Here is a 72089-nt window from a genome sequence, read left to right on the forward strand (position 1 = left end):
TGACAACATTTAATTTTAAGTAGGTGGGGGGATAACCGGGGCTTAGAGGAGAAAGAACCAGGGTGTTTGTGAATAGCCTGAACTACCACAGCTTGGAACCCAAAGCTGTATGTCTAAAGAAATGGTAATGTACTGACTACAAAATGTCAGTAGATCTCTTGATTCAGAATGTGGATAAATCCTTCCATGTCTGATGAAAGGTAATTGGGTATTGACAAGCAAATTGTGTTTGCATAATTATCTCTGGAACTAACAAGAAACACTTTTCTCATCAAAATTTCTTACAGAAATGACAAAACCCCTAATGATGTTGCTCTTCTTTCTTAACTGATATACAGTTGGAGATTATAATTTCCAGAACACTGGTAGTATTCTGGGTAGTTCCAGTTATTTGTGGTGTCAAGCTAATAGATTGGTCGTAAGTGCGTACATGTGTATGTGTGTGTGTATACGTATACGAGGTCTGTCCAGAAAACGTCCAGCCATTGTTAATATAACAAGAATGGTTTGCATGACATTGATGTAACCTGACAAGCCAAGGAAAGTGGACTGGAATGCAAATGCGTGAGCAGTGACGACTTCACTGTCCTAGTCGGTGGGGGTAGTAGACACTTTTGAGTGAACACGTGTACTATGTGGCCATTGCATTCAAAATGACTGAGCAAGTAGAGCAACAAATCTGCATCAAATTTTGCATTAATCTTGAACATTCCTCCATGGAAACTATTTGGATGATTCAGAAGGCCACAGCCATGGGTGACTGGTGATTGACAGCTTCATCACAACAATACACTCACTCATGCATCATGTCTTGTACAGAGTTTTTTGGCAAAACATCAAATCACCCAGGTGACTCAGCCCCCCTACAGCTCAGATGGTCCCCTGAGACTTCTGGCTTTTCCCAAAACTAAAATTACCATTGAAAGGGAAGAAATTTCAGACCATCGGTGAGATTCAGGAAAATACAATGGGACAGTTGATGACAATTGAGAGAAATGTGTGAGGTCCCAACGTGCTTACTCTGAAGGGGACTGAGGTGTCACTGTCCTATGAACAGTGTTTCTTGTATCTTGTATCTTTTCAATAAGTGTCTCTCTTTTTCGTATTACATGGCTGGATACCTCTGGACAGATCTCATATGTTGTGCTTTTTATTAACAAATATGTTTGCTCATATTTGACTTCCCCTCTTTCTGGGCACATGATAAAACTTCATTGCCCACTCCCTCCAAGTCAGGTGTGGCCATATGACTGACTTTGAACAGCACACTGGTTGTGAGTGACATATCTCACTCCTGGACAGAGGCATTTAATTCCCTGTAAGACACTTCATGGATATCTTTCCCTCCACTATGATCACCAACAGGGCATGCTCTGCGGAGAGACAGAAATCCATTATCCTGCATTTCCAACTGAGAAATGCAGACCATGATGGACAAACAGCATGAGTGAAAGTAAACCTGAGATTTGGGGGTTATGACAGATTATGAAAATGGCCATAAATTCCTCCATCACTTTTGGATTGTGATTTCCTGCTCTTCTCTTCAAGGGGTTAGACTTTCTTTCTCTACCCCTGAAACTGGGCTGACCTTATGTCTTGCTTTGATCAAGAGACTGAGGGGGACCTGAGGAGTGATACCAAGGAAGTTTCCAACAAAGGCCTCCAGAGGCCTTGCAGCTCTGCTCTTCCGTCCTGTTGCTTGGAGACCACCTTTTGGAGCCAGCGACCATAAAGAAAGACCATGTGCAGAGAGAGATGTGGCTGACAGCCAGCATTCACCTCCAGACATGTGAATAGGCCACTTTGGATTAGTCAGCCCAGGTTGGGACATTATATGACCATACTGCTAAGTGATCCTAAGCAAAATTCACAGAAAAACTGTCAGCTGAGCCTGGTCCAAGACTGCTGGCCCACAGAACTATAGTGAATGAAGTTTTGTTCTTTTGAGCCACTAAGTTTGTGTGGTTTGTATGTGGCAATAGATAACATATGCAGCATAAATTTGCTTATCCTGATTAATACATATTTGTGTGTGTCATATGTGTGTGTAGTTGTGTTATATGTATTTGATATAAATCTGTGTACATGTTATATATTTTATATACCCATGTGTATCGATATGTTCATGTATAATATCAATCTGTGTATATTTTATTTCTGCTCAACAGTTGGGATATGTTCTAAGAATTGCATATTTTTTTGTCATGTGGACATCAGAGAGTGCACTTACACAAACTTAGATAATATGGCCTATTACACACCTGGGCTGTATAGTATACCGTCATCAGATACACGGTTTATCATTGACCAGAACATCATTATAGGGCACATGACTGTATACACACACACACACACACTCACTGATATGTGTCATATCAAATTAATTTTTATCAGCAGACTAGGTCAAGAATGTGGTTCAGTTTTTATTTTATAAACAAAGAAATTCAGATGTTCACTGAAATTTTCCTTCCATCAAGATAATTTTGGCAAATGGCGAGGTTAAAGTGATCTTAAAAATGGACTTGAGGAAATCATTCTTTAATAGCTGATTCTTCTGTAGACAAATGATATTAAAACCAGATTGTGAGGTTAGAAGATGGGTATCTTTGTTTTTCTCTCTTTGTCCTGATGCATTCCAGAATATACTATGCAGTCCTTGCCAGGCATGATTGAGACCACCATCAGGGTCAGGGAAGACAGCATTCATTTGCCTTTTGGACTCTAAGATTATGTCAGTCCTAACTGACACTGCTATGATTAGTCAAGCTGAATCATTTGAGCTAAACGCAGCATGGAAATCCACTGAGGCTTTTAATATAGAAAGTTTAGTATAAAAAGTTATAAAGACCTTTCTAAATCATTCCATCTGAGGAAGAAGGTTACTTTACAAGAAGGAACCAGAGTTCAGGCTGATTAGAGTCTGTGCTAGAATGAATACGGTTGGTTAAAGTGGAAAGGTTTTAATTAAAAAGAAAACTTGTATGAAAACTGTGTATTAGTTTTCTATTGCTACCATAACAAATGACCACAATTAAGTGGACTAAAATTATACACATTTATTATCATGCAGTTTGGGTGGTTAGAAGTCCAGTGTGAGTCTCACTGGGCTACAATTCAGGTATCAGCAGGCTCCTTTCTGGATGCTTTTGGGGGGAACCAATTTTTTTTGCTCACTTAGGCATTGGCATAATTCAGTTTCTAGAAGGTGTAGGACTGAGGTCCCCATCTACTTGCTGGCTGTCTGTTGGGAGCCACCCTTACTCCTAGAGGCCTCTCTCAGATCCTTGCACACTGTCCCTACCTCCTAATCTTTCTCTTGCTGCCATCTCTCTCATTCTCTTCCTTGCCTTCCTCTCCCAATTTTAAGAATGTGTATAATTAGCCCACTCAAATAATCAGGGTAGTTTTCTCACCTCAAGGTATATGAGGTTTGTCCAGAAGGTATTCAGCCATGTAATATGAAAAATAGAGACATTTATTGAAGAAGGTATAAGATACAAGAAACATTGTACATGGGATGATGATCCCTCAGTCCTCTTCAAAGCAGGCACCTTGGGGACCTCACACAGTTCTCCCAATCATCATCAGCTGCCCCATCATATTTTCCTGAATCTCATCAATGGTCTGAAATCTCTTCAAAGGTGATTTTAGTTTTGGGAAAAGCCAGAAGTTGTAGGGCACCAAATCTGGGCTGTATAGGGAGGCTGAGTCACCTGGGTGATTTGATGTTTCACCAAAAAACGCTGCACAAGACATGATGCCTGAGCGGGCACATTGTTGTGATGAAGCTGCCAATCACCAGTCACCCATAGCTGTGGCCTTCTGAGTCATCTGATTGGTTTCCGTGGAGGAATGTTCAAGCTTAATGCAAAATCTGATGCAGATTCATTGCTCTACTTGCTCAGTCATTTTGAATGTGACAGCCACACAGTATACATGCTCATTCAATGGTGTCTACTGCCCCCACTGACTAGTATGGTGATGTCATCATTATTCACACATGTGCATTCCAGTCCCCTCCCCTTGGCTGCCAGATTACAACAATGTCACGCAAACCATTCTTGTTAGATTAATAGTGGCTGGATTATTTCCGGACAGACCTCATATGAACTTTAATTACATCTGTAAAATCTCTTTTGCCATGTAATGTGACATTTTCACAGGTTCCTGGGATTAGGACATGAACATCACAAGAGCCATGATGCTTCTCCTCTCCCCCCAGCCCATAGTAGGATGATCAGAGGTGTGGGACTTAAGGATCTTGTGACTATTGGGTCTCACTTTCCAGGCTGGGTAGTTTGGAGTGTGAGCTCAGGGAAGACGTGGATTAGGAAATCTGAATGTGGCAGTGATAGCGAGGCCGTGCGCTGTTGAGAAAGAATGATGTTCACATTTATGCCTTATTTTTTGTCCATTTGTTGAAAATCAAACTGTTTAGTGACAGACTTTTCCATAATATTTTGTATTTATTCTTAGAAAGCATTTTAAGCACCTCTTCCTATTTAGGGACTCCTTCAAAACAAATGCTCAGTGTCGTTCATTTCCCAGCCCTGAGAACCTCGCTCAGAAATCCAGGGCCCAGGGTGAATCTGAGTCTTGAAATTAGAGCTTCTTCACTGCAGAGAAAGACAACCTGAAGGACCTCCCATGACCTCCTGTCCTGACTCTTTGTGGGGAACTGTCCTGAATGGTTCTCCTCATTCACAGTAAGCATGGGTGATTAGAGAGTGCTACCAGCAAGGGATTGCACTGGGGCTATGGTTTGGATCTCCATTAGAGGCAGGAGGATATAAAAGGAGTCAAATAAGAAAGTGAAGGTATTCTACTGGGCCTGGCTGCTTATGATCTAACAAAAATGTTTTTATCATCTCTTTTCCCTTCTAATAGTTTTGGACGGTTGCACTATGGGATTGGTCACTAGCAATGTCCTCACTCCTCAGTTTCTCATACGTCAGATAAACCTGATTAGGGGGTCAAGTACTGTCATGTGAGTGAGTATACTCACTGGCCACCAGCCTAGTGGCTCTCAAGTGTGCCTGTAAGGATGGGAGAGCTCAGGGTGAAACTGCTCTGAGCTACTGTGCTGATTGTTCTAAGTGGAGGAAGTTAGGCCTGGGACTTATTACTAAATGTGGTGCTGTCATCCTTCCCAGGGGGCAGCTGATGTAGGTCTTGAGTGTTAGTCGTAATTACCAGGTGGCCCTGAGGAACCCAGCCCCACTCACTGCAGTCCCTGGGCAGGAGTTCAGGGGCCCTGTGCTCCCTTGTCATCACCATGGATCTCGATTCAGTGGTCCATTTTTAGAGCCCAGGGACTGATTTTATCAGTTTTCATAGAGGTTATCAGACTTTGGGGGTTTGAGCCATGCAGAAAAATTAATAACAGGCAGATTTATTAAATCTGAATGCTGATTTGCTAATTTGCCACAGGGGATAGACTTTGTAGGTGGAAGGATACTTGTATCCAAGGCAACCTCTGCTGGAAAAGCACATGTAAACTGAGAGCAAAGGGAGCGTGAGAGTTTTGTGGGATATACTATATTCATATTGTGTCTTTCGTGACTTCTGAAAATGAGGCTCCAGTGATTAGAAGACCATGTTGTGTTGTTACGATGGTTCCGCAGTAATCGATCCTCCTCCGTTTTTCATTGCTCCAGACTCCCAGCAGGCCTGCCGTGAGAATGCACTGCCTCATACCTGCTGCAATGTAGCTGAATAAATAACAGTTTCAAACTGGATTATCATCTAACTGTGTTACCAATTACTTCCATATCAATCAGAAGTCATTTGGGGACAATTAATTTGAAACATTATTATTTACTATATTTAATTTCAGAAAGTAACTGGTGCACTTTATTGTAACACTTACTGTGTCTGCAATGCTACTCACCATGTGGGTCTCAAACCAGCAACATTGGCTTGATGGACACCAGCTTCATGGTCTATTGAATCAGGCTCTCTGAGGACACAGTCCAGGAAATGGTTTTAACAAACCTCTCCTATGCGTGAAAGTGTGAGAACCATGACTAGAATGGTTAAGTGCATGGATCGTAGGGCCAGGCTGCCTGGATTTGTATTTTGACTATTCCATTGAAGGCTGGATACCCTTGAGAAAATTACTTAACCTTTTTGAGACTCAGGTTTCTCAACTGTAAAATGGGCTTAATAGTGATTCTTACCTCACAGGGTTATTATAAGGATTAACTGAGTCAACACATGTAAAATGTATTCTGAACAGTATCTAGCAAACAGGAGGACATTCTAAGTGTTTGCTATTATTACTACTTTTATCCCAGGGGTAATAAAGTGAGAATATAAAAGTGTCTGAATGGTGGTGGGATGTAGGTGGAGGGGCCCAGGATATGGCGTCAGAAAGACTGGTTTACATCTTGCCCACTCATCTGTTTCAAGGCCTTGACCTCATGTTTGAATGGATCTGACCCTGGTTTCTTTACCACCACAGGCCTGCTGTTTTTTGTTTGTTTGTTTTGTTTTAATTTATTTGTAGAGAGAAAGGAAGGGAAGGGAAGGAGAAAGGGAGAGAATCATTAATCAGTTGCCTCTCAGACGCCCTCAGTGGCCTGGTCTGCAACTCAGGCATGTGCCCTGGCCAGGAATAGAACCAGCAACCTTTCAGTTTGCAGGGCAGTGCTCAATCCACTGAGCCAGAGCGGGCCTGCTGTTTTGTTTTGTTTTTTAGTTATTTATTTATTGTTTGTTTGTTTATTTTATTTTTAGAGAGAGGGGAAAGGAGAAAGAGAGGGAGAGAAATATCACTATGTGTTTGCCTCTCACTCGCGCCCCCAACTGGGGACCTGACGTTTAACCTAGTTATGTGCCCTGACTGGTAATCAAACCAGCGACACTTGGCTCGCAGGCTGACGCTCAATCCACTGAGCCACAGCAGCCAGGTGGCCTGCTGGTTTTTAAGATCACTTTTTTCTCTGAAACTCCAATCCCAAACATTGTCCCTGTCTTTTTCCTGCTAGTGCCACATCAGGAGGAAAATTGTAGGCCAGTGTGCAGACCAATCATAGAAGGAATATTTGTAATAAAAGCAAATGGAATCTTTAAGAAAACTGGATCTCAGCTAACTGCTTTTGATTTCAATCCTCAGTAAACTGGAACTTCAAGGGGAAGCCCATCTATGTAACGACAACAGAGCTTCCAAAGCACATGGTTGGTATTTTTGACTCTTTAAAATCACACCAATAAGGCATGTTAATTGAAATAAAAATTAGAAAACACCAGATGAGCAAAAGGAAAAAACAAACAAACTCATATTCTGTAGCTGGAAAAAAAACAGTAATTCATTTTTTTGATGTATGTTTCTAAAAGTTTTTATGCATATATATTATATTAAATGGCTTTAAAAAACATATTGTGAGTGCTTTATCAATAATCACAATCGATATTACTAATTGTAGGTTATTATACATCACCGTTCATTATTGAATATTTCATTGTTAACTCATGATTTACTAGTTGCTCCTTATTTTTAAATACTTTTTCATCTTATAATGAATGAGCAATGAGATTTTATGTACAAATATTCATGGACCCTTGTCTGATGATTTTTAGAACACATTCTTAATGGCTAAATAGCTAGATCAAGAAGGTAAAGCATTTTAATGGCTTCTGTTTAATGTTGCCAAATTAACTTCCAGAAAAGTTATGCCTGTTTATGCTTCCACCAGTAGAGGATAAAAGTGGCACAATTGCAAACCTTGCCAACACTGGATATTTTTCCTCATTTTAATCTTTCCCAATGTAAAAATGCTTTCTCACTCAGTAAAACAGTTAAGAAATGTTTCCCTGCATGTTCTGGGCCCTGTGTTAGGCACTCAGGCTCTAGCATCATCCTTACAGATCTTGTTACCACGGCAATTGCTGGAAGAAGATTTTGTATTGAGTGCAGTGTAGTGAGTGCTGTGCTTGGGAATGTGAGTGGCACAGGATTGCAGAGCAGGGTATCCCAGTCCAAAGTGGGAGTTGGGAGAACCTGCCAAAGAAGGGGCATCTGAACTGAAATCCTAAGGATTAATAGGAGGTTTCCAGACATCAAGTTGGGAAATGTTGGTCCTGGAGAAAGAATGGAAACCCCAGTAGCAGAAGGAAGCCAGGCAAGGATAGGACAAGGCATACAGGTACTTTAACTTGTATTTCCTTGATTTCTAGACAACTTGGACATTTTAAATGCTTATTGACCATGTATATATTTTTCTCATGAACTGTGTATTCATATTCCTTATGCATTTATCCAAGTTTCCAGTGTATTTTGCTTTTCTATTTCTAAGAACCCTTTTACGTTAGCAATATATTCTCCTTTAATCAATCATACATTTGAAATAGTGTTTAGGGCCTATATACCTTTTAAATAAATTGTTTAGTTTAAAATTTTTATTCACTTTTCTTTTGAGATGTACAGTGAGATGTGTTTCTTTTTAGTTTTGGGATTTCTTTCTAAAATAAGGATATTAACTTTCTTTACATAATGATTTCTTTCTGGTTGTTATTCATCTTTTGATATTGTTTATGTTCTTTTAAATCCTATAGAAATTTAAATTATGTTTATCAGGCTTTCCTTTAAATATTAAATCCTTCTCTACTTAATCATTTTGTTAAGATATAGTTGTCAAAAGATAAGATTTGTAGTTGAATGAATTTTTAGGAATTATGCACCATGTAACCACCACTACACTCTAGCTCTACAATATTTCTCTCATTTTGGAATATGCCCTTATGTCCTATTCTAGTCAATTCTTTCCACCTCACTGGTCTGATTTATATCACTATAGATTTATTTTGCATATTCTAGAACTTGATAAAAGTTCTCTTTCCACTTAACATAATATTTTGAGATTCATCCATGTTGTTTTACCTGGCAGCAGTTTGTCCTTCTGATTCTGAATAGTGATCCATTGCATGACTGTATTTCGGTGTAGTTATCCATGTATCCAAATGTCTCTTGCTGGGTCATAGGCTATGCATATGTTTAGCTTTATAGTAAACTGACAAACTATTTCCAGAGTAACCATATCATCTTCACTCCCACCAAGGACAGATGAGTGTTCCAGTTGTTCCACATATTACCAACACTTATTTCAACTTTAGTTAATTTCTATGTAAATTCAGAGACAATAGGAATCTAGCTTTGTCTTTCTCTAGACGATTAGCTACTTATCTCAACAATATTCTGCAAACAGTTCATAATCTCTCTATTGCTTTAAATACCAAAGTGATTTTATATACATTTTTATTTTTCATTTATTCCCCAGTTTTTCTGATGTCAGCATCACTCAGTTTTAGTCATTATTACTTCATAATATATTTGAATATCTGGTAGTGGAAATCATTCATCTTTATCACTTTTTCTTGTCGTTTCAAAAGATTTCTGGCTATTCTTATATATGTAATCTTGCTTGAAGTTCAGGATTATTTTTCTAAAAATTTGATTTTTATAAGTCAAGGTATGATAAAGGATAGAGAATAAAATTAGATTGTGTCAGCCTTCTGTAAAATTTTGCCCAAGAGAATAACAATCCAAAATCTTATTTTTAAAAAATTAGCTATTATACTTACACAGCAAATGCAAGAGGGTGGTTTTTTAAAAAAAATTCTATGTATGCCTAACTGAAGTTCAGGAGTCCTTGATTCTTATTTTTTAAAAATATTTTGTTTGTTTATTTTTAGAGAGAGGGGAAGGGAGGGAGAAGTGAAAAGAAACACTGATGTGGGAGAGAAACATCGATTGGTTGTCTCTCATAAGCTCCCCAACTGGGGACCAAACCTGCAACCCAGGCAGGTGCCCTGGCTGGGAATCGAACATGTGACCCTTCACCTTGCCGGATGACACCTAACCAACTGAGCCACTTTGGTCTGGGCCAAGAGTTCTTTTAACTAGAACTTTAGGCATCATGGAAATTCCTATGTAGAGTAGTTTTAAAAGTTCTCAGCTTCCTGGGATCTGTTTTTGGAGGGAGATTTACATTTCTCATTAATCTGTTTGAGATATAATTACAATGCTCACAAAGCTCACAAAGCTTGCCACCAAAACGACCAGGCTGAGCTGTCAAACTCAGACCTAGGCTCAGCATCACAAAAGCACTCATGGATGAAGGAAGTTTATTACCAGGAGATTGCTTACTAATCACAAAGGCAACTACAACCTTACCTTTATGCTCAGAAATCACCATGTGACCAAAAAAGCTGGCTTTTAGAATACAAGGTAATTGTGGCTCACATCATGGGGAAAAAAAGCAAAACATAACAGTGGACTTTGAATATTTGAGAATTGTTCTTAGTTTGGATTAATTTTCAGAGATACTGGCTAAAATTTAACATGGTAATTTATGCACTATCATGTGCTTTCTTGACTTATTCTGAAGGTTAGGATCTTAAGATACTCAAACAGAAAATAGTGAGGGCTGGTGAGGCCATGGAGAAATTAGGACCTTTGTGCCATGTTAGTGGGGATGTCAAATGGTGCAGCTTCAGTGGAAAAGAGTATGACTGTTCCTCAAAAACTAAAAAAAGAAATACCATATGATCCACAAATTTCATTTCTGGATATATACCCAAAAGAATTGAAATCAGGGACAGAACAGATATCTGCACACCCATCTTTATAGCAACATTATTCACAATAGCCAAAAGGTGAAAGCAACCCATGTGTCCGCTAATAGATGAATAGATAGACAAAATGTGCTCCATACATACAATGAAGTATCATTCGGCCTCAAAAAGGAAGAAGATTATGATACATGCCACAACCTGGCTGAACCTGGAAGACCCTGTGCTATACGAAATAGGCCAGTCACAAAAGGACAAATAGTATATGATTCCACTTCATACATAATTTTTAAAGTAGTCAAATCCATAGAGACAGAAAACAGAATGGTGGTTGCCCTGGGCTTAGGGGAGCAGAGATGGGAGTTACTGTTTCATGAGAACAGAATTTCAGTTTTGCAAGACAAGATGAAAGAAGTTCTGGAGAGGGGTGGTGATGATGGTTGCACAGCAGTGTGAATGCACTTAATGCCTCTAAACGGCACACTTAAAAATGGTTACAATGGTAACTTTCATGTTATGTGTATTTTAGCACAATTAAAATACATTTTTTAAAAGGTAAATAAAAAATTCTTAGGAAATTCAAATTCTGAAAAACCATTAAGGACCATTATATTAGTCAAAGTACATTAATGCAAAACAAATCTCAAAATTTGGATGGCTCAATGCAATAAAAGTTTATTTCTCTCTCATTTCAGTCCGCTGGGGCTTTGGTAAGAGCAGGGGAGGGTGGTATTTGCTCCATACAGTTGTTCAGGTTACCACATCCTTCTATCTTGTGGCCCCTCTAATTCCTTGGAGTGCTCTCTGTTCAGTCAGGGGAAGAGGAAAAAGGTGAGGATGGTGCTTGAAGACTTTTTATGGGCCAGACCTTAGAGTAGAACACATTAGTCCTGGTCCTATTCTATTGGCCATACTCTTTCACTGAAAGACACCTAATGCAAGGGGCACTGGGATATGTAGTCCAGCTGTGTGTACAGGTAGAAGAGGGGGCCTGAGATATTTGTGCAAACTGCAGGTCTCTGCAATAGTTGAGTCCCACTAGGAGGGCATATTTGATAAATACCTTGCTGGGAATAAGATCAGCAGTATTTCTAGCTGTCAGAACACTGTGGGAAAGACATTTCTTACAGGAAACTGAGAGAGATGTCTAAATCATGGGTTCCATCTCTGTACCATGATAATATATAGTCCTATGAATAAACAAATAATTACTTCAATTAACTCACATTTTGATCTGAAGATAGATTGCTTTAGCAACAGACCTCTAAATTCCCTCCTGATGGTCAGATGAGGAGTGAATCTTATGGTGATAGTCATTACGAAGGTCTTATCAAGTTTGTAGACGTGAGAGTATAGAAGTTGATTAGTACCACTGGTACAGATGGGAGTATGGAAACCCAGCAGCTAGGGGTTCATTGCCAGTTTCTAGATGACTTTCTCATCCTAGATGCTCTGGCACTGAAGTGGAGTGGGAGTGGATGGAGGGGCCTGGGAGGGCTGCTGCACCCCAGCCGTAGCTTCAGTGAGTCCTGAGTTGGCTTCTGGCCTCTGGAGTGTTCTTTGTTCTCAAACCCTCACCAGAAACCTGGAGCTGCACTCACTCAGATGGAATAAGCTGTAAGCTCACCTATATTGATATTATACATATATTCATAAAACTTTGGGTGTGTGTTATAATCTTTTAAAAATGAAGCCTTTAAAATATGTAACAGATTTCTCCATTAAATATGCCTACATTAACATGAAAAATCTTCACGAATGTGAATCACTTCCCAATTTTATCTTGTTTGTCAGATCTGAATTTAGCATATTGAGTGATTTTAAGTAACCCTCATCCTATTGAATTATTTCACATTTTTTTCTGCTGGAAATTCTTTCATCTCCACCTAATTCTCGTTTGACTATCCTTCTCCAACTCTAGTTTTTATCTCCCTCTATACCAGTACCTACTTGAATAATTGCTGACCCCATTATTTAAAACAGAACTCTCTGTACAGGTTTATGTTAATTAAATTTCATAGCTACATTGAGGACCAGTTCAGTAATATATATACAAAGCTGGGAATGCTGTCCCTCCCTCAGGCTGTGAAGTTGATCATTTTGAGAGCATCTGTCTGTTAGGGTCTGATGATAGAGTGTGGTCAATTTTTCCATTAGGGAATTAGCACAGCACAGGCTTGATACTTTTTGTACTCTGAGTCTGTCAGAGCACATAAAAGATGTCTTGATATTTCTAATTGCTCAGAACAATAGGCACTATAGGAATTATTTCCCTGTCAATCTGCAGGCTTCACTTTCTAGTTGACCTTTTCACACAGTGTCATTGGTGAAAAGATGTATTTTTATTTAAAATGTTTAATTATGCATTTACTCAATAAAGATTTTTGAGTACCTACTATGCATCAAGCACCAGTTGGTTACTGGGGATACATGAATGAACAAAAATTGTCTCCACTGCAATAGAATTTTAGGTTCTAGGAAGAGGAATAGATAATAAAAATTAATATGTCTGATAGTGATAAATGTTAGCAAAAAAAAATGAATGAAAGGGGAAGGGAAGGGGTGAAAAGTGATGGTGATATGGCCTTTTTGATGAGGTGACATTTACTCTGTATTAGGGGAGGGCATGACTCTTGTGGCTATGGGAGAGTGTGCCAAGCATGAGAAACCTCAGGCCTCACAGATGGTGATCCATGTACACAATAGGGTCCACCCTGATATTTGGTGCACTGAACCCAACAAAACCCAGAGCAAAACCATAGGCATAAAATTGCATTATCACCAATGAAACATCTCTTGAGCTAAGATCTAGGCAATGTTGTAGAAATGTTAGCATAGATCCATCCACCCTTCATGGCCAATAGTGTGTAGAAAATGCACTGCACACGTGCAATTTTTATTTTGTCTTTCCCCTGCCATTTCTTGTTCAGTGTTTTCTGGGGCAAGTATAGATAATGATTTAGTAAAAAACAAAAACAAGACAAAAAACAAACAAACCTGACTTCTTTTAATTTGAAAAAAAGTTTTCTTTGGTGAAGGCAGCCATAAACAAGTCCAGCATATATGTGTGTGTTACATATGTATGTGTGTATATGTATGTAATTGTATGCACACACACACATATATATGAATGATTATAATTTTTAAACTATGTTAGAGCAGATTTTTTTCTTACTTAGAAAATACAAATTTTTCTATAGCTGTACTCGTTATTTGTATGTCTTGGGTAAGAATTAGGTGTCTCTAAAACTCCTTGGCAATCACTCTTTTATTTCTCTTCAGCTAACTAACTTTATTTTTCATATAAAAATTTCAAGGACCAATTGCAAACTGTATAACTACCTCCATTTGGGCTGTAAACTACTTATAATTAAGTTTGCTTTTTAATTGCATATTAACAAGTAGGCCATCATACCTGGTTTAAAACACACAAGCACCATATTAACATTTGTTAAGTATTCTCAGTATTAGATAAGCAATAAATGGCTATTATCTTTAAAATACAGCCTTTTCCCCCAAATGAGTATGTTGGCTGTGCTGTTGGTTCTGAATCTAACTTTAATAAAATTTTCTTTTGCTTGAAGCCATTGACAACAGTGGATGCAGTTTGCATACTTTGACCTCTTACATGACAAATGCAAAACAAATGTGAATGTGGCTCTACTTTCCATACGCTTTGCATACTGCAGAGCGCCTTGCTGGGACTTGCATGTGCATGTTTGTGTTTCATTAAAAATACATTTGAGACAGAGGTTGCCCTAGGATAACTGACTTTTGATTGAAATATAGGAAATTGGGAAAATAGACATGGATAAAGTTGCATTCCAGAGAGGTGATAGAGAAGACACCACCCAGGAGTATTTGGGAAAAATAAGACACATTGCTAGAGCCTCCCTGAGACACCACACCAAGGTCATAAAATTGATGTCAGCAAACTTCTGCACAAATATTTTGCTAATACTTCCACATCTTGATAACTATTATACTTCTCTGCAACACATTATCTGAAAAATAAAACAGTGGCAGATAACTTATTTCAAATGCAATTGTTCTTCAAGCAACTATATTAACATGCTTGATTCTTCTCCTGCTTCCACACATTGCTTGTAATGCACATGAGTAAAGGCATAGCAGAGTAGGTGACTGATAACATTTGTTCAACACACAGATAAACAAGTACAATGCCAAAGATTCAGGTGTGCCCAGATACTTGGTACATCTTGCTCAGTGAGGTAGTGGACTTTTAAGATTGCTTTTAATGGTAAAATATTCCTACACAGCTTCGGTCAAGTCCATTTTGGCTGAGGACTCAGAATTAAGCAAGTGTTTCTGCCTGTCTTTCAACAACAGGGAATTGTGGACCTCACATCAAACTCACTATCAGAACCACCAGATAAAGGAGTTTTACATTGGAGTCAGGAGTGAGCAGATGGAGCAGGGGCTTTCCAGATGAGAGAGGCCAGAGAGGAGAGCTAACAAGGATGCCTGGCGTGGGTGCTGTTCCCTCCCTCTCTGTGAGCATATGGCCTCGCGGGGGCTATATTTAGCTTGAGATCCAAATGTTTCTTGGATGTCACCGGGCATAGGTTGTTAGTATAGACTCTTTCTGAATGATGACGCAAGTCTCTAGCAAAAAAGAAATTGAGGTTTTCATTTTGGCAGTGCTCTGCCCTGCAAAGAATGGTCATTCATTGCTGCTGTGCCCGCAGCATTAGCGAGTGTGGGGCCAATGGAAACCTAGCTAAGATGCGTGGCCTCTGCTTCTGTTTGGGGTAACCATGTCTTGTCTCCTAAGACTGAGTGCATTGGGAACTTCATCTAACCTTACAGAGAACATGGCTGTGACTTCTCCCTGTCGAACTTCAGCCCTCCTGAAATGATGCAGGAACAATGTCCCTCAACTGTATTGTGAATCTGAGAGATTATTTGAAAAAAATAGAAGTTATGAAAGTAGGTTTCATAAATCAGTTGTAATAGTGGCTGGAAACTAAAACGAGGCCTGAATGTCTGTTCTCAGCAATCTGGGTCAGCATGAGAGATCTGAGCTGCATTATCAGTCTACATAATTAAAATCATGTTTTGCTTTTGCACGTTGGACTGTTCTCACCTCATCCGTCACCGCATACCCCTGTGTTTCCACAGTCATATTTACTTTCTCTGTTTCATAGATAAAAGCATGATGTACTTGGAATATATCTGACAATAATGCTTTTGGAATATATTTAATCTCATCCTGTTTTTATAGCCTAAATTGCTTATTTCATGATTGTGTGAATTCTTAGGAGGAAGTACGTTTTGTAAACTACTGTGTTAAGTCATAAGTAGGGAAAAAAGTGTTGACTAAACCTAGGAAAAATCCTATTCCTGATTGCTTAATTGTTAACATTATCCAAATCTCCTCTGCTATAGAATCTCTGATTATCTAAATCATGTTTTGTGCAGGCATAAAGAATAGATGTTTTTAATTGATATTATCTATTTAACTATAATAAGACAACATGCAGACTGGTGGATAATTGAGGAATACTATTTCAGAAAATGAAATCTCTGTATTAATGTTTAATATATATGTAGGGAGTCTTAAGTGTACAATGATTATGAATATGGAAAATAAGAATTATATGTTTCCTCTCTGTTTTCCTTTCTAATGTATTACTGTTGCAATTTAAAATTCGTTGGAACAATTTCACTCTCTACAAATGGCTGGAGGGCTTGGGTATCCTTTCTGGATGTTCTTTCCTTTTCTCACATTTTGAGAAGGGATTGCAGATTCCCATGTCTATACTTGGCAGTGAACAGCGGTGGGATACAAATATGTATATGTGGGGTTCGCACCACTCTCTCCACAAGCATGGTCATTACACATGCCTTGGGAGGACCACAGCCATCACTGTGCCATCCACCAGCTCCCATGGAGGCTGCACTAGGTGAAATAAATTCACAGAAGTCCCTCTTCTACAATATGCAACATGTCAATATTCCCTGGAACAAGGTAAAGGGGCATTATGCACCTTTTCTGAATTTCTGTTATCGCTTTCTTCCAGCAATAAAGAGTTGGCACAATTAACCACTATTGTCTTTTGCAGACCTCATGTGATATAGTTCTGTATTAAGTTTACTCTAATGAATTTAAAAAGTCATGTTTATGGGTTTTTTTACTCCGCACAGATCTTATCTTTCATTCCACTCATTTATCCACCAAATGTCCACAGAAGGTGGATGCTAGATGATGGTGGGTAGATGGAATAACAACATTACAAAGTTTATGCAATATTAAAGTTTGACTAGCCACATCTTTCTAAAGATGAGAAGCTTTATTCATTCTTCTCCTTCATCTTATTGAGCAGACGTTTATAGAGCATCCTGATGTATATCCACACATATATGTCTATTCCTGGATGCAGAGAATGCGGCCAATATTCCCAAAGTACATGAAGTGAGAAATCATGACGACTGGCCCCAGCTGCTAGGAAAGCAAAGCAAGAAAAATAATCTGGGTCTTCTAGGGGTTGACAAAAGCAAGTCTGGGGAAGGCAGTCTCAAGGGGGAGAGGAAGAAACAAGGTTCCAGACAGCTCTATGAATGAAAACCTGAAATGCTCAATCTGCATCTTAATTTCTAAGTAATAATTCTACCTTTGAGGGGCCAACAAAGGTTTGTCTCCTAGGATAAAAGAGAATCATTTGAGATTAGATCAGGGCATAAGTGGCACAATAGGTTTCAAGATTACATATTGCAGCCAACTTATATGTAGATGCATATTTAAATGTATTGGATTGTGCATCCTCTGAATGAAGTATAGCCAGTTGGAGCACAATGCCAAGGATAGTATGTATAGTTTGGAATGAATACAACTACTGATGCCCATATGATAACCTGATGCTTTGGGAACTCTTCTTATATAGCGCAATAAAAATTTGAGCTGTCAGAGTGAATATGTCATGGGAACACAACATTTTAATTTATAAGGGAGACACCAGAAAATAAATTTGTATATTTTTATTTTTAATCCTCACCCATGGATATGTTTATTAATTTAGAGAGAGAGGGAGACAGAAAGAAACATTGATATGAGAGCGAAACATAGATCAGTTGCCTCCCATACATGCCCCGACCAGGGATCAGATCGAACCTGCAAACTTTTGGTGCACAGGAAGACTCTCCAATCAACTGAGCCACCTGGCCAGGGGAGATTTGTATTTTTTTCAAAAAATTTCTTCTACAGATATGTTTGGCAAACTGAGTTTATGCACTGGATCACTCAATCCCAGGTATATTGCTAAATGACTAACATCAAGCAAATCACTTCTGTGGCTCCAGTTCCTAAATGTGAGAATGGAAAGCACATCTCTGCCTTTCTGTGTAGCCTGCAGCTATTATATTGAGTTGGCCAAAAAGTCCTTATGGTTTTTTCCCATAAAATAAAAGACATTTTTAATTTTTACCAATATCTTTATTGATTTGTATATTCTGAGTATGTCAGCTCTCCCCTGCATGGTACAACATTGACCTCAATTAATGTCTCAATTTGATCACTGCCAACTTCAACTGGTCTACTTGACCATGGAGCATCATTCAGTGAGAAATCTCCAGCACAAAACTTTGCAAACCACTTTTGGCATGTCCAATTAGTCATAGCACCTTCTCCATACCCCATACAAATCTTTTTTCACATTTTAGTTGCATTTTTACCTTTCTGGAAGTAATAAAGCATAATATGCTGAAGATGTTGCTTATTTTCTTTCATCTTTAGTATTAAAATGGCTACACAAAAACTCATCAATTTTGATTTTTTTTAAAGGCACACTGATAGGACAGCTGTCACAATACAATCTAACAAAATTATTTCAAATGAAGTTAAAGACAACTAAGCACTATTAGAGCCATCTTAGGGAAAAAACGAAAGAAATGTTTTGGCCAGCCCAATGTGACAAAAACCCACCTCAAGATGCCTTCAGCAAAAATTAGGAATTTATGGGTTCCTTCAAATATCAAGGACAACAGTACGTGAGAGCTGGCTCTGGGGCTGAGGTGTTCTGAGCACTGGTCTGCATCCTCTTCTCTGGGCACTGCTGTCCTCTGCATAAAATCCATTCCTAGGCAGGTCCATGTTCCCCCTCATGGTGACAAGATGTCTGCCAGCAGCTCCAGACAAACATCTTATCTTTGACAAAGAGGGAATTTTGCCCAGTCTGTCCAAACAAAAGTTCTCAGATTATTTCTTTTTTTTTAAAGTATATTTTATTAATTATGTCGTTACAGTAGTCCCAATTTTTTTCCTTTTGCTTTCCTCTACCCAGTACCTCCCTTCCCTCCAGCAATCCCACCCCCCTTAGTTCATGTCCATGGGTTGTGCATATAAGTTCTTTAGCTTCACCCTTTCCTATGTTATCCTTAACTTCCCCTTGTCTATTTTGTACCCACCAATTATGCTTCTTAATCCCTGCACCATTTTTCCATTTCTCCTCCTCCCCCCTCCCAGCTGATAACCCTCCAAATGATCCCCGTACCTATGATTCTGTTCCTATTCTGGTTTGCTTCTTTATGTTGGATTTTATTTTTATTTTTTATATTCAGTTGTTGATAGTTGTGAGTTTGTTGCCATTTTAATGTTCATAGTTTTGATCCTCTTTTTCTTAAGTAAGTCCCTTTGACATTACATATAATAATGGCTTGGTGATGACGAATTCCTTTAGCTTTACCTTCTCTGGGAAGCACTTCATCTGCCCTTCCATTCTAAATGATAGCTTTGCTGGTAGAGTAATCTTGGTTGTAAGTCCTTGCTTTTCATTGAATACTTCTTGCCAGTCCCTTCTTTCCCAGGAAGTTTCTTTTGAGAAATCACTTGATAGTCTTATAGGCATCCCTTTGTAGGTAAGTCTCTTCTTTTCTCTTGCTGTTTTTAAGATTCTCTCTTTATCTTTAACTTTCGGCATTTTAATTATGATGTGTCTTGGTGTGGTCCTCCTTGGGTCTAGCTTATTTGGGACTCTCTGTGGTTCCTGAACTTGTATGTCTATTTTCTTCACCAACTTTGGGAAGTTTTCCTTCATTATTTTTTCACATAAACTTTCAACTTCTTGTTCTTCTTCTTCTCCTCTGGCACTCCCATGATTCGGATGTTGGTATGTTTAAAATTGTCCCAGAGGTTCCTAAGCCTCTCCTCAGTTTTTTCAGTTCTTGTTTCCTTATTCTGTACTGTTTGACTATTTTTTCCTTCCTTATGTTCCAAATCATTGATTTGAACCCCAGTTTCCTTCTCTTCACCATTGGTTTTGTGTGGATTTTTCTTCAGTTAGCATAGCTTTCACTTCTTCCCGTATGCATTTGCCATACTTGAGCATATCTGTGAAGCCTGTGAGCATCTTTGTCCCTGGTGTTTTGAGCTCTTCATCTGTTAGGTTGGCTATCTCCTTGTCGCTTAGTTCTCCCACTGGAACCTTGATTCATTCCCTCTTTTGGGCCATACCTATCTGTCTCTTCTTGACAGGCTCCTATGTTTGTTTGCCTCTGTGTTTTAGGTAAAGCTGTCACACCTGTTACATTGTAAGTGGAGGGGTCTTAGGTATTCATCAGTATGGGTGACCCATTTCACCACGTTGTGGCACTGTATGTGGGAGAGAGGTCTGAGAGGGAACAATGCTGCTTGCTCAGCACTTGCCCCTTTTCCAGGCACTACTCCCACTTCCATATGGGACTGGCACCTCTCTAGCTGTTGCCCTGACCTTTGTTCCCAGAGTGGGTGGGTCTGCCGATGTTCTAGGACCATGGGGGCCCTTCAAACAAGTGGAGTCTGCTGAGAGACCGAGAGTTTCTTCCTCCACTACAACCTCCACAGGTGTGCACAGTCAGAAGCAATGAGGTTTTATTTTCCCTGGTGTTGGGACCGCGAGCCACATGGTCTGGTCTGGTGCTGGGAGCGTTCCCCAGGTGTCCCTCCCAACTTTTTAAAATGTGTGACTGCGATTTCTGCCAGCCTGCCACTGCTGCAGCTGCCGCTGCTGCCACCCCAGCTCGTCCTATCTGCCCCAGCTCCTCCCCTCCTACCTGTCTGGATGAGCATTCCTTCTTTATATTTTTGTTTGTTGGACTTCCATGTACCTCAATTTTCTGAAATTCCTGGTTGTCTCTAGTTTTAAGGTAATTGTATTCTTTCTTAGTTGTGGAGGGAAACGCAGTGTGTCTGTCTAGACCTCCATCTTGGCTGGAAGTCCCTCAGATTAGTTCTGACTGACATACTTGGGCCTCATGCTCATCCCTAAATGAATCTCCTCTGGCCAAGTGTATTATGGGTTTCAAGACCACATTTTGCAACAGACGTATATGCAGATTTATATTGAAATGTACTGTTATGTATCATTCAAATGTATCACTTGAAATGAAATATGAACTGTCACACCTGGGTTCTGTGCCTATTCCTGGTTTTGAGATGGAGATTGTCCCAAATAAGACACATAAACAAGGTGGAGAAAAGATCTTTCATCCAAAGAAAGTCAGAGTAGGGGATGAAAGCTCATCTGGCAAAAAATAGCAGTTGTCCAACCTTCATGCCTAAAGCATTGGAAGGAATCTTCACTATCATCATTAATCTTAACATGGAAGGCTGTGATCCTGAATGAACCACATAGGACTTAAAGTCAGATTGTGCATTGCATCTTGGAAATGCTACTTATTATTTGTGTGATCGAGGGCAATTTCCAACCTTTGTCACCTCAACTTAATAATCTCTTAAATGGGGTTAATATTGATTTTATAGAATTGTCAAGAGGGCAAATTGAGACTATGGCTGACAACTATGTAGCATTTTAAGCACTAAATCAATGGTAAGTATTCTGCCCCTTCCAAAAAACCTATGGTCTCAGATTCTTTCATTGTGAATTCTTTTCACTCTCCAAGAAACACATCATTTCCATGCCATTTGAATTGTTCTGGTGCATAGAAAATAAGAAAAGCTTAACAATTGTTTGATAAATCCAGCATAACATGGGTAATCAAATTTATCAAATATAACACTGAAAAAACTACAAACCAATTTTCCTTATGAATAAAGGAGCAAAATTTTAAAATGAAACCTCAACCAGAATCAGCCGTATATAAAGAGAATAGGCCACCACGACTGGTAGGGCTGACTTCAGGGATGCAAGTTTAACTCACGTACTCTGCTCTCTTCAGGCTTCCTGTCACCAGATATGGCACCAGATGGGACAGATCTAGTGACATGGATGCACAAAATATTCTGTTTCTTATTTATAGGGCTTATACACTCCAGTGGGCAATGTATTCCCTACATAATCTTATCCAGTCTTATGGTTTTATGTAACATCTCTATGTGAGTAAATTTCAAATGCATATTTCCAACTCTTGTGACTCCCCAGGCTCCAAATTTATCATCCACTGCTTAACAACATCTCCACCTGGAGTGGGCATCTCAGACTGAACATTTCCACAGCAGGGCTCTGGATTTGAATCTTCCTCCAGTATTCCCCTTCTCCAAAAATGTAACTGGCTCAAAGTGTATAATTATAATGACCCAAGAGTAATTCTTGGTTATCTCTTCCCCTCACTCCCCCTATCAAAGTCATCTGAAATTTTTGTGGGTTCTATCTTCAAAATATATTCCAACTCCAGGCACTTCTTTCTATGCTCTACCACCAACTTAATTTAAGCTGACAACATCCCCTGCCTAGTCTACTGCACATCCTTCAGATTGGTCCTTCTGCTTCCACTCTTGCCCTTTCTTGACCCCCAAGTCTATTCTTCAGAGTAAATCTCCCAGTTCAATCTGGCCACACCACACCTGTCTCTCTATGCTCCTCTCCTCGGGTTATTTCCTTTGCTCATGCTGCCCCTGGCATTGCAATATTTTCCCCTTTGATTTTCTGGAACACTTCAAGCTTTCAAGCTCTTTTTCCAATTTCTGTTTTTATTCAAGGGGGCATTTCTATCTCCTGCCCTCACCAGTTGGAATGTTCATGCCCTAGACTTCCAGAGATGATTCCTTTTCATCCATTTCTCTTTTCAATAATCACCTCTTCTTCAAGGACTCTGTCTCCTCCACCATGCTCTCTAAAGTAGCACCTTGCTCTACATTACCTGGAGGTATTTGTTTCTTTACTTGTTTAACTCTCATCTTCCCCACTGAAATGTAATTTCCAAGGTGTTGGACTCTGCCTTGTTCATTACTATATGCTTCATGCTTAGAATAGTGCCTAGTCAATAGTCTATAATACACACACTACATATGTGTTAAAGTATGGAGGGAAAGAGGAAGGGAGAAGAAAAAGGGAGAAGGGAAGGAAGAAATGAAAGGAGAGAAGGAAGAATCTGGGAGGAAGGGAGGGGGAGAGAGGGGAGCAAGGAACAATTTGAAATCCCACTGCTCAGTTTAGAGCTGAAGACAGAACTGTGGGGTCTAGAGGTTATCCATGTGAGCCAAGTGCATCATCCCTGGTTCCCCCTTCTCACTGTAACTAACATGGGATTCTTGTTTGCAAAGCACTTCGAGCTCTTTACGGGAAAGACTTAAATTCATACACCGTTATTCTATTTGCTGCCCTGTGAATACATTTCAGAATTTTGTGAGGAGTAAAGAAAAGCACAGAAATATACGACAAAGATAAAAAGAGGAAGAGGAGGAAGAAGTATAGGAGAGTGACTGGAATATTAAGGGCAAAAATTTCAGTCCAAAAGATCAATTGTGTGTTCAGGTGGAGAGAAGCAAATGAATGGATATGAAGAATGATTAGTCTGAAAGAGTCTGGAGCTTTTGAAGCAGATGTGAATCTTAGATGGAATAAATTCCACATAGGCTTTAGCAAGGGCTGGGCCATGCTCCAGGGAAGATGCAGCAAGAATGTCTATCTCGGTTATCCCGGGGTCTATTTCTTTCTCATTTGAACGATCTTATTAAATATACAATAATGTTAATACATGGGCATGTTCTTTAAAGCAGGAATCATTCCCTTGATAATGAAATGGGATGACTCACTTGGGAAAGGTATTAAAACTATTGCTCACTTTCATGATAACTCTAATCCCAAAGTAAATGTCCGTGTGCTACTGGAAAGCAGATGATGATTATAGGATTCTACCTGTGAAAAGCTTGCCAATGTCAGTCTAACTGCCTGTGAAAAAATTGCACTTTCTTTGGAGGGGCCGAATGATCTGAATATAAATAAGCAACTCTTTCTGCCTGTCAGTTACCTTGAGAATATTTAGTATTGTCTCTTTTAATGACTGCTCATTACAGATCAGTGTGAGTGAGTGGATTTAATCGGGGTGCTATGAGGTAATCATCATGTGAATTTCTCCACATTGAGACTTGTTCCATCTGTTCCAAGCCATTTGTCTATGTAAAACTGTCACCATTCTGAGCTGATGACTGACAGGTGAGGCCAAACATATAGGTTTTTCATCTCAGAGCCAGAAATTCTCTGATGTGTCCTTCTCACTAAAACCAACTGTTTCAGAGATGCAAAGGACTTCTACATTTAGGAGCATTTTTCTCTGGTTTGTTGCATTGCTCATTAAAATATTTAGCTCACTCTCACTCAGCACAGCATGACAGGGGTTCAGGGTTATTTTGATTGATGTGGTAGAATTTAAGGGGAAGGCTGTATAACATGACCCCAGATTCTTCACATCAGCACTGAAATGCAGCCGCCCCTGGGGTCTCAATGGGACATTAGCAGTCACACAAGTGCTCCGCTGCTTTGGACAGACATCTCTTATCTGACCCCCTTCAGTGTAAGAAATACAAGTCTCTGGCGAGTTGCTGGCACTTGTCCAGGAATGGTGGGCCTTCAGCAGCCTTTGTTTGTGCTCACTAAAGGGGCTGGTGATGGAAATTATTTCATGAAAAAAAAAATGTAGCTTCAGCCTCATGAATTTTTATTTTTTACTTTGTGGGATTTCCGCATCAGAAGAGCTGTTCTTCATGAAATAAAGTTCTCTATGAAGAGTTGTCTCTACTCCCCAAGCTAGTTATAACAAAAGTTATAATAGAATATTTGAGAACCAAATATCCCCTCATGATGCTTGAATCCAAAAGACAAAAATCACATTAACAAATAGAATTGGACATAGTTATTTCATTTAAGTCCTTGGTGTATTATGCATTAGCTCTGCTAGTTAGCTGTCAGTACAGAAAGACTATATTACTATTCTAGAATCAAAATAGAATTTTTTTTCTACTTTTCTGCCTTAGTTTTACCGTTAATTTTCTTTTCTTTTCTTTTTTTTTTTTTTTTTTTTTGGTGCAATATTGAAGTGCCCAGACTATGCTGAAGGACTCAGAACGTAAACTTCTTGGCAACCTTGGAGCAACAGGAAAGAGCTACATGCTGGTCTTACGATGTGATGTCTCTAGGCACAGAGAGTTAGAAAGCAAATGCTGTCTTTCAAAGTGACTTTGTAATATTTCTCTTTTCCCTTGTTATGAAAACCTTTATATAATTGAGTGTGGTTTGACCTAACAAATGCACCATAAGCCAAACACCAAAAAATGAATGAATGCTGGGGATGAGGAGAAAGCCCCTGTGCCTTCACAGGGCTGAGCCTTGCAGGGCATGGGCTGGTAACCAGCACTTACCAGCAAAAAGACCAGTGCCTTGCTACAGGTTTGATGGAGAAACCAAGGAAATAGTAGTTACTTCTCTTTTGAGAGTTCTTAGCTTCGTTATTTCATAGATGGATGCCCTTCCATTTTTGCTTTTCCAGCCTGCAGAAGATAAAATCAGAAAATTTTTTAGTATATATATATATATATATATATATATATTTCACTTTCAGGAGAAGAACAAGGTTTATCCTGATTGTCATGCTTGACTCCGGATCTGTTTTGGTGGAAGCCACTCAGGAGCTGCCTCCCTCAGAGCCTCCTTGATGATGTTCCTGTTTGTTCCTTCATCACATTGAAGTTGGGACAAGAACAAAAAAGTGGAGTCCTGCATTGCACAGATGTCACATATTCAGAGAAGAATGACAGAGTAACTCACTGCGAATGTTTTCATCTGGTTTTCCTTCCAGCTTTCTAAACGTAAGATTCAGCTGAAGTGCCATTTATGACACCTCTGGACCAAGTAACACGGTCCAGAAGGACATATGCCTTAGTAGGGGATCTGCTGGGAACATTGTGATCAAGTGTTAAGTTAGAAAATCTTCAATTCCCCTAAGATTTAATAAATTCTTCTCCACCTTGTGCTCAGGTGGTGAGTTGTTCAAATAACTAATTTAGTTTGTTGTCATACTAGACACATGGCTTGCTCTGCCTTTAGTCTCTGAGTGCCTGGAGGACAGAAACTCTGTTCTAGCCACTGCTATCCCCCAGTGTTTAGGACAGTGGTACTCAATGGGGTGTGGTTTTGCCACTCAGGGAACACTTGGCAAAGTCTGGAAACATTTTTGGTTTTCACAGCTGGGGAGGGTAGCGTACTGTGTGCATCTAGTGGGTAGATGCCGGGGATGCTGATGAACACACTACACTGCACAGGACAGCTCCCTCCTTGCACCGACAAAGCATCATCCGACCCAAATACATCAGTGCTGACATTGAGAAACCTGGTTTAGCTTAAGACCTGATGCAGTATACATGTTTAAAAATATGCTAACTTAATTTTTCCAAAAGTGTGTTAGACAGTTATAACAACACATTGAGTCATGTACTCTTTTATTGTTACTTTTCCCCTGGAAACACAAGCTCATGTCATGAAATTCTCCTAGTTTTGAAAAAATAACCAGGGAAAGGTCTCAAGCCCTATATTATTCTGCAGAGAATAGCTGGTGTGAATGGTGCTGACTGATTCTCTTTGCTGTGAATTACCTTCCTTTAGGCCTTTGACCTATTTAAGACACATATTTATGATGCTTTCTGTTTGTCATATATATTTTATTACATTACTCTTTTAAGTTTAAGATGGTCCTGAATAGCTCAACCATTGCATATTAGAGAACTACTACTTAGGAGTCTTACGTTGCTGAGTGTACTGCATCATGATAGTAGAGGTGACAATTTCAAAAAACATATTTTAAGAGAATGTCTCACAAACATTAAGTAGAAACCCACCTGTAGACACAAATATTCATGGTACGGATGAAGGATTGAGAAACTTCCACTGATTATGTATTAGAGGAGCCCTTCTCCCAGCCCTGAAGGTGTCTCAATTCCAACATTTGCTTGTGATGGTGATGATGAAACCTAAGTAGGCCTGGAAAATGCGAAAGCCATCACGAAGAAGCAAATTGTTGCTAGAGTATCTCTTTCTTATTTGACTGCCTTGGAACTAAATTGAGAAAACTGCTATATAAACACATGTATGCTGCCTTCCTACCTCACTGCCTTTCTTGTTTGAGCTGTGTCCCCAAAGGGGTTCTAATCTAGTTGAAGAAAAACAGAAAACTTGAATAATTCAAACTGTCCAAAAATATACAACTACATCTGTCTTTAAAGTAACTGATTTTTTTTTTTTTGTCAAAATGCAAGAATCTCTCATCATCCATCTTATTTTTTCAGCGATACAGTGTCTCATGGGGGTTTTAGCAAATGGCATCATTGTGGTTGTGAATGGCACAGACTTGATCAAGCAGAGAAAGATTCTGCCTTTAGACCTCCTTCTCACCTGCCTGGCGACTTCGAGGGTTTGTACCCAGATAGTCATTATCTACTCTGATCTGGCTGTTCTTTCCTTGGTTGAAGCCACTCCTTTTGCTGGGCATTTTATACTTTTCATGTTTGTACACAAATTGGAGCTTTGGCTTGCCATGTGGCTCAGCGTTTTCTACTGTACCAAGATCTCCACCATCACTCACCCACTCTTCTCTTGGTTGAAGTTGAGGATCTCCAAGTTGGTGCCGTGGCTGATTTTTGGGACCTTGCTATGTGTAGCTCTTACTTCTGTGTTCTATGGAAAATATGCGTGCATTCTTTCCGAAAAAGCCTGGTCGAGCCTTTTATTTCAAAATGCAACAACTCAAACTAAGGAAGTATCTGTGTTACAATTTGCATTTTTTCTTATTGACTATTTCTTGCCCTTACTTATCTTTCTTATCTCCGGTCTTCTCTTGCTATTTTCCCTGGGGAGACACACGCAGCAGATGATAAGCATGGCAGCTGGCATCAGGCACCCTAACGCAAGAGTCCACATCAGCGCACTCCTGTCCCTCCTGTCCTTCCTGGTCCTCTACATCACCCAGTACACGGTCTCTACTTTATCGATTCTTCAAACTTTCAAGATAAGAAACCTCTTCTTTATGTTGTGCCTGTCTGTAATTGGTTTATACCCCTCTGTACACTCTGTTATCTTAATTTTAGGAAATTCTAAATTGAAACAAAATGTAAAGAAGTTCCTCCTCCACAGTAAGTACTGTCAGTGAGAGAGAACTTTGATCCATTCAAAGAACTCACTGCTCGATGAGTTAACAGTGCCTGTCATGCTTTCCTCGGTAAAGCAAGCCCGTCTGTTCATAAATACACAAAAAATAATCTAAAGACTGTCAAACCTGAGACATTAAAAAAATTTTTAATATACTTTTTAAAGATTTTATTTATTTTTAGAGAATGGAGAAGGGAGAGAGAAAGAAAGGAGGGAAAACATCAATGTGTAGTTGCCTTTTGCGCACCCCTAGCTGGGGACCTGGCCTGCAACCCAGGTATGTACTCTGACTGGGAATCGAACCAGCATCCCTTTGGTTTGCAGGCCAGCACTCAATCCACTGAGCCACACAAGCCAGGGCCTGAGGCATTTTTATGGATTTGCTGCTTTTTCAGAGGATTAAATTGATTTTCAGAGCATAACATGTTGGCGGATTATATCAATGTCAATATCCTCATTGATTTTTACTATTGTCCTGCAAGATGTTACCTAATTAGGGAAGACTGGGTAAGTGGTACAGAGATCTCTCTGTATTATTTCTTTAAAATGCAAGTGAATCAACAACCATCTTCAAATGAAAAGTTTAAAGAGAAAGAAAAACACATTTGAACTTGTTATGTCAGAAGGACATGCAAATGCTGGAGGGGCCTGTATGTTCTGATGCTTGGTCTTAGATGATTTAACCCAAACAAAAAGGCTTGCTGTGCCTCTCTGTTTACCCATGCATTATTTCTGTTGTTTGTTAGTTACAGAGAGTGGAACCGTTCTTCCACATCAGATCAGAGAAGAAGCCAGGCACAGGCTGGCCTTCTGTATTCTTGTAAACATGCTCACCTACTCCATGCTGCTGAGGGCCTAGGTGCCATGGTGACATGTGCCATCAACCAATAAAGAGGCAGACAGATGGGGTTGGAAGAGGCACGCAGGGCTGAGGCTTTGTTTTCCTTTTCCCCCACGTTGGGAACACTGAACAGGCAATAGCTTGCAAAGATATTCATTTTGCACTTGTGTGCTCAGCTTTGCGACCCTTTCAACTGAGGGTGGCAATTTGGAACTCCTACCAGATTGCATGTTTTCCCAACGAAGCAGTATCAGTAGGTGAGTAGGTGGAGGTGTCTCTATCTGCTTAAAGTCACAAATACACTTTCTATTTGATGATTTTGGATGCTAGGACATGTATATTTCCAAAACAGCTTCAGAGCCCCTTTTTTCCCCAATGAAGTAAAAGATGTCCCACAGCTTGGCTATAGGTCATAGTTTACATGCAATGATGAAAAGTGTGTTTAGGTTTGGATTTGCCCATCACCAGTAATGTGGATTCAAATACTGTTTTACTAGCCCAAGACTTGCAGGCCTGATTGTACTAATCTAACAGAGATCTTTGCCTCTGAATATCCTGGGAAGTATTTGTCTTCTTCGATGTGGGAATTAAGTTCTGAGGCTGATCTTCCTTGTCCCACAGATCTCATACTTTACTCCCCAAGGAGTAAAACAACAGCCTCCATCTTTCTGCTATTTCCTTTCCCCACAGCCCCCTAGGTGGGAAGGTTCACAGCTAATTGTGAACTCAGGCAGTAGCTCTGCGAAGAGCAGTTGGACCCCGGAGGTGATTACTGCGTCCACTTTGAGAAGTGACAACGAGGAATCACATTTATTTTCTGCACATCTCAAGTTCAGATGCCTGCTCCTTCACTCATGCTGTTTCAACCTGCAGGTGGATAGAGGGGAGTGGGGGGCAATTTCAAAAACTCTGGGAAGAAATGTATACAACTCTCCTGTGCGGTTTTCTCAGATACCAAATCCTGATTCAATTTCACACAACTCCTGCTTCAATCATGCTAGTTAATGAAATAAATATTAAGGTATGACTGTTGTATACTTAAAAGTTACCAAGAATTATGAAAAGGAGAATGCGTACTAAAGCAACCTATTCTAGAAACAGTCTGTTTTCCTGGAAATATATTTCTGCCAGCAATGTTGCCAAACTGCGCTGTTGATGGATATGGCCAGGACAATAAGTGCTCCTTTGTAGAAGCAAAACAGACTCAGTCTTCGGACTCTCTCGAGCCACACTTACCTGCATTCCTTAGCCTTAACAAATGATTTTGGTCTTGCTCACACAGCATGGGGTTAGCCTCTGGAGGGGTGCAGCATCTCCCTCTACCCCGCCCCCACATTCTTTAGAAATGGACTGAACAAACACTGTGGCCCTGGGAGTCTTGGCTATGGGATCACATGCCTGTGGGTCAGGCCAGAAGACTGCTGATTACAGGACATGACACTGTCCCCACTTCCTCCACTTCCTATTGCTTCCTGAGGAGATCCAGCACCCCTGGTCGGTCAGTAGCAAAAGAGGATGGGCCACAAGGCAGGTTCTTACTGGAAAGGAAGTGGCAGCGTATCCCACTCTGTCTGACTTCAGGGGTTCTCCGTGATTTCCAGTGACTGGAAATGGTCACTCAGCTGAGAAGACTAATCTGTGTGCTTATAGAAAGAGATTTATAAAAACATGAATACTGCAACAATTTGAGTATTTGAAACAAACAAGTTTTAAAAGTCTTGTGAATTACAAATGCCTTTTAAATTCTTAGTCACTCATTCAAATATAATAAATGCTTGATGATAGAATAATCTGAACCTGAAAGTGGTAGGAAAGTATTAGTGTTTAATGTCTACCGGTCTTCTTCATGCTGACCCTACCCATTCTAGATACTTCAGACAGCTCAATATTATGCTCTTTGTATGCTGAAGTACAGTCATACTTGTCAGACTATGAATATTCTAATTGTAGACTTGGGAAATATTGTTTCCATAACTTTTGTCCATGGAGATCTACATCTTTTTGGGTGAGAAGAGGGACAGGTAGTCAGAAATATCCAAGAGAGAAAGAAACCAGGCAGATCATCCAAATCAACTTTGGCAAACAATGGAATAACAGATGTTGCCGACAGATGGCACCCGTATTGAAGAAAAATCCAAATGATTGGGGCAGGGAAACCCACATGTTATAAAGACGGTCTTGCAAGGGAATGAGTTTGGAATTAGGTTAGAGACTGTATTAACTCAGTATTGGTGATAGTCTTTTTTTTTAAGTTACTCTTTTGCCACATTAGAGTTATAGACTGTCATCTGTGAACTTTATGCCAGGGTAAAGGATAGATAACTGGGAAAATCTGCCTCAATGAGTTGAAAACATTAAGCTTTGGGAGGATCAGCATAAATTCAGCTCGTGGACATTTGTTTCTCTGCCTTTCTATATAAAGCTAGTATCTCTCTCCCTCTCTCTCCTCCATACATTAAACCATCTGATATATCACTCCATATCTTTGCAGGATTAAATAATGTTTGTTTTTAAGATGTGATGTAAACATTTGGCTGTATCTGTGACATCTGGATCTACTTAATCATTTTGGCTGGGGGTCAGGAGTTGGTGATTTTACCCTATAATTTAAAACATATTCGAATCAATGAAGTGTGGGATTCCTTTTCTCTTTTGGGTGCTTTCTTTGTTTCTATTTTAAAGGTTTATCTGCAAGATCATCAACATAGCATTGTATTAAAATATCTACTCAAATCTCTGAAAACATGTTTGTTTTTAAAATTACAATGGAGAATTCACTTTGTTTAAACCTTAACATTGAGAAAAAAATATATTGTGACTCTTCTATTTTTGAAGTTGAAATGCATGTTCTTAAGTGAAATCCTTAAGTAAATTCTCTTCTTCCTATAGATTTCTAGAAGTAATTCAATATAAGCACCTACTGATGCGTAACACGTAACTGGGTAGAGTTCGAATTTGGGAGTACCTATGGTCCCATAGCTGGATAGGGCTCAGCACTTAGTAAACATGTTCTGAATGACCTAACTTCCAGAATGACTAGAGAAACTTCAGTTCCTCTGAAGATAGGCAGGTTGAAAAGGATTTGGAAAATAAGTGGCTAACAGTGGGATAGGATAGGATATTACTAAATATGTGGAATGCCTTCTGGCCATAAACCCACTCATTCATACAGCAGATGCTGTTCTTATGATTATAAATTAATAAGTTTTACTCCATTTGAAACCCTGGCACTTGGCTTCCAGAAAACATTGATCAGATATGATCAGGAAGCTCAGTTTTGTGATAAATCTTCACCATTGCTTGTCTGCTATAGTACTTGAAATTCTTAAAATAAGGACTTGTGCCTTTGATCATGGAGGCATAATGTTCTTTTCTTTCTTTCTCTCTTTCTCCTTCTTCTTTCTTTTTTTCTTTTTTCTTTTTTTCAGTTACAGTTTACATTGACTATTAATTCATATTAGGTTCAGGTGTATAGCAGAGTAGTTAAACAGTCATATATTTTATGAAGTGTTCCCCCAGTGTTTCCAGTACCCACATGGCACTGCACACAGTTATTACAATATTATTGACTACATCCCATATGCTGTACTTTACACCCCAGTGACTGTTATGTTATTACCAGTTTGTACTTCTTAATTCCTTCACTCTTTCACCCTGTCCTCTAACCCCCACTCCTCTGGCAACCATCAGTATGTTCTCCATATGTATGAGTCTGTTTCTATTTTGTTTGTTTATATTGTTCTTTAGATTCCATATATTTAAAAATCATAGGTAATTGCCTTGTTTTTGACTGACTTATTCACTTAGCATAATACCCGCTAGGCCCATCCATGCTGTCACAAAGCGTAAGATTCCATTCTTTTTTGTGGCTGAGTAATATTCCATTGTATATATGTTTCACCATGATTTTATCCACTAGTCTGTTGATGGGCACTTGCGTTGCTTCCATATCTTGGCAATTGCAAATAATGTGCAGTGAACATAGGGGTGTATATATTCTTTTGAATTAATGCTTTGGGTTTTTTCAGATATATACCTAGAGGTAGAATCTCTGTGTCATAAGGCACTTCTATATTTAAGTTTTTTGAGGAAACTCTATACGATCTTCCATAGTGGCTGCACCAATCTGCATTCCCACCAACACTTGTTGTTAGTTGATTTTATTGCTGCTAGCCATTCTGAGGGGTTAGGTGATATCTCATTCTTGTTTTCATTTTCATTTCTTTGATGCTCAGAGATGTTAAGCATATTGTATGTTCTTGCTTCCTTTGTCAAATATTAGTTGACCATATAGGTATGGGTTTATTTCTGGGCTTTCTAGTCTGTTCCATAATTTATATATCTGTTTTCATACCATAGTGCTATGTTGTTTGATTACTATAGCCTTGTAGTACAGTTTGAGATCAGGTAACTTTCTTCTTCTTTCTCAAGATTGCTATGGCTATTTGGGATCTTTTGTGGTTCCATATGAATTTTTGGATTTTTTGTTTTAGATCTTTGAAAAATGCCATTGGTATTTTAATAGGAAGTTGCATTAAATCTATAGATTTCAACCCTGGCTGGTGTGGCTCAGTGGATTGAGCGTCAGCCTGTGAACCAAGTGTCGCTGGTTCAATTCCCAGTCAGGGCACATGACTAGGATGTATGTCAGGTCCCCAGTTGGGGGTGCGAGTGAGAGGCAACCACACAGTGATGTTTCTCTCCCTCTCTTTCTCCTTTCCCCTCTCTCTAAAAATAAATAAATAAAAACAAACAAATAAATAAATTTTTAAAAAGTTATAGATTTCTTTGAGTAGTATGGACATTTTAATTATGTTAATTCTTCCAATCTATGAGCACAGTATGTGCTTTCATTTACTTATGTCTTCTCCAGTTTCTTTCTTTGGTGTTTTATAAATTTTTGAGTACAGGTCTTTTACCTCCTTGGTTAAACTTATTCCTAGAACATTTTTTTCTGATGCAATTTTAAGTGGGATTGCTTTCTTAGTTTCCTTTTCTGATAGTTCATTATCCCCATGTAAAAATGCAACTAGTTTCTGGATACTTGTTTTGTATTCTTCTACTTTACTGAATTTGTTTATTAGTTTTAGTAGCTTTTTGGTGGAACCTTTATGGTTCTCTATATAGGGTATCATATCATCTGCAATTAATGAGAGTTTTGCTGCTTTTCCAATTTGGATGCCTTTTATTTCTTGTCTGATTGCTGTTGCTAGAACTTCCAGTACTATGTTGACTAAGACTTCTGAAAGTGAACATCCCTGTCTTGTTGCTGATCTTAAGGGAAATATTTTTACATGAAACACTTAATTTTTTATTTAAATTTTATGTTTCAATTACAGTTTATATTCAATATTATTTTGTATTACTTTCAGGATTACAGCATAGTGGTTGGGTAATAACATACTTAAAAGTGGTCCCTGATATTTCCATTACCCACCTGGCACCATACATAGTTATTACAATATTATTGACTGTGTTCCTTATGATGACTTTACACCCCAGGACTGTTTTGTAACTACCAATTTGTACTTCTTCTTTTTTTGGTTTGGTCATTCTTTAAAAAAAAAAATTGTCATTCTATTACAGTTGTCCCAATTTTCCCCCATTGCTATCCCCTGCCCCACCCCATGCTCCTACAGTCAATCCCCAATATGGGAAATGTTTTAATTCTTCCCCATTGAGTATGATGTGAGTTTGCCATATATGTCCTTAATTATGTTGCAATATGTTTCCTCTATTCCCACTTTGCTGAGAGTTTTTATCATACATAGGTGCTGGGTTTTGTCAAATGCTTTTTCTGCATCTATTGATATAATCACATGATGTTTTATCCTTTATTTTGTTTACGTGGTGTATCACATTTTTTGACTTGTGGATATTGTATCACCCTTGTATCCCAGGAAAAAATTCCACTTGATATGGTGTATTATCTTTTTAATGTATTACTAAATTTGGTTTGTTAATATTTTGTTGAGGATTTTTGCATCTAAGTTCTTCAGGTATATTGACCTATAATTTTCTTTCTTTATAGTGTCTTCATCTGGTTTTGGAATTTGGACAATGCTAGCCTCATAAAATGAGCTTGGAAGGCTTCCCTCAACTTGACTTCTTTTTAGAATAGTCTGAAAAAGATAGGTGTTAGTTCTTCTTTGAATGTTCAGTAAAATTCACCTGTGAGGTATTCCAGTCCAGAACTTTGTTTGTTGTGAGTTTTTTGATTACTGTTTTGATTTCTTTGGTTGCAATTGGTCTGTTCAGATTTTTTGTTTCTTCGTGATTCAGTTTTGGAAGATTGTACATTTCTAGGAATTTGTCCATTTCTTCCAGCTTGTCCAGTTTGTTCGTGTGTGTGTGTGTGTGTGTGTGTGTGTGTGTGTGTACAGTAATCCCTCTCTAAATCGCGGTTCACTTATCATGGCCTCACTGTATCATGGGTTTTTTAAAAATATTATATTTAATTACTTATCGTGGATTTTTCACTGTATCGTGGGGTTTTGCAGTACTGTATACATATGTTGTTAAAGTTATGTAGGTTTAAGAGTGTAGAATATGTTTAAGAACATAAGTAGTGTTTATAAAAGTGTGGAAAAGGTTAATAAGTGAGTGGGAAAGGTTAATAAGGGACTGGGAATGGTTTATAAGTGTGTGGGAAGGGTTTCTAAAGCCTTAAAATATATATAAATACTAAAATAAATGTAAGGTTCCTACTTCGCTGATTTTCACCTATCACGGGTGGCGGGGGGGGGGGGTGTCTAGAATGTAATACCCGCGATAAGTGAGAGAATACTGTATTATATATTACAAGCAAATGTATTTATATATATGTATATATATTTGCTTATAATATTTTCTCACAGTCCTTTGTATTTCTGTGGTGTCAGTTCTCACTTCTCTTTCATTTCTGATTTTATTTATCTGGGTCCTCTGTCTTCTTTTGTCTTGATGAGTCTGTTTAAAGATTTATCAGTCTTGTTTATCTTTTCAAAGAACCAGCTTTGGTTTCATTGATCTTTGGTATTGTTTTTTTAGACTCTATTTTGTTTATCTACACTCTGATCTTTATTATTCCTTTCTTCTGCTCACTTTGGGCTCTGTTTGTTGTTCTTCTTTTGGTTCCTTTGGGTATTAGGTTAGATTGTTTATTTGAGATTTTTATTGTTTTTTTTTTGAGGTAGGCCTGTAATGCTATCAATTTCCCTCTTAGAACTTCTTTCACTGTGTTCCATAGAGTTTGGATTGTTGTATTTTCATTATTATTTGTTCCAAGGTGCCTTTTGATTTCTTCCTTGATCTCATTGTTTAGTAATGTTTAACCTCCATGTGTTTGTGTGTTTTCAGCTTTTTTTCTTTTAATTGATACTTAGTTTCATTCCATTGTGTTTGGAGATGATACTTAATATGATTTCAGTTTTCTTAAATTTGTTTTGTGTTCTGACATATGCTCTAGCCTTGAAAATGTTTCACGTGAACTTGAAAACATTGTATATTCTGCTGCTTTGGGGTGTAATGCTCTAAAAATGCCAACTAAATCCATTTGACCTAATGTGTCATTTAAGGCTGCTATTTCCTTGTTGATTTTCTGTCTGGAAGATCTATCCATTGATTTCAATGGGTGTGAAAGCCCTACTGTGACTGTATTACTGTTGATCTCTCCCTTTATGTTAACAAGATTTGCCTTATATATTTAGGTGCTTCTCTGTTGGGTGCATAAATGCTTACAAGGGTTATACCCTTCTGTTGGATTGATCCGTTTATCATTAGTAAGGTTCTTTGTTGTGTGTCATAGCCTTTGTTTTAAAGTCTATTTTGTCTGATGTAAGTATTGCTACCCCGGCTTTTTTGTTTGTTTGCTTCCATTTGCATGAAATGTCTTCTTCCATCCTTTACTTTCATGTGTGTGTGTGTGTGTGTGTGTGTCTTTCGATATGAAGTGGGTCTAATGTAGACAGCATATATATGGGTCTCATTTTCTTATCTATGCAACTACCCTGTGTCTTTTGATTAGAATATTTAATCCATTTATATTTAAAGTGATGACTGATAGGTACATATTTATTGCAATTTTTAATAAATATGTTCCTTTTTACTTTTTTTTCTTCTTCCTAAATAAGTCGCTTTAATATTTCTTGTAATACTGGTTTGGTGGTAATGACACTTTAGCTTTTACTTGTCTGAGAAGCTATTAATTTCATTTTCAGTTTTAAACGATAGCTTTGTTAGATAGTAGTCTTATTTGTAAGTCCTTGCTTTTCACCACCTTGAATATATTTTATGTCATTCCCTTCTGGCCTGAAATATTTCTGTTCAGAAATCATCTGACAGTGTTATGAGAGCTTTCTTGTGGGTAACTGTCTTTCTCATGTGCTTTTAAGATTCTCTCTTTGTCTTTAACCTTTGGTGTTTTAATTATGATGCATCTTGCTGCGAGCCTGTTTACCTTGATTGGGACTCTCTGTACTTCCTGGACTTGTTTGTCTTTTTCTATCACCAGGTTAGAGAATTTCCCATCATTATGTCTTCAAACAGGTTCGCAATTTCTTGCTCTCTCTCTTCTCCTTCTGGTATCCCTATGATGAATGCAGATGCTGTCATGCTTCAGGTTGTCCCAGAGGTCCCTTAAACTATCCTCATTTTGTTTAAGCCTTTCTTTTTTTCTGTTCTGAGTAGATGTTTTATACTCCCTTGTCTTCCAAATTGCTGATTTGATCTTCTGCTTCATCTAATCTGTTGCTGATTCCTTCCAGTGTATTCTTCATTTCAGATATTGTATTCTTTATTTCTGAATGGTTCCTTTTTATGGTCTATATTCTTTCTTGTGCTTACTATATCTTTGTTGAATTTCCCACTGAGTTTATTTATTCTTTCCTTAAGGTTCTTGAGTATCCTTATAACCATTGTTTTCAACTCTGTATCCATTTCATGTAGTTCTTTTTCTGGGTATTTCTCTTGTTCTTTCATTTGGGTCATGTTTCTTTGTCTCCCCATTTTGGTTGCCTCTGTGTATTTGTTTCTGTGTATCAAGTGGATCTATTATGTCTCCCAGTCTTGGTCGTCATCGGCAGCTGTCCGTCTCGAGAGACGATGGCGTAGCTTCTTGAGAGTCTATCTGCACCGCCGAGAATGGCTGTGCAGTCCAACTCGGGAGTGACAATCCCTGCCGCACTTGTTACAGGTGAAGGCAGATGGCTGTTGTTGCTGCTGTTGACGCTGCTTCCGCCTCGATCTTTTCTGGACCGCCTCCCAGTCTTGGTAGAGTGACCTTATGTAGTAGGTGTCCTATGGGGTTCAGTGGCACAGTCTCCCTGATCACCTCAGACTCAGCACCAGTGCTAGCTCTGAGGTGCTCCAGGAATGTCCCTTGTGGGGGTTATGGGAGTCCTCCTGTTGCAGTTTAGTCTTGGTTGCTGTTGGCCTATCCATGGGGTGGGGTTGACTCTTAGCCTAGCTGACAGTAATGACTACCCATTACCACATGTATGAATTACTGTGCAGGGGTTGATTTCACCCCAGAAGGGTCTGTTTCCTGCTGAGATCTTTTGGGTATGCTACTTGTGGAGCTAATTGGGTCATGCTCCTGTGTGTTCTGAAGCCTGCCACTGGGTGTGTTGGTTCCAGGGCCTCTTGGGAATGACTCTGGTGTAAATCAATGTCAGATACTGTCAGTGACTGTCCCTGGGCTATGTGTTAGCTTGCAGTTTGTGGCTGCCTCTGCTGGGCCTGGGTGTGCACAGGAGGGGCCAAGCTGTGCACAAAAGATGGCTTCCACTAGCACCAGAGCTGGGGGTAGGTCAGAAAAGATCCCAGTGCACCCTGAGATTTGTCTCTGCCTACTCACTGCCTGTTAGGCTCAGTCACTGAAAAAGACTCTGGCAGTAAATCTCCAGGTTGTGTGAGATAGGTTCTCAGTGAGTAACCAGGCAGGAGCAAATGCTGTTCACCACCTTGACAGATATTCATACTCAGCACCAGTGTTTGGTCTGAGGTCTTTCAGCAAAATTCTCAGGGTACATAAAGGCCAGCTGTAACTATCCTGAGGCCTGGGCACCTTAGTGCTGGGGAGGGCTCTCAGGTAGTTGTCAGCGTGGAGCCAATAGAGTTCACCAGGCTAAAACACATTAATATTTCGTCATGTGGAGGAAGAGCTCTGCACAGCAATAATGTATTGGTCAAGGCATGTGGGGTGGGGGTGAGGGAATGGAGCTCCTTGAGAAGCTTTCAAGAAAGCCTGCATTGTGGGCCCAGGCCAGCTACAGCCATCAGACTCCTCCAAAGGCTCTGAGCTTGGCAAGGTGGTGCCAAAGGGAGTCAGGAGGGTGGGGCTAGTTAATCCCCCAAGGCTGATGTCAAAGGGAAGAGGGTGCTTGGTCCAGGAAAGATGGCATCTTTGGGCACTGTGAGAGAGGGTCTCAGCACAGGGACAATGGCAGCTGTCCCTTTACCCCTTTCCTTGAAGCCACACAACCCAGTCTCTCCCTGTATGACTCCGGTTGGCTCTGAGCTGCCATTCCTCTGCCAAAGCCAAGGGTGAATGGCTGCAAATGAGATTTTGTATACTGGTCCTTTAAGAGGGTGCCTGGGTTTCTAGCAGATGCTTGTCTCTCCCAGGTGCACAGAATCCCCACTGATTTTCACTGGTGCTTCAGGCTAGGGAGCCCTGCATGGTGAGACTCTTTGCTCCTCCAGTGGGATCATTGCAGGCAACAAGTGCAGCATGTAAATGTAGGACCAGCCCTTTTTCAGTCTCCACCCTTCCCACCAGTGTGGATGTGGCCTCTTCTGTAAATTCTTGGTTATAAAACTTCTCTTTAGCTAGTCTTCAGTTGGTTATTCAGGTTGATTGACAGCATGATGTTTTTAATGGCACCGGTTGGTGGTAGACTAAAGAATAGGCTCTATAGGAGGAAAGAGGAAACCTTGAGGATAATATGTTAGATTGGGATGCTGGATTTGTGTAATGCTGTGTAAAGATAGGTAATTAGTCCATTCACAAGCCAAACCAGTGTTGCAGAGCCAATAACCTGGTCTTTTCAGTTCCCAGCATGTACCTTCTTATTTGGGGTATTTAACAACTGTGCATTGCAGGAAGCACAGAAATGAGCTGGGTGTCTGTTCCTTGATCTGTAAAATGGGGATGACAACCATAGATACCATATGTTTAATAAAGTTTCAAGTAGGTAATTGTGAGCACTAATGAGTGTAACTCCTAGGCAATGGGGACTGAAATAAGTACTGTCACAGGTATCTCCAGCAGCACCTTGGGAGAGGAGGAGAGAGCACTGGGAAGGAACAGGTTGAAGGATAGGGGGTCATAATTGAAGCCTGGTTTGGAATCTAGATACATCACTTGATGAACTTGAACTTCATGTTTCCCCGTTTTTGAAATGGGGTACAAATAATTCCAAGCTTAATGAGAGGAGTTGATGTGTTACTGTAATCAGTGCCTGGCTATTGCTAGTGTTGTTTAATGCGTACAGAATTTCTGCTTGGGATGATTTTAAAGTTCTGGAAATAGATTGTGATAATGGTTACACAGCATGGTGAATCATTACTACCAATGAATTACATTTAAAATGGCTAATATGATAAATGTTATGTTATATATGTATACACAACATATACATATACCCAAATGTCATATATGTACACCAAAAAGCCCACTATCATAATAGAAAAGCGGCAGGGGCTGGATGTTCTCCTTATGTTCTGGTGCTGTTCCCGGGCAAACACAGGTGACAGTCTCCCTCATAAATTAAGTCATTATTACATTAGAAATCAGTTTTCACTGTCAGAATCACCTTGTGTACAGACTAATGAATGAATATTATGAACCTAGATACTTTTATAATCAAAATAGATCATTACCATTCATGTGTGAGCTCCTCCTTCTCTCAAAGTACACAAGGCATTTTACAGGCTGCTGCACCTGAGAATGTGCAGTGGGAGTTTAAATTCAGCAAGGGAAAATCCAAGTTCTCAGACATCATGTAAAGAAGTGAGTTTGAAATTCTTCTCAAGGGTCAAATTTAAATAAACCTAAAACATAGGGTTTTTTGTTTTTTTTTTTCTTTTTCTTTTTTAACAGACAGTGGTGCTTGGGGCAAATTGTCAGGGAATTCTGACTCCTTGGAGCATCAAAATTGTGCTTGATTGCCTATAGCAAATAATTTTCAAGTCTGATTCAATCATTGGCAGCTAATTCAGAGCAAACAAACTAGTTACCAATAATATGCTTCCAGAATGTTAAAAATAAACACATCTCCCTGTTTCTGTCCATGTGAACCCCCTAAGGGAGCTGGGAGTACATCGTTGGGGATAGTTGTCCTTCTTAAACAGGAAAGCAACCAGGGCCAGTTCAGCTGACTCAGCCAGACAATATCATCTACAAATGAAATACTTCTTTTTCTTTCCATGCTTTGTGTTCTGTTACAACCCAGGTTTCTGCCCTGCCAACCGCAGCTGTTTTGTCATCCTTGACACCCAGATCTCTGGAATGTGCCAGGAGGTGTGCTTCTCAGTTATAAGTTGAGCGCCATTCCTCCCAGAGAATTCCTGTGGGATCCCAAGTATGAAGAGCTATCTGTCTCCCTGTTTTTGCAGGAAGAGAATGAATGGATCTCTTGTGAAGTAACTCTCTAAAGTGTCCTCTTTGGTCTTTCAAATCATATTTGAAAAAACAAAAATAAAATAAAGTAGAACAATGCAAACAAGCCAGCAGGGACTTTCTGGGAAAGGAGCCTCAGGCCTTTGGGGTAAACCTTCCTGTAGCCAAAGTCAAGTGAGACCCGGGCCATTTCTCCCTGTCAAATGCAGAGAACATAACCGAGCACGTGAGCTCCAGAGGAGGTCTAGGAGTGCCCTCGCTGGGCTGTAAGAGTAGGGATTTTTACATCTTTAATTACATTTGCATTTATTATAAATAATAACAGATAGTGAAGGGGAAAATTGCCCACATCACACCTGCTAGTGGATACTCACAGTGTGGGGATGTGCAAGGCACACTGTGAAGAGAAGCTCTGGGGAGAGGGGTAGGGCTCGCTGCCTAAACCAAATTCGATTTTGTAGGACTTCCCCACCAGTTTCGTGATGGTCCCCGCCTCCTCATAAACTTCTTCCGTCATCACTCAGGTCTTTATGTAGGGGTCAACATTTTCTTCTTGAATTAAAGTGGGAACACAGAGAAGACCGTTTTCCTCATTGTTCTAAACTAGGTTTATCAGCTTCAACACTATTGCCATTCAGAGCTGGATAACCCTTCAGAAGTGACAGAGGCCATCCTGTGCCTTGTTGAATATGTAGCAGCATCTCTGGCCTCTACTGTTAGATGCCTGTAGCACACCCTACTCTCTGCTGTGACAGCAAAGTGTCTCCAAACATTGCCAAAAGTCCCTGGGGGCAAAATACCCCTTGGGTGAGAACAACTCTGCCAGAGGAATTAATTTACTTTACAAAGGGAAAGTGGACTAATAAATATGTAGATTACCGTTTTTATAATCTAAAAGTAACCTGTGACTGTTGTATTAACTATACAATTAAATAACAGAGCATTGAGTTTCTGTGAATATTACCTTTCAGATAAAACCTGAATGGTGTCATTGGGACCAGATTCAAACTCAGTCCATTTTGGTCCATGTCTCAGAAAGTTTACCTAGAACAAACAGTCCTCTCTTGCTTCCTGTTCCAAGCTACTGTTTATTGAATGTAAGAAACAGCTGCTGTACCCCGAAGTGAGTGCATTCAGTTTTCTGAGGATGTTGAAGGGTTATGAATTTATGGGTGCAAAATTCAGTGGCACTGGGGCAGATATCACAAGAGAATAGTAAAGTTTTATGGGGACTCAGAGGTCCATGTGGATTAACAACCTCTTCCTTTTATTTGTGGTTCTATTTAAAGAGAATGTTGTTCCTAAAGCTAAGACCACACCACCTGATAATCTGAGTGTGTCTTAGAGGGCAGGATCCAAATGGGGTGACTGAAGAGGAGGAAGGCAAGACTAGAAGCTCCCTGTCTGCAGTATGCATTGGGGTTCACTGGGTGTGCAGCCGATCTTCTGTAAGGGTGTCCCCAGCGCCACTGGCCATCATTTCTTTAGACATATGGAGAAAGAAGTCAAGCCAAGCAGCCAGGGCTGTGCCCACAGCAGTGTCATTTTCCTTCATCTTCTTTCTGAGATGCCACCTGTGACCTCCACCATCAGAGCTGGAGCAGCCTGCCCCCTGAGGAGGATTCCAGAAAACAATGCTTAGGGACTGTGCCTTATCTGACTGAGCAGTGCAGACTTCCCTGCAAATGGCCCCAGGGTAATTTCTGTCAGGGGACTCTGTGACCCAGTAGGAGGAGTGTTGGTGTAATGAGGAATCCTAGTACAACAAGGCTGCTGGTGCTGTTCTTGACTTTTTTTCTCACTAGAATGTTGGAGGGACTGAGAAAGCCAGCTAGCTTAAAATGTAAATACTTCTTCACCAACAGAAAGGTAAACTGCATGTGGATAGAATTTTGAGTGGAGGAGTTCTTTCTGAGCAGAACATTATAGTCAAAAAATCCACAGATGTGATGACATAAAAATTTAAAGTATCCCTAGAGGAAAAATCTCAATGACGATCATTGGAATATTGGGAAACTGTCACAACATATGTAACAGAATTAATATCGGCATAGAATTCTCAAAAGCAACGAGAAAAAGACAAGCCTGGTAAGTAGAGTAGGCCAAAGATATGAAGGAGACAATTCAGAAAAAGCCAGAAAACACATGAAAAATTAGGAACCAGGGTGGAGCCTGGAATGGCAGGTGGGCAGTGCCATGATTTAGTTGGCAGAAAAACAAAAATGGAAAAGAATGCAGGCACCGGTCTTGCCATTGGGGTTGGGTGTGGGACTGCTGTCAACATGGCCTTTGAAATTCAGAATACTTTTACCTAGCAACTCCACATCTAAGTATTTAAGATCGAGAAATAGTGAGATCAGCAATACAGTCACAGTATTGTGATAAGTTTACACAGTGAGAGATGCTACTAGAATTAGTGAGGTGATCACATTATAAGGTATAAAAACGTCACATCCCTATATTGTATACCTGAAACTAACATAACCAATACAAGATTGTATACCAACTATATTGAAAAAATAAATAAATAAATAACTTAAAAAAAATTTTTTTAAATTAAGAAAGGAGTAATGAGATGAGTGCCCCAAATGAAAATCGAGAAAGTTTCATTACATGGCTTTAAAAAAAATTTTTTTTTTTATGAAAACAAATACGTCAAAAACCGTAAGGGACCAAGAGAGTGTTTAAATAAAAACCACATGTGAACCATACAATGGAATCCTCCTGCATGTATCAAAAATACCTATGTTGACCTACATCTATGGATTTGAGGATGTTTATGAAATAATAAATGCAAAAAAATGATAAGTAATATATATGATTTTATTTATATTAAAATATATAAGTATACTTTATGTAAAAGTAGAAAAATTGGAATTATATATACCAGAATATTGACAGTAGCTATTTCTAGATTTGCCAATTAGAATGATTTCATTTCTTCTTTTCTTATCTGTATTTTCTGATATTTTTACAAGCAACATGCATTATTTGTGTAACAAACTAATAATAAAAGCAAAAAATACAAATAAAAAGAGACCCTCTGACTCTAGACTGGCCTGTTGCAACCTGCTCTAATTCTCAGAACTTGTTCGTGTGTTGATGGCTCTCTTTCTGCCTCTCCCTTTCTGCCTGACGTTCAGAGATGGGCCTTGGTCTGAATCCTCCTGACTCACGCGACGCTCTTCTGTCTCATTTTTATCAGGGTGTACATTTCCTTCAAGCTCTTAGTGCCTCCCTAGAAACAGTTCCCAGAAGCAGAATTGCAAACAAAGGAGGCCTATGGTGCACCTGTGACTGTTTTAAAGAACGTAATGCTTCTCCTGCTCAAAATTCTTATGTGTCTTGCTTTCTTATTCAGAATAAAGATCATACTCTCCCCGTAACTTACAACACCCTGTGAAATCTGAGCCCTCTCTAAATTCTCATTCCTTCTTTTCCTTACTCAGTCTGCAGAGAACATAATGACCTCCATACTGTTCCTAGTTCACATACCAGTACTCTTCCACTTCAAGGCTTTGCAATTGCTTCCCTTTGCACAGAAAATGCAGTTTAGCTCTCTCTCCCTCACTTATTCAGGTCTCTGCTCAAATGTCACCTCCATGAAGAAGCCTTTCCTGATATCCCATCTAAAACAGAATCTTCCCCCATCATTCCATATCCCCCAGTCACCTTTATTTTTCCTCATAACACCTCAATCATTACCTGACAATTAACGATGCATTCAGCTGTTTGTTTGTTAATGACCTGTCCCCAATTAGAACAAAAGCTCCATGAGGGGGACAGTTTGGCTTGTTCTTTGCTATATTCACAGTTCCTACAAGAATGTCTGGTCTGCATTTATTGATGGAAAGAAAGAGAGGGAATAATAGCAGACATTAATGAACCAGAAGGCAAAGGAACAAAATCAACCAGAGCAAATGCTGTTCTTTAGAAAAATATTTTAAAATAAACTGCTGACACGGCTGATTAAATCAGAAAAGGGAAGACACAAATAAATTATATTAATGATGACAAAGGAGGCAAAAGAGATAAAGGAAGAGGTTTTTAAAGTAAGAGACTGCCCTGACCCTCTTTATAACAATAAATTGGGAGATTCCGCTGAGGAGGGGGGCGGCTCTGGCCTGACGCACCCTACCCTGTGGCCTCCACAAGCAGTGGACCAATCACAACCCAGGCACCCTGGGTTTGAAGCTATGCAGAATTAGATAATGACATAAGGAAAAAGTCGCACATATTTTCATACTAAAAAGCTGACAAATATCATGAAACTCAGAAAAGTAACAGGAAATTGTTAGATGTAGCAATAATTGACTGCCTGACATACCTCTGTAATGAGTATTCTCTGGCTTTTTTCCCACACTCTTTTATTGCCTTTTCCTATGACAATAATTTTGTAATATCATTATCTATAGAGAGAATAGAAAGCTAATTCTATCTTTCCTCTCCCAGGGTTGACGGAAATTTGTTTTTTTATTATTAATGGCTTAGAAAAGCTGCTTTGGGTGCCACTTCTGGTAATTGGTCATGCCACAATGGTGACTGTGCAGCTTCTTGCTCCGAGGGGCCTCCCAGCAGGACTGGAAAGGGGTACAGAGTTAAGGAAAGCCCTTAGGGGTCTTGGGTCTTTCCTGGGGGCAAGGTGTGCAGGAGCAGGCCAAACCTTCAGAGGCTCGAAAGCCTTCATCCCCCGCTCTCTCTCTGGATATGGCCTTCCACAGCCACCGCCTCAATGGCAGTTTATTTCTTCACCCCAAGTCTGCTCCTCAGCCCCTTGGTTACTTTCCCACTATTGCAGGGCTGGTCCTCTGGAACTAGGGAGCAGAACAGCACCTTTAGATCCTCATCCTTGGTTTCAACAACAGGGTGAGGATGCTCCAAGAATCCCTAAGTGACAGGCTGCTGCTGGAACTGCAGGATGGAACATGATACTGGTGTCTCTCTGGTGTTTACTGTAGCCCCCAGCAGCAGGAAGTGAAGGTGACCCTCAGCTAGGCTGTGCTCTGTTTGGAGGAGCTTCTGAATCCTCCTTGTATCTCTGGAGCGGGGCACAGCCACTGGAAGCTTAATTCTCTTTCTGGAAAGCCCCCCACTGAGTGGGAACCAGCCTTGGAGTAGGTAGGAGCAGCTCAGGAGCCTGCAAGGGGAACAAAATGGACTACCTGCTGGGGAAAGGGGTACAGGATTATTGCCATGGCTATGAATCTCGGTGTCCTTCCAGGTGTGTTCCTCTCCTCATTAGTTGTTATTTCTGTATGTGTCCTGGTATTGAACATCTGTGGTTTGCATCAATTCATTCTCTCTCTTTCTACCATAGACAAGAATGGTCACCTTGTTTTTACATCTTCCATTTTTTCTTTCATATATGTTTTTTGCTCTTTTGGTTCCTCTGTTCCTGCCTTTTTATGTTAAAGTATGTTACATCTTTGATACTGTATGTCCATCACACAGATTTGTAATTATTTTATTTTACTGTTGTCCTTTAAATTGGATAGGAGGAAAAAAATGCTAACAGACCCTACATTTATACTGTTATTCTATTTCCCTATGTTGTTACTTTAATTGGTGCTCTTTATTTCTTTTTGGGGAGTCATTTTAGCCTAAAGGACTCCCCTTAGTAGTTCTTGTAGTGTCAGTCTGTATGAGACAAATTATATCAGTTTTGTAAAATATAAGAATATATTGATTCATCATTCATTTTTTGAGTCTACCATCTTGAATATTATTACTTTTTTTATTGTTGTCCCATTACAGTTGTCCCATTCCCCCCCGCCCCCCGCTCCCGCATTGTTCTCCCCTGCCCCACTTACCTTCCCCTTCTCCCACAGTCATTTTTGATGGATGGTTTTGCCAGATATAGAATTCATGGTTGACAGTTTTTTTCTTTAAGTGCTTTGAGTATGTCATACCACTGACTTCTGGTCTCCAGTGTTGCTGATGAGAAGTCAGCCATCAATCTAAATGAAGACCTCTTATACAAAATCAGTCGCTTCTTTCTTGATGCTTTCAAGATTCTATCTTGGTTTTGTTTTTTGACCATTTGATGATGATGTATATGTATGGATCTTCTGAGTTTTTCTTATTTGAAATTTATTGAGCTACTAAGATGACATTAATGTTTTTCATCAAATTTTAGAAGTTTTCAGCCATTAGTGTTTCAAATACATTTTCTGTCCCTATCTTTCTTTCCATTCTTTCTGAGATTCCCATTATTAAGATGTAGAGAATTTTTATTGTGTTCCACAAGTTTCTGAGGCTACAGAGAGATGCTTGGCCCCTTTCATCATGTGAGGACATATGGAGAAGGTGCCAGCTATGAACGAGGAAGAGGGCCTTCACCAGAACTTGACCATGCTGGAGCCTTGATCTTAGACTTCACAGCCTCTAGAACATTGAGAAATACATTCCTGTTGTTTATAAGCCACTCAATCTGTAGCATTTTGTTGCAGCAGCCTGAATGGAGTAAGTGAGGGACACTGTCCAGTTTACTCTCAGCATCAACCAAATGACTACATGTCACAAACATTCAGTAAATAGTCATTGGAGGATTGGTTTACGAGATCACCAGCTGGATTGCACTATTGAGTAGACTTGCTTCCTTTGTAGTTCTTCTGCAGGCTTCTTTCCCATGGAATCTATCTCCTGTTGAACTCCTATCACCCAAGCATGTAAGGAAGCTGATTTCAGTATTGGTCCTGTGAGTACAGAGACCCTTTCCTCTGCACTTGCCTCTTCCATTGAACTACCAGTTTCCCAGGGCCTCACCTCACTAACAGACTTGCTTAGGACCACTGGCCATGCAGGCCCATCATAGGTACCCCTGGACATCTTTGCACAACATCGTCGGTAGCTCAGAATTCTTTGTACCTGCCTACTTAGAATCATCTTGCACACCTGCATTATTCAAACCATTCCTAATAGCTGCTAACTGTATTCCCCTACTTGATCTACACTTTCCATTATAATTCCCTTCCAGGTGTACTAGTCCTCAGATCAGGAACAAAGAAAAATACAGAATTTATTTTTTAATTGACTGAATCTTTCTTATGGACGTCCATTTAGTTATATGCATTCAACATCAGGAAACTAAACTTGGCAGTTGTTAGAAGAAAGTGCTATGTCATATAGTGTCCCTATGAGAGATTGCTCGTGGCTCACACACCTCTCCCTGACCAAACCAAAACTATTTACTTTAAAACAAAACAAAAGCCTAAACTTTTTCAGCTTTGATGTAACTGCCCACCCCCACCAATATTTGTGTTTCTTTGTATCCTATACAGCATAGAACGTGTAAGCTGCTTAAAAAAACATACTTTGGGTCACTTTTGGATTATACCATGGTATGAATATTGGTCTAAAAGTTGTGTTCCATCTTGATCCAGTCACCAGTTTGAAAACTAAATCGAATGTCTTATTGTACATTTACCTTTTGATGCCAAGTGCTGCAAGCACTGCAGAGCTATCTCAAGCATGGAAAATAAAGGTCAACATTGTTTCTCTTCTTCATTCTGCCCTTGACATGAGTAGGGTGTCACAGGAGAAGTAAGACGTAAACATCTGTGCCACAAAGAACCTGTAGTCAGGGGAGGCTGGATGATGTGGTTTGTACAAGGCCAATGAAGAGACACATTTCCACAGGACAGGACTTGGAAAGGAAGAGAGGATAGCACTGCCTGTTAGCCCTGCCAGGAGCCTCAGCATGGAAAGTGGAAACCCATGGAAAACCCATCGATCTGGAATGCAATGAATAGGGCGGTGACTGCCGCCAAGTTTGAAAGGATGAAGGTACAAAGGATATAGGGTATTTTGGAATGAGACAGCTTCCACTCCCACCAGCATCTAGGTATAGAGGAAGAAAACATGACCTATTTCTCTATATGCTGTCAGAATTCAATGACTTTTCCAGGCTACACATAGGACAAAGGAGAGAATGAAACCTATGTGACCACAGAGGGAAGCCTGTTAACCATCATAACAAAGCAATGCAGATATTCCTGTTGCTTATCCTCATCATTGGGTGCCATTTTCAAGGCAAAAAATACTCTGCCTGCAAAGAGGCTTCAAGTTCCAAATTGAAAGTTCCCTGTAGTGTCCCGATTTTGAGTCGCACAGCTCAGCACAGTCACATCACATGCTCTTGCTCTTTTTGACTGTGAGCATTTGTACTCCCTTCCTGGGCTTGAAGCTTGTTTGCTAGGGTAGACACTGTTAGGGTGGCCAGCCCTGATACCATTCCTGGGCCTGCTGTGAGTGTTGGCCACTGAGGATTCACTGAGGTGCCCCACTTTCCAGGGCATTCACTACCTGGAACATGTATTGGTTCCTAGAGCAGCCACAACAAAGTGCAAGGGGCAGGTCACTTACACAACAGAAATTTATTTCCTGACAGTCTGGAGGCTGAAAGTCCAAGATCGAGGTGTCAACAAGGTTGGTTTTCTCTCGGGTCTCGCTCCTTGGCACACTGATGGCCCTTTTTCCTGTGTTCTTGCGTGTTTTCCTCTGTGTGTGTCTCTGTGTCCAAATCTCTTCTTACAGGGATGCCAGTCATATTGGATTACAGTCCAGCCATATGACCTCATTTGATCTTAATTACCTCTTTAAAGGCCCTGTTTCCAAATACATTCACATTCTGAGGAACTGGGGGGTTAGGATTTTCATATTTGAATTTAAATGGAACAAAATTCAGCCCCTAAAAGACCGGAAACTTGAAAGCAAGCAAGCAAGAAAGAAAGAAAGAAGAAAGAAAGAAAGAAAAAGAAAGAAAGAAAAAAGGGAAGGATAGAAAGGGAAAAAGAGAAATGAAAGAGAAAGAAAGAGATGAAAAAAATGTCTAAAGCCAAATGGAATTTGGTAATTAATCTCTGAATATTTAACCCCTTCCCCAAGGCAGTTTCCTGGTCCTAAAACCTACAAGCACTGTGCTACTAAAACTCTACCCACTTTCCATCAGAAGGTGGTGTTTTTTCCAATGTCCACCTAAGCTGTGGTGCTGGAGGAATGTGATGTGGACAAGAAAGCCCCTCCCAGGGAACAGAACAGGAGTCAGGGAGGTCAAGGGCAAGGGAAACCCTCAGAGGTAGAAGAACCTGCTTGTTCCAGAGCCTGTTCTTGCCTAGCAGGGAGTAGTGATACGAGCCATTAACAAGTGACCACCTATGCCAGTCTTCCCTCTCCTGAATGTGAGTAGAAGATGAATAAGAAGTAGAGGCTCTAGACAGGACCAGCAGAGTCTCTGGTCTCAGTCTCCCATGGCTTTTCAGCAGTTCCTTGGAGAACTAAAGGTAATATCAAAGCCTGGTGGTTCCATGTAGGTAATAGACTCAATATGACCCCCAAAGATGCCTATATCCTGATCTCTAGCACCTATGAATATGTTACTTCACATAGCAAAAGGGACTTTACAGATGTGATTTTAAGAAGGGCTGATTATCCTGGATTATCTGGGTGGGTCTGTGTAATCACAGGATCTTTATAAAAGTGAAGTGGGAGGGTCAGAGTCAGAGAAGTAGAGGTCAGAAGGGAGAGAAGATGCTATCCTCCTGGCTTTGAAGATGGGGTTGTGGAGAGGGTGGGGTGGACCACAAGCCAAAGAATACAGGTGACCTCTGGAAAGCAAGGAGTAGATTCTTCTCTTAGAGCTTCTAAAGGAGCACAGCCAACACCTTGAGTTTTTAGTTCAGTGTAACTATTTTGGGGCTTCTGACCTTCAAACTGTGAGATAATCAATTTGTGTTGTTCTAAGTCACTAAATTTATAGTCATTTGTTACAGAAGTAATGGAAACTAATGTAGTATGGAACAGATAGCTATAGGTTTGTGTAACAGTGCTTTACTTCAAGAAGCATCACATTATTTAATTTCTAATATGTACATTATATTAGAACTATAAAATATCATTTCGTATTTGAATCTAGAACTGAACTGGCAAGAATTGAGATGATAGGGAAATCTGTAATATTAGTCATTATTGGTTCTTCCCTTGTGCTAACATTGTGTAAGTACCCTGTGGATGTAAGTGATCCAGAAAATTCACAAAGGATCTCCTGACATCAGGCTATGATGAGAACAGCTGATATGTTCATCGCCTAAACCTATAGTCCAAGCTAATGGGTAAAGAGTCTGACAGAAAATACTCTAGACTGTATGGCTCTGTCATTACTACTCTCTAGGCTCTTGTAGTGTAAAAGCTACCAAAGACAACATATAAACAAATAGATGTGACTATGTACCAATAAGACTTTATTTACAAAAACAGTCTGAAGGCTGAATTTAGCCAGTGGCCACACTTTGCTAACTTTCCCCAGGCCACTGAAAGGTAGGCAGACCTGCTGTTCACAACCTCCTCTCTCTTATGATAAATTTGGTGATTTGGAGTTTTGTGCAACCTCAAAAGTCACAGCTCTTAGGAATAAGTCTTCAAGCCACCAGAAGCTACCTTAATAGGTGTCCACCACATGGTGTTCTACCTGGAGTCCAGATCTCCACAGCAAAACTCCCCATCACTAACCCTCCCCCAGCTCCAGTGATCTCTGTTCCGTTGGGCCTGGTCTACTTTCTTCTTCCTTTCCCTTCTCTATACCTCTTTTTCTGCAAAAATTCAACTCATTTCCTCCAGAGCCCTTTTCCATTTGAGAAAAGGAAATAAGCTTCTTTCTCTCATAAATATAGGAAAATAATGTTCTCATTCATGTTGTCCTGCATTTCCATATTATTTAGAGTCTGTGGGATCTATGGTTAGACATTTATTTCTCAGTAAACTGTAAGTAGTTTCTATCCTATGTGAATATCCAGTCGTTTTCAGTCAATTTTTTCATTGCCTTCAAGAGTCACCTGTTAAAGAACCCTGTAGATAAATGCCTAAGTGGCAAGCTGCATAACTGAAAACTGTAGTCCACATTCTAATGACTGGAGCTGGGAGGCTGGGTGACCAGCTTTCCTTGCATAACCACTCAGTAACAAGTTTTACTCCTGTCTGGGTCCACTACTCTGCTGCCCTTGCCCTTGCCCTGGTCCTCCGCCCTCCTCTGCAGGTTGTCTGTCTGGTTGTAGGATTCCCTGCAGTCGGTGGTCCAGCAATGATTGCATTCGTAGATGTCAACAAAGCACAGCAGAATAGGCTTATACTGTGGAGAAAAAGAGACTATTCTTTGAGCCACCTGCCTTTCCTTAGCACCAACACAAAACAAAAACAAGCTCTTGGGTCTTACTGAATATACACATCTGTTCTTTGCCTTCCCAGTTCGTACTAAGCTGATAGTTAATCTTTAACATTGGGACAAATGTGTCCAATTGCTGTGTAGTGGGCTTTAATTATAATAAGGAAAATTTTAATGGGTTCATCTTGAACAAAATGGTTCACTTAATGGCAATTTAAAGAATATTTTTATTCAACAAAGCTGCTTATTTGAAAGAAATAAATGTATGGCCTCAAAGGAAAATTTTATAAAGGTTATAGAAATGGCAAAGTATGCTATTTTCTTCCCTTTTTGTTCTCTGCTTCCCTCACCCACCCACACTTATTGAAGAAGAGGCCTTGCCTGCTGACATGCTAGCTCACCTCCCCTGGCAAGAGCTTAGGAGTCACCAGGGGAGAACAAATGTATCTGGAAGTCACAGGTATGCTTGTCATCAAATCATATTTCCTAAGCATCCAGAAAGAGGAAAGCTCTGAGCCAAGGCAGGTAGAAACTAAATGAATGGAAAACCTGCAGAGATGCACAGTAGAGGCAAATTAATCCTGCTGACCCAGAAAACAAGCTAATAATTGCTTCTTCTCCAAGTTTTCTACAATTTTTCAAAAAGAAATGATACAAATATGGTATTAGCAGAAAAAGAGTTTTCTTACATTATATATGAGAGTCTGTTTCAATTAACTTATCTGGAGAATTTGAAAACTCCAATGTTTGAAAGTAGAAATGATAGACTAGCTAATATTCTCTTCTACTCCTTCAGCATTATATAATTTTTCTCTGAGTTAATCAGAACAGGACAGTATGAAAGAGTCCTCCTGACATTGCTGATTAATTTTTGTATTCCTTTAAATTAAGGAGATTGATACTTGATGAGAACAAACAAGCATTGATTTTCCTATAGGCACTACTAGAAATAAGTCTCGAACTTATTTTTATTAACTTAAGAATTAAAGCATAGATTTCTCATCTTTCAGTAATTGAGAGAAATTGCACTCTGCTGGATACATTGGTACTCCCCAGTTTAATGTATGTTGTACCAACAATAACTGAGCAGAAAACTGAAATTGGAAAGCAGACACTGGACAACAGTATTCATTCCTCACAAAGCATCTACCTGGGCCCTAAGGTAAAATACCACCTGAGGGATCCTGATGAAAAGTGCAAAACTATCCTTTGTCTTCAAAGAATTATTTTCTTCATAAAGTAGTTGTGGGTATAGGATGGCTTATTTCCATCATGTGGAAGCCAGCCAACTTTCTGGAACTCTACTGCTCTGGTGAGAGAGAGAAGACCCCTGGTGACTCAGGAGGCGGAGACAGCAGGAAGGTGTGGGAGTGACTGCTAGAAAATTCACTGGCCTTTTCACTGTGGAAACTCCCCTCATCCCACAACAACAACAAAAAAATAGTTTGCGTTTTGTTGCAATGCAGACACCTATAGAGTTTTAATGCTTGTTGGGGACCCTGAACCTGCAGAGATCCCCTGGTGTCACAGATGAAGTGAAGACTTCCCAGGCAGCCTGTGCTAGGGAAAAGAAAGCCAGCAAATGTCTGAGAGACAAATGCCTTGATTGCCTTCCTCCAAGGTCTCTTATTGAGTGCAGTAAGCTTAAGGGCATATAGCATGCACATAAAGCTAGTTAACCAATGTTAAGCAGTGCTGGTTACAGAAAACAGACATTGTTCAGAGATAATAATTGAAGGAACATTGAGATCTCCCTCAGATCAAGGTGTGTTGGACACAAAACTTCAGGTGGCCGTAAAAGAGGGAGGAAGAGTTCATTTTGAGTTAAAGTTAAAACCTCTGCTGCTGGTACAATAAAGAGATCAAATGAAGTAAAAGAACAGGGCAAGCTTCAAAGAACATAAAGCATTTTCTCATGGCCCAATTCCCACTGGGGCCCACTGGCTATGGCATTGAGGCACGTATGCACCCAGCTTTCTGGTTGTCTGGTCAGGTCTTACAGGCTTCGTTTCCTTCGCCTGGCCTGTGTGGGGCTCCAAGTCTTGATACTTTCCCGGGGGACCCAGACAAATGCTCCTTGAGAAAAATTAAGAAATGGGAGATATATTTAATAAATCAGAATACCAATTTAAAATACAGCCTGGTTCTGTGTATTTGCTAAGTAAGGGGGAAGATGGACAGGGGAGAAGAATCAAAATGGAAAGTGAGAGGGAGAAGGAAGAGGAAGCTCAAAGGAGAATAGTGAACATTAAATGGAAGGAGAAGAGGAAAAGTCCTGTCTTCGCTTGCTCAGGCTGCCGTAACAAAAATGCCGCTGACTGGGTGGCTGTAACAACAAACGTGAATTTCTCACAGTCCTGGAGGCTAAAAGTTCAAGATCAAGGTGCTGGAAGATTCAGTGTCTGGTGTAGTTTCCTGGTTTATAAAAGGCCAACTTCTCTCTGTGTCCTCACATGTTGGGAAGGTTGAGGGATTTCTCTGGAGTCTCTTTTTCTGAATAGTAATCCCATTCATGGGGGCTCCACCCTCATTCCAATCACCTCCCAAAGGTCCCACCTTCTAATACCATCACTTTAGGGATTAGCTTTCAACATATACATTTCAGGGGCACAAATACTCAATCTAGAGCAAGGCAGAGAGGCAGAGAGGAGGAGGAGGACAGAATAGAAGAGACTAAATGTAGAGATGCCAGCAGCAGCAAGGCGAGAATGGTCAGGAAAAGCGGGGGTGGGGTGGGGGGGCAGCATAAGGCAAAACCAAGAGAGAGGTTAGTGGAAACTGTAGTATGAGGTCCCTATTGTCTTTGTAGTAAGTTACAGCGTGTTGTCTTTAACCACGACAACACTGACCTCCATGGGGAGCTATTCATCCAGTGAGCAGGGCTGGGGGGCTCATTCTTTGTCAGGTGGGGTTCTGGGTGCTGGGATTCAGCAGTGGGGCTCCCGTCCTGTGAGGGAACAGACTTAGAAATGGTGCTTTCAACCACTGGGAGGCACCATTTGTGTTCATTATGAAATTCTAGAGCTTATATTTTATTTTTTAAAAATCATTTTTATATTATTCTGTTACAGTTGTCCCAATTTTTTTTCTCTTTGCCCTCCTCCACCACCAGCCCCCCGCTCCCACAGTCATCCCCACATTGTCGTCCATGTCCACGTATATTTTATTAAGATTATTTTACCACAGATTTCTTGCCTTTGAATTCTTAAAAGTGATTAAGAGTTTAAAGTTGTGGTTTGGGATATTAGAGAAGTTTAAATTTTTGGTAAAGATTAAAAGGCTGCTTTTAGATTTGAAAGCAGCCAGATTGGTTTGCGATTTGATAAGAGGTTTGTGATTTGATAAGGAGTTTGCTAGGAGGGGTGGGTGGGGTCGGGGAGGTTGTGGGAGAGAAGGACCAAATCATTTTGTGAACCTAAAGGTTACATTTGGAAAAGGTGCTCATTTCATTGTTTTGGCCTTTCTTTTTTTTTTCCCTCTAAAATGAAATCCAGATGTCTCTTGAGTCCAGCTGAGTTTCAGAAAGCAGAGTTCTGGGAACTATTTTCAGGCAATTAAGAGAACCTTCAGGTTAAATAAAAGAGTGAAACTCAGTTCTTATTTTCACAACTGCTCTTATCAAAATGTCAAGCTTCTCTGTTCTGGAGGAGCTGGCCACAGAGTACCACCCCATATTTGTGATGGATGAGATGGCGCGTGAGTTCAGTAAGACAAGGGGCCAATGAATAGCTGATTAATATAGACTGTTTCTTTAGCTTGAACTGTGTCTGGGTTGGATGCTTCTAGGCATGTCCCCCTGGGGCTGGTGTAGGACCTGGGTGATGATACCAGGGGCAGTAGGATGCATCTTCCCAGAGATGTCCTAGGTGGAGCATGGGGCAGAGCCTGGGCAGTGAGTGGGATTTCCAAAGGAAACCCCCTAAAATTTTCTGTCCCTATGCTTGAGAAATTATTGTGATAAAAAGTACTGTTTGATAAAATCATCTGGCAACAGATAATTCACTTTCCACAGGAAGTGAGATTTCTTTGAATTATTAGACATGTCCAATTTTCATCAGTAAAATTCTGGAACTAGATAGAGGCAATGATTGTACAACATTGTGAATGTACTGCCACTAAATTGTACACTTAAATTAAAAGGGTCAGAATGGTCAATTTTACATTATCTGTATTTTACCACAAAAAAATGTCTAGTTGGTCAATTTTATTATAAAACAAGTTGCAGCAATAATTAGGCATCAGTATACTAATACCTTTGGTTTTAAATCCATGGGAGAATAAAATAAAACTTGACCAAATTTGAAACAATTTGCTAGTAGGTTCATATTTTACTGTGATTTGATAATAAAGAAAGTTCATAATGGGAATGAATTTCTTAGCAGAACCATTGCTTCTGAGTTCTTCTGATGCAAGAATATTATAACTGGGAGGAAAACAAAGGGACAGAAATTAGCAAGAAAAATCCAGAGCTCACCATCTTATCAGGAACTAAGAACCAAGGAACTTGCACCATTTGGCCTATAATCACTTTGTTTAGGAAACACCACATTCAGAGGGAATGATATCTGGTAGAAAAAACATCCTTTTAATCTTATCAGAACCAGCTCTGCACCTGGAGTTTGGAGCCCGCTTCCTCTCCCTTCATTAGAGGCTCAGTTACAAAGCCTGAAAGGACTGTTTGAGGAGAAGCAAAGCTACATACAATCATGTCTCTCCCCGTGCAAGCTGAGCTGTGTGAGTTTGGAGACAGAGCTCTATCAGATCCCCAGGCAAAATGAGGGCTCTTAGAAAATTTAGAAATGTACTCTGATGGTAAAATAATTTACTCAATAAAATTAACAATTTATTTAGATCCCCTACCTAATCTGAAGTTTAAAATTAATTTTTCTTCTTTTCTTTTAAGCTTTATAAACAGCAGAGACTCTGAACATGCCCGGTAAACTTCCTTAAAGAAGAATCTAACTTTATTATATGTAAGCAAAGCCTCAGTAAATGTTTCCAAATTTGACTGGAGGGTGGGGGTACAACAGGGAATCCCAAAATTAATTCAGTGATACTACATATTCCATGGTCTTAACTGGTTACAAGCTCCTTAGGCTATGAAATGCAGCCTTTCTAATGTTTAACCTAAGATGGCTCTTCTATTAAAAAAGTAATTTCTTTATTATAATGTCTCCTTTCTTTAAATAATGTCTTTTATCTAGAAAGAATGAGGAAAAGCAATTTACATATTATCAACTCACCTACTTCATGGTTGTTGACTGTTTCCTTCTGTTTCTTATCATTAGGGTAATAAATTCAGAACCCCTCATGTTTCCATAAAGAGATTATTTCCAACATTTTTGATCATGTTGTAATTTTTCTTTAGGTGTTCTTTAAGGTACTCCAATTAATTATTGTTGATGATCCAGGAGCCCCTCTGAACTTGCAGAATTAATATGTATATCGTTGACTAGATGGAATGTTATTGGGTGTGGCCACAGTCACCCATTGATGACTGGGGTTGATTCTGCCCACCTCACTGACTGGTTGTGTGTCTTCCCCCTTATTACTGAAAGTGCTCCTCTCTCAAAACTACCCCTGGGAAGAAAACATATGTGATAATTGTCAGCATTTTGTGTTTCTGATTCCCTCTAATGTCCCCTTCTGGTGACTGTACCTGCATCCACACTTATTCAGTGCCATTCCTGTGGAGGGTAGTACATCCTTGAGAAGAACATCGTCACTTGCCCTTGCCAGTGAAATACAAGTGTTCTAGATGGAAACAACAGAGAGCACCTGCTCCGTTTTCCCTCATCTGTGATGATGGAAGCAGGGAGCCCCTGGACATCTGAGTCACTGAGTAATTAAGATGATCAGAACCTACAGTGGACAATGTAAACCAGAAACAAACTTCATCACTTAGCCATTGAGATATTTTAGGTTGCTTCTACAGCATTACCCAGTCTATCTAATCTGATACCTCACCAATCACAATTGAAAATATTGACAACTTTATCTCTTCGGATTTCATGGAACAGTAAAGACATCAGCAACTTTTGAGTTCAGTTGATATCAATAACTATTTCTGACCTACTGATTCAGTTAAAAGAAGAGCTGAAGTATCTGGGGTCAGCTCAGTTGGCAGTCTTTCATAGATCAAGTAGCTCAAGTTCAGACATGAAAATGAAGAGTGGATTTTGAGGGAAACAGTGGTGATGAGACAATAAAGAAATTGCAGATGAATAAGCAGTATCTGGAAGCAGTCCAAGTGTCCATCGGTTGATGAGTGGATAAAAAAGCTGTGGTACATTTACACAATGGAATACTACTCAGCCATAAAAAAGAAGGAAATCTTACCCTTTGCGACAGTGTGGATGGACCTGGAGAATATTATGTCAAGTGAAATAAGTGAGGCAGAGAAAGACAAATACCGTATGATTTCATTTATCTGTGGAAACTAATGACCAAAAATAACCTAACAAACAAAATATGAACAGACTCATAGATAGAGAACAGAATGACAGCTGTCAGAAGGGAAGGGGTTTGGGGGGCTGGTTGAAAAGGTCAAGGGATTAAGCAAAAGAAAGGAAAAAAAAGAAAAAAAATTCAGACACAGACAACAGCGTGGTGATTATCAGTGGGAAAGGAAGTTGGGGGAGGTAGAAGAGGATAAAGGGGGGATAAATGGAGATGGAAGGAGACTTGACTCAGAGTGGTGAACACGCAATACAATATACAGATGGTGTGTTATAGAATTGTACACCTGAAACCTATATAATTTTATTAACCAATGTTACCCCAATAGATTTAATAAAAATGAAATTGCAGATGTACAATAGAATGGGGCAGAGGACCTCCAAAATGAATCAATAGAATATGTATGTATTTCTATTTAGGTATAATATATATTTACTGTATTGTAAGAAATCACCTCATGTGATTATGGAGGCTGAAAGGTCCAATGATCTGTCCTCTGCAAGCTGGAGAGTCCTGAAAGTTGGAGGTGTCGTGCCAGTCCAGGTCTTAATGCCTCAGAACCAGGAGTGCTGACTGACAGTGTGAGTCCCAGTCTGAGGGCCAGAGAAGACAGACCCATGCCTCAGCTCCATATGTCAGACAGAGAGAATTCTCTCTTCCTCTGCCTTTGGTTCTGTTCAAGCCCTTAATGCATTGGATGATGCCTGTCCACAGTGTGGAAGGCAATCTGCTTTACTGAGTCTACTGATTCAAATGTTAAGCTCTTCCAGAAATACCCTCATGACACACCCAGAATATTGTTTAACTAAATATCTGGGCACCCCTGACCCAGTCAAGTTAATGTATAAAATTAACCATTACAGAGTCATTAGGTCTATTTCCCCACTCTGGTATCAGTGAAATTGTGTGTGTGTGTGTGTGTGTGTGTGTGTGTGTGTGTGTGTGTCTCCATACATATTGCAATTTCTGAGGCACAGCATATACCCAGAAATGCACACAAATCATAAGGATACAGCTCAGGGAATTTTCACAAAGTGAACACACCATGTAACCAGTACTCAGAAGAAACACACTGTAACCGGGACCTGAGACTCCCTCTCATTCTTCTTCCTCCTACTGAATAGTATTTTCCTGACTTCTAAAACAGATTACATTTACCTGCTATGTCTGGTTTCTTACTCTAAGGTTGTGTTTGTGACATTCATCCACGTGTAATTGTAGTTTAGTTTGTTCATTTATCATAGCTGCATAGTATTCCATGTATGGGTATATACTGTAATTTACTCATTCTACTGTTGATGGGCATTTGAATAATTTCCACTTTGGGGCTACTACAAATAGTGCTGCTATTAATGTTTTCTTGATACATATCTTTTAATGAAATACATGTACATCCTATTGGGTACATGCCTTACAGTGGAATTGCTGGATCACAGGGTATATTGTATGTTCCATTTTAATATTACACCTCCAGTCATTTTCCAAAGTAGCTACACTCCCACCAGCTCAATAAAGGAAGGTCACTCTTGTTCCATAGCCTTCCTAACCCTTGGTGATTCTTGTCCTTTTTTTTCACTTTAGTCATTCTAGTAGATATGTAGTTTTAATTTACGTTTTCCTATTGCCTCTTGAACATCTTTTTATATGTTCATTTGCCACTTGGAGTATACTTTTTTAAGTGCCTGCTTAAATCTTTTGTCCTTTTGTCCATTGGGTTGTCTGCCTTTTCCCTGATGATCCGTAGATGTTCTTTATATATTTTGGATGCAGGTCATTTTTTCAGACATATATTTTGCACAGTTTTCTCTCATTCCATGAGTTTCCCTTCCAATCTGTTTATGGTGTCTTGATGTACAAGTTTTTATTTTTTATTTTTTAAGGATTTTATGAGTTAGTTTGAGACAAACTGATGATAATTACTGGTAAACAAAATCTCAATAAATTGAGAAAATACCGCAGAGAATGGCAGCTTTACCACTTATTTCATACATCAGAATCAAAAGAGAAGACGTAAGGGAGTTACATGAAATCCATTGGTGATAGATTAGGGACGTGTGAGAAAGCGAAGTAGGAATCTCTGGGATTGGCTAAAAAGTAAAACAAATAGACACATACTGTTTTATATTTTTATGTATGGGATATTTAACAGTCAAAATGAGAATAGCCTAAAGTACAAGTATAATAATTATTATTATCAATATTAGCGGACAGGTAAAGGCAATTAAAGTTTAGCATTAATTTGTAGGTATACAGGCCTTGTTGATATCTTGGGATACTTGTCTGTCTCTGATGTCAGCAGCTTCTCATCCTCAAGAAGTCTGATCTCTGCTTAAAGTGGGTCTGAAAGTCCATGTGAGACCCACCCAACTTCACCCAACACAGAACAAGAAGCCAGTGGGCCACAATGGGCTGCTGCTTGTACCTAGATGAGTCTAGGTCTGCCAGGTGGTCTTTGGGGTGCTTCTTTGGAATCCTGGTGACTATGCCAAGTAAGTGTCAATTTAAGAAATGTCTAAACCTATACGAGTTTTTATGAATTTATGTGAGTCAAACTGATGATAATTGCTGGGAAGCAATATTTTATCAGTGGATTGGGAAAATATTCCCTTGATGTACAAGTTTTTAACTTAATGTGGTTCCAATTTAAAAATTTTTTATGATTAGCATTTTGTGGGTCTTGTTTTTGTTTTTTAAAATATTTTATTTGTTTATTTTTAGAAAAAGGGGAAAGAAGGGAGAAAAAGAAGGAGAGAAACATGACTGTGTGGGTGCCTCTCATGCACTCCAAACTGGGGATCTGGCCCGCACCCCAGGCATGTGCCCTGACTGGGAATCGAATTGGCGATCCTTTGGTTTGCAGGCTAGTACTCAGTCCATTGAGCCACACCAGCCAAGGCTGTGGGTCTTGTTTTGAACTCTGTGCCTACTCCATGGTTATGAGTATGTTTTTCTATATTTTCCTCTGAAAATTTTATTATTTTACCATTTGCAATTAGATCTGTAATTGATTTTTACGTTCACTGTGATCTAGAGCTTAAGAATCATTTTTCCGTATGGCTATCCAATTGGCCCGGCCCAATCAGTCAAAAAGGCAGTCTTTGCCTCCTGCCGAGCAGTGTTGTTTTGGTCAAATATCAGGTGGTGATACAAGCGTGGGTCAGTGTCCAGCTCTTCTATTATGAATCTGTTCTTCTAACCATGCACTGTATTAATTTCCAGTTTTATAATCATGAGATATATTGGATTCTAAAATGTTCTCAACACAAACTAACAGGAAAAGAGCAATGGTTCAAATGGTATGGATCAGATTTGGGGAGCTCTTAGTATGTGTGATCAAATGTCATCATAAAACTACACATCCCCTAACAGTGTATATAATTTTTATTTTACTTGTTTGTCCTGAATCTTCTCAATTTTGGTGCTAGCATTTTTTTCAGTTGCACCAAATGCACTCATCACCAGTGATATTAACAAGCACCATTTACTTCATTGTATGCACAGGCAAGGCACTGTGTTAGCAGTCCTCTCAATACATCTAAATATTTGGGTTTATGTTCCCCATTTCCCATGTTAGGAAACTGAGGCTCTGGATGGTCACCTGATTCATTGGAAGCTGCCCAATAATTAAGTGTCAGAGATAACGTTCAGTCTCTCTATCTGCCTCTCTCCAGAGCCCTTCTTTTCCCCACTGTACTACTGTATTCAATTGCAATTCTTTAATTACAAGGTAGGTGAAACTGCTTTCTCATTGTGGGCCTTGGTGTCCCAGTCCTTTCTGTGGTTCTTCCTGATTCTTGTACCCTTTTCAGGAGGAATGACAATTCACGAGGTTTCTTACCAGCTGGGGAGCCCTGCATATTTTAGTTTTCCACCCACCTCCAGCCAGGAAAGAATGATTGTAATGATGCCCTTTGCACTGATACCTATTCCTCAGTGGCCAGTGGTCTAAGGAAACTCTAACATGATTCAGGAAACTTATTGGTGATAAAACTGCCATTCCTCATGTGTAGGTGAAAAGAAAGACGTGTGGGTAGCCAGCTTGCAGGGAAAGTTGAGAACATGGTGTGCGCAAAGGCTTTTGGGAGGACTGGGCTCGAGGCCAGTACTGGTTGACCCTGGTGGGAATTCTCAGGAATGACATTCATGGGGCTGGGGGGAGGGCAGCAGGCCGGCATAGAGGTGGAGCGTGTGTTGCCCACCCTAGAAACACGCCCCAAAGGAGCCCAAGGAGCAGGTTCTCTATCTAACACACACATTCTCTTTCTGTCACACACAGGCACCCACAGATCTCTCCCCATTGCTCCCCAACACACTGACATGTGAGATCTTTGCCAATATTCTCAAAGGAATTTTGGCCAATATTCTCAAAGGAATTTTGGCAAAAAAAAGGCTTCAGCTCCTTCCATGGCCTCTGACATGTGTGCTTTGTTCTGAACCGAGCCAGACAAAGGCAGAAGGAGGGATGGAGGTAGACTGAGATCAGCAGAGGCGGAGTGCGCTTATGCACCAGCTGCTCTGTCATTTAATTACCACACATTTTGTGTATTTTCCCCAGAAAAATTAATGTCAGTTGTAGAAGAGGACTGTGATGTGTATAGCTTAAAATGTGGAAAACAAGGTGTCTACATTTGGAAAGAACAGTGTTTGAAAATAATCTCCTGTTGTTGGACCAGGCTTTGAGGGGTTCTTCCACTCTATTTCAGTGGAGGAAACGTCACCCTGAGAACCAGGTCGGTTAGCACTGAAATTCTTGAGCTCCTCCAGATGCAAAGGGACAGGGAAAAAGCAAAGCACTGAAGGGCCTCTTACTGTCGGTAGCACAGCACAAGCTCCACGTTCTGTAGACCTTACGCTAACATCTGTGGACAAGCAAGGGTGAGGACCACAGACTGCTCAGAAGGAAAGGAAGTCCAGCAACCTCCTGAGTCCTGCAGGCCGTCCTGGAGCTCCAAGTGTGGAGGAACTCTTTACACAGCTACGTCAAGGTGGCAGAAGTAAACCATGGTACGCCTGGAATCTTCCCTCCCTCTCTCAGAGTCTGTGTCTCCAGCACCAGAACGTGGTTGCCTTAACATTTTCTTTAAATGTCCACAAGATAAGATGTTCCTGCAAAGAAGCAGAGAGAAAACAAAGAGTGAGACAAAGTTGTTCAGCCTGGGTTTGATGAGCTTTTTCACTGGTTATGGAACTCAAACTTTTATTACTAATGTGTTTTACTGAAATTGGAAGGAGGGTGTTGAAGTTGTTCAAGCAAAAGCATAAAATCTTGCCACCAGCCTAGGGAGTGCCTCATGCTTCCACGAGACAACTTCTAAGCACAAAGGAAATAACCATTTGTAGAATTTACAATGGTCAAGCCTAGTTGCATTCTGACCTTTTAAGTTCTTTAACCCTCACAACCCTAGAAGGCAGACATCAGTTCCATTTCACAGATAAGGAAACTGAGGCTCAGAGAAATGAAGTCATTTACTGAAGATTGCCCTAATGGTAAAAACTTAAGATAAGATTTAGTCTAGGTCTGTTCGGCTCTAAAGTCTATGATCTAATGTGAAGTCAAATATCATGTCTTCAGGAATTTGATTTTTTTATTAGTCCTGTGACACCATCTATAGTTTGCCTCACAAGCAGCAGTAAGGTTCTATGCAAGGTAGCGATCATGTTGGCCCTTCACATATTTCCATTTTTGACAGACTTTTTCAAATATTTTTAAAGGTTGGTTTTCCAGTCGTGGAAATGCAGGCAGTCTCAACGTTTCTAAGTGAACCAAAACATTCTTAGGAGACTGAGGAATTTTGACATGCATCATTTTATCTTCGAACTTTATGGTAATAGAGCAATTGACAATCTCACCGTATGTTCAAATGTGGGAGGAGATCCATTCAGAACAAGAAGGAGAAAACGCATTTGGCACATTTGCGGGGCAGATGAAAATGCCTGCTCTGTGCCAGCAGTCAGTAATCCCAGGTGTTCTTCATTCGCAGTTCAACCCAGATCTGAGACTTGGAATTGAACTTCCCAGAGCTATGGTTGAACTCTCTTGGTTTTGTTGAATTCCACACAAAGTGTCCCGAGATACCTGCTTTCCCAGGTCTTGGCTCCAAATGGTTTATAAATGGGTTTCTTATAATTTAAATACATCTGAATCCAAACAGTTCCTTGAAGTTCTGAAGCTGCTGACCCTGCAGTTTCTCAGATGTCTGGAGCAAGGAAGGCATGCCAAGAAGAAGACGCTCCAGATTTACTGGCTGCATAGACTACACCTGACTGAGATGGAGAGGAGTCACCTACACGGGGGAGGACCCAGGGTTTTCACAGAAAATTTCCCAATTAATACTTCCCATTATGAGGAGTACATATCAAATGCAGGTAGCTGAGCTTTGTAGAAAGTGGATATAAAACTAGCCCGTGGCCACACAAATCAATGCTGGAAGCTGAGAATAGAAACCAATCTTCTGACCTCTAGCCTGAGACTCTATCCATCATCCCTGTCTCCCTGGGACTAAACTACACCCTTTTCTTTAAAAAGAAATGGAACCAGTATGACCCAATGAAACTAAGTGTCAGTTACTATAGTTGTCATAGCAACCAGATTTAGAATTCAAAACATAAACTTTGATTCTGTGTATATTTCTTGGGAGGGGGGGTGGTGCACTGGGGAGATAGTGGTAACCTCCTCTCCAAATAAATGAACTTTAATTTTTCCATGAGTTGAATCCTAATGCTAGTGCAAGAAGTTTTAGTGATTTGAGTTTTAGAATTTCCAGACAGATAAATATAATTTTGTCACCGACTTTTTGCTTTTTTTTTTTTTTTTTTCACAAAATGAGAATTTTATTTTAAGTCTATGGTTATCTTTATAGTATTTATTTAAGGTTCTTTAGAAACTTGATGATTCAATATGTAATTAGTACACTGTGTAGGATATTAAATAATTTCTAGCCAGGCTGTAATTCTATGTATCATTGTAATGAAGGTTCTTTATTTTGTTTCTAGGCTTATATGATGATTACTTTGGAAAAAAAAGTTGTTCCCCCAAAGTAGTTCCTAGTGAGAGGACTTCACATGGAAAGCTGTGGTCATTATATGCAGCAGAAACACCTAGTTGCCTCTCAGGATCCACTGCCCCTTTTTCCTTAGTTATAAGAACCCCAAATTTTTCTAATCTTTTTACCCTCAAGCCAAATGGCTGCTAGCCCACATCCATCAAAGCTAAATGTGCCTTGCATTTTGGCCAAAATAAATAAATAAGAGTGTTTTGTGCAACTCCCAGGAAGTATCTCTAAAGGGAGGAGGGTCACCTTCTTCTTACGCAGACCATGACTGTGATGGCTGGGGTTCTGGCATTCATCTGGGACTCTGAGGTCATGGGACACATTCTGGGGGTAGCACAGGTATTGACTGGACAAATCCTGTGACTTGAAGATTTAGGGGAGCAGGCTCATGCATGCCTTCATGTACATGTACCTCTGGACAGATTTTCTATTTTGTGTAATCCACTGCCAGTCTGGGCTTTCTCTACCATGCAGCTGAAGCCACTCCTAAGGGGCACATGTAAGCCAGTATTATCATTATTGATTGGATTATTCTATTGAAATCTAAACTTTCAGGGTTAAAAGAAGGAAATAATTCATCTGGTCTTATACACAGCTCCCTCCCTCCCATCCATATCCCAAAGAGTTAGTTAGTTCCCTGCTGGGATCTTACCTTGGGAACATTTACTCATGGCATGGGTAAGAGCAGTTTGTGGTCGTCTCTGCAGAAAGCAAACAACCTTTGATTGCTAAGATGTGTTCCTAATAAACTGGCTGTCCAGGAAGTGTGGGCCTGCCAGCTACTTTGTCAAGGTGCCATCTCCAGCCGGTGAAGCAATCTTGTCCTACGCCCCCCAACACTTTGATACAATTAATTTATGATTATTACTGACCTCGGGTTTAGAACAACCACAGAATGAGCTGCCTAATGCATGTAGGTGAACACAGGCCTGATCCACTTTCCATTGGCTCATCACAGTCATTTAGTCCCAGCCTACGTCCCTGAACACTGCAGGGGACGCCCAGTGCTAGCTAGCTACTTACATTAACTAGTTATGGCCCCTTGCCTTTAGGAGCTGAAGGAGCCTTTATCAGATGACAAGTTACAATTCTTGAGTCACTTTGTCAGGGAGACTGTGCCTCACACACCTTTCATTTCCTGGAGTGACTGGGAGAGACCGAGCACCTGGCTGTGGCCTGACCTTGGGACAGAGGTGGAGGCGATTTTCCAGGAGTGGACAGCTATTATTAACCTGCTCAGACCCTCTCTGAATGAAGATCTCACAGGGGCAATCGGCAGCTCCAGCGCAGACACATCACTATACACCACGCTCAAAAACGCTGATCTGCAGCAAATTGCAGGATGATTTTCACTGTCAACACAATTTACCTTTAAGATGGGTAAATCTAATGGCAAATAACCCTTCAGGTGTCTTTTGGTACAATAAAAGTGAGCAGCAAATAGGCAAATATGGGCATTTCTTTTGATATTGAAAAACTCTTAAGAAACAGCCTTTCAGGGTAAAAAGATTTTATCAGTAAATACCTAAATATATGACCTCTGCATGAACCTAAGTTTGCATTTATACACAATACTCTAAAGATTATGATTTAAAAGAAGAATGTACATTTATGAGGTCTGTCCAGAAGGTATCCAGCAATTTAATATGAAAAATAGAGACATTTATTGAAGAAGATACAAGGTAGAAGATACAAGAAACATTGTACATGGGATAACGACACCTCATTCCCCTTCAAAGAAGGCCCTTTGGGACCTCACACAGTTCTTCCAGTTGCCATCAGCTGCCCTGTCATCTTTTCCAGAACCTCACTGATGGTCTGAAATCTCTTCCCTTTCAAAGGTGATTTTAGTTTTGGGAAAAGCCAGAAGTCACAGGGCTCTAAATCTGGGCTGTAGTGGGGTTGAGTCACCTGGGCAATTTGATGTTTCACAAAAAAACTGCATGAGACGTGATGTATGAGCGGGTGCATTGGCACGTTGAAGCTGCCAATAACCAGTTGCCCATAGCTGCAGCCTTCTGAATCATCTGAATAGTTTCCACAGAGGAATATTCAAGCTTCATGCAAAATTTGATGCAGATTTGTTGCTCTACTCGCTCAGTCATTTTGCATGCAACAGCCACACAGTACACATGTGCACTCAGCAGCATCTACCGCCCCCACTGACTAGGACAGTGAAGTCATCATTGTTCACACATGAGCATTCCAGTCCACTCTCCATGGCTACCAGGTTACGTCGATGTCGTGCAAACCTTTCTCATTATATTAACAATGTTTAGACTTTTTCCGGTCAGACCTATATATGAAGTTATGTTATAAATATAAATATTAACTTATTTGTTTATATTAACTTAATAATACAAAACCATAAACTTAAAAGCTCAGCAATTTAAATAGCAAGCACTTGTTTCAATTCAATGATCAAGCTGTCTGATTTCTAAATCTGAGAAATTATTCCTAATCATTCAACTTCAGCATAATTGTGGTTTAAGGGTTTTATGGGGAGAGATTACTATCTCTTTTCCTTGAAATCCCCAGGTGATGATTTAATTCAATCTTTTCTCTCTTCTACTTATTTTACATGATTTAGCCAGTGGAATGCAGGTTCCCCAATTATTTGTTGCAGGTCCCAAATCTGCCAACTTTGGAAATGTTGCCACATTGCACAGTCTCCTGATGGGCTAGGTCATTATTCCAGTGTGTTGCACATTGGTTACATTTGCTTAGATACATCTCAGAGAGTCCACTTGCAGGTCTAAGGAGTCCACTTGCAGGTCATTTCAAATGTGTTTGGTTGTTATTGCCGATTTTAAGATGTTCAGAAGAAAATGAATCTGGCTTCTGCAGAGGCAGGGTTATAAAATAGAAAGCTCACCAGGAGGGAAGATTTATGAATCAGTTAGTTTCAAAGAAGAAGACAAAGGGTCAATTACCAGTCCAGGTTGAAGAGTTCTGGTGACACAAACACAAAGATTGCAGAATTAAGAGAAGAGAGAAAAGGCTTAGACTTGGAATGGATTTAGTATTGGAAGCTAAGGAGTGTTGAGAAGGTAGGTCTGTGGTATCCTAGAGGGAAGAAAAAGTATAAAGAAAAAAAAATACTTCAGTCAAACTTATATTTGATAAGCATTATTTGGACATACTTTGATTGTTATTAAAGCTTATATTTCCTTTACTTTGTGTTCACTGGACTGCTCTGCTTTTAATAACACTTAGTCTAATGAATATGTTTTATGTTCTTAATAAAGGGGATTGTGAGCTCCTTGATAGATGAGCTGGGGAAATCACACTTGTAGTTTATATATTCAGCGATTCAACAAAATGAAGCAGTATGTACTTCTGTATCTGTGTATTTTACTTCTGAGTGATTTCCATGAATAGGCAGTCATCTTTGCATCATCTCAAGGAACTAATACAGCATTTTGATGTTTTGAAAGATTTTAGTAGGAAAAAAGAAAACCCAAGTTCTTATATAACCTCCTCTCACTTGAGAAAAGCCTACTGTTGGGTTGGAGAGCTCAGGTGATGGCTACCTAAAACATTAAAATGCATTTGTAGTTCTGCAAAACTCACTGGCTCACATTCAAATACAGGCATTGGAATTATTAGTTGTGTATCTTTAGGAAGCTTACTCATCTCTCTGGGACTCAGCTTCTTCATCTACGAAGGGGGGATAATTGTAGATGTATATCTACAATAGTTGTAGGTGTGTGGTAAAGATGAGACATTGGATCACTGAGAATGGCAAGTTTCTACCTTGGAGATGTGTTTGGGTGCAAAGCCCAAAACTTGAGATGGCAAAAAGGACAAGGAAAAAGGGAAGTATTCTTGCCCTGGGGGAGCTTATGACCCAGTGTGGCAATAAGAAAAGATACACAAATTATGAGGAAAGGTGCTTCTGAATGTATACTGATGGCTATAACGTGACAGGAAACCTGTGATAGGTGTTATCTGTGATAGCCTTCTGGAGACTAGAGGATTTCAGCTGAGTTTTAAACTCATATTGTGTGTTGTACATACCCACAGTTTCCAACTTCAAAGTGCCCTAAAACCATTATATCTATAATTCATGTGGCTACAAAAATGATCTCACACACTTTCCAGTGAAAAGTCGACATGAACTGTGTGTGAGGCTATTTATCTTCTCTACGATCCCACATTGTGACTATTTCTAATTTCTCTGCAGAAGTATTAATATGTTTGATTCTAGGGAAGTGGTCCCCAACATTTTTGGCACCAGGGGCTGGTTTCGTGGAAGACGATTTTTCCACGGGCTGGGTGAGGAGTATGGCTTTATAGCCTGCCACCAGATGCAGCTTAATTGTCACTTCCCATGCACTGATACAATTTTGATATGAATCTGCAAGCAATTGACTTATTATGGTCTCTGTGCAGTCAAACCTCTCTGTCAATGATCATCTGTATTTGCTGCTGCTCCCCAGGGCTAGCATCACTGCCTCAGCTCCACCTCAGATCATCAGGCATTAGATTCTCGTAAGGTGTGCTCAACCTAGATCCCTTGAATGTACAGTTCACAGTAGGGTTCATGCTCCTATGAGAATCTAATGCCACCGCTGATCTGACAGGAGGCAGAGCTCAGGAGGCAATGTGAGCAATAGGGAGCGGCTGTAAATACAGATGAAGTTCTGCTTGCTCACCTGCTGCTCACCTCCTGCTGTGGGGCCAGTTCCTAACAGGCCACAGTTGGGTACAGGTCTGTGGCTGAGGGCTTGGGGACCCTTGTTCTAGGGTGCTGTCCTTCACTGGTCATGTATACCATTTATCTTTGTTTTTTAAAGTATACTGTATTTTATTGATTATGCTGTTACAGTTGTCCCATTGTTTTTTCTTTTGCACCCCCCTCTGCCCAGTACCCCCCTTCTCTCCTGCAATCTCTCCCCTCTTAGTTCATGTCCACAGGTCATGCATGTAAGTTCTTTGGCTTCACCCTTTCCTATACTATTCTCAACATGCTCCTGTCTATTTTGTTCCTACCATTTATGCTTATTGATCCCTGCACCTTTTCCCTCATTCTCCCCTTTTCCCCTCCCCATTGATAACCCTCCATCTGATCTAGATATCTATGGTTCTGTTCCTGTTCTAGTTGTTTGCTTAGTTTGTTTGTTTGTTTGTTTTTTAGATTCATTTGTTGATAGTAGTGAGTTTGTTGTCATTTTACCATTCATAGTTTTGATCTTCTCTTTCTTAAATGTGTCCCTTTAACATTTCATATAATAAGGGATTGGTGATGATGAGCTCCTTCAGCTTTACCTTGTCTGGGAAGCACTTCATCTGCCCTTCCATTCTAAATGATAGCTTTGCTGGATAGAGTAATCTTGGTTGTAGGTTCTTGCTTTTCATCACATTGAATACTTCTTGCCAGTCCCTTCTTGCCTGAAAGTTTGTTTTGAGAAATCAGCTGACAGTCTTATGGAAACTCCTCTGTAGGTAACTCTCTTCTTTTCTATTGCTGTTTTTAAGATTCTCTCTTTATCTTTGGCATTTAATTATGATGTGTGTTCGTGTGGTCCTCGTTGGGGCTAGCTTCTTTGGAATGCTTTGTGCTTCCTGGACTTGCATGTCTACTTCCTTAATTATTTTTTAAATAAGTTTTCAATTTCTTGCTCTTCCTCTTCTCCTTCTGGCTCCCCTATGATTCAGATGTTGGTACATTTAAAGTTGTCCCAGAGGTTCCTGAGACTCTCCTCAGTTTTTTCAATTCTTGTTTCTTCATTCTGTACTGGTTGACTATTTCTTCCTTAACTTGCAAATTGTTGATTTGAACCCTGGCTTCTCTCCCTTCACAACTAGTTTCATGTGAGTTTTTCTTTATTTCACTTAGTATAGCCCTCACTTTTTCCCTTATGTGTTTGCCATACTCAATCATTTCTGTGAGAATCGTTATCACCAGTGCTTTAACTCTGCGTCTGTTAGGTTGGCTATCTCCTTGTCACTTAGTTTTTCCTTTGGAGCCTTGATCTGCTCCCTTTTGGGCCATACTTTGTCTCCTCAACTTGACAGCTTTCTGTTTTTGCCTCTG

The 72089-nt window shown here is 40.0% G+C and overlaps 1 protein-coding gene across 1 annotated transcript; it reads left to right on the forward strand.

Moving 5' to 3' along the window:
- Nucleotides 1-27045: 27045 nt before the first annotated feature.
- Nucleotides 27046-27942, forward strand: TAS2R1 (taste 2 receptor member 1). Its single transcript, XM_090279310.1, has one exon. It carries the CDS (start codon nt 27046-27048, stop codon nt 27940-27942), a length of 897 nt encoding a protein of 298 aa, XP_090135436.1.
- Nucleotides 27943-72089: the final 44147 nt, after the last annotated feature.

This window comes from Furipterus horrens, unplaced genomic scaffold (genome assembly GCF_987537825.1).
Source record: "Furipterus horrens unplaced genomic scaffold, mFurHor1.1.pri manual_scaffold_5, whole genome shotgun sequence".
NCBI lineage: Eukaryota > Metazoa > Chordata > Mammalia > Chiroptera > Furipteridae > Furipterus > Furipterus horrens.

Bases quoted from the DNA above. Each gene is read 5' to 3' on its own strand.
- TAS2R1 (XM_090279310.1), top strand. From the start codon at position 27,046: ATGCAAGAATCTCTCATCATCCATCTTATTTTTTCAGCGATACAGTGT.